General features: G+C 46.1%; 2 protein-coding genes across 6 annotated transcripts; one reads left to right on the plus strand and one right to left on the minus strand.

Annotated features, from left to right (window-relative positions):
- Positions 1-2,185: 2,185 nt before the first annotated feature.
- Positions 2,186-29,075, minus strand: LOC110309776 (anthrax toxin receptor-like). Of its 2 annotated transcripts, XM_021182513.1 has the most exons (17): positions 28,745-29,075; positions 17,596-17,667; positions 16,383-16,454; positions 14,466-14,547; positions 14,349-14,382; positions 13,468-13,547; positions 13,313-13,381; positions 12,965-13,042; positions 12,812-12,872; positions 10,663-10,767; positions 9,129-9,198; positions 8,522-8,600; positions 7,050-7,274; positions 6,543-6,581; positions 5,463-5,588; positions 4,046-4,123; positions 2,186-2,439 (listed from the first exon to the last, which is right to left on the minus strand). In XM_021182513.1, exons 1-17 carry the CDS (start codon positions 28,984-28,986, stop codon positions 2,236-2,238), a joined length of 1,716 nt encoding a protein of 571 aa, XP_021038172.1. In that variant the 5' UTR covers positions 28,987-29,075; the 3' UTR covers positions 2,186-2,235. The 2 variants fall into 2 exon arrangements, with proteins under 2 accessions (XP_021038172.1, XP_021038173.1); XM_021182514.1 differs by lacking the exon at positions 16,383-16,454.
- A 1,964-nt stretch (positions 29,076-31,039) lies between these two features.
- Positions 31,040-60,228, plus strand: LOC110309582 (anthrax toxin receptor-like). Of its 4 annotated transcripts, XM_021182324.1 has the most exons (17): positions 31,395-31,457; positions 32,261-32,336; positions 40,908-40,976; positions 46,703-46,774; positions 49,153-49,234; positions 49,343-49,376; positions 50,245-50,324; positions 50,395-50,463; positions 50,741-50,818; positions 50,912-50,966; positions 53,849-53,947; positions 54,681-54,750; positions 55,277-55,355; positions 56,048-56,398; positions 56,995-57,033; positions 57,995-58,138; positions 59,975-60,228. In XM_021182324.1, the coding sequence occupies exons 3-17, from the start codon at positions 40,957-40,959 to the stop codon at positions 60,215-60,217; spliced, it is 1,515 nt and encodes a 504-aa protein (XP_021037983.1). In that variant the 5' UTR covers positions 31,395-31,457; positions 32,261-32,336; positions 40,908-40,956; the 3' UTR covers positions 60,218-60,228. The 4 variants fall into 4 exon arrangements, with proteins under 4 accessions (XP_021037981.1, XP_021037984.1, XP_021037983.1 ...); XM_021182322.1 differs by lacking the exon at positions 32,261-32,336 and having other exon boundaries at positions 31,040-31,457; XM_021182325.1 differs by lacking the exons at positions 31,395-31,457; positions 32,261-32,336 and adding an exon at positions 31,043-31,101.
- Positions 60,229-66,640: the final 6,412 nt, after the last annotated feature.

The raw sequence follows: 66,640 nt of genomic DNA on the forward strand, positions 1-66,640 counted from the left end.
AAATAAAGGAGCTAGCAGCTATCTAACTGAAAACATTAGAAAATAAATAGCAAAATGAATTTCAAGAAACTGAAAAGGAGGATTGATTTTTAAAAGGAATGTGTATGTTAAATAAGAACAAAAGAACAGTAGATCTACAGCCTGGGGTCCAGAAGTTGCAGAAGCAATCAAGGCAGAACGGACACAAATAAACACAATACAGAGGCCATGTCAGATCACCAAGGCATCCATTTTGTCCTGGACAAGCAAATGCCTGTCCAGTCCTGCCTCCAAGTGGCTCTTGGGGAGCAACCATTGCTGTCCTAGTCAATGTACTACCACAGAAGCTTAATAGACCCCAGTCTCTGCAGGAGGACAGGAAGGGTCATTGTGATCAGACCCCAGCTCACCGCCTTCAGATTTACATCCTAAAGGCAAGGAGGCCACTGTAGAGCTTCTGGGTGCTGTACCAGCATCTTTGGCCCTCAACTGGGTTTTTGATAGCCCTTAGCCCACTGGCTACTAGGGAACACCTTCTCAGCCATCTGGGCAGCCTACACAGGGCCTGTAGGAGATTGCTACTATCACTGTGGTCTCTTAATCAGCTCTGCTGCTCAGGCGGAGCACTCTTTGCTTTGTTGCTATGAATTTGGTTGTGGTCTCTCTCATCAGGAGTACAATCTGTCTTGGTGCAGACCTAGATAGGCTGTGTTGACCCTTGGGCCCTTCCTGACTGTCAAGGGAGAGAATGAGGACTAGATCTGAAAGAGGGGCCTGGATTCCTTCTGCCACTGCAGAGGCACAACCAGCAGAAGGTTAAGAAAGTCCCGGCTGGCCTTCAAGCACCTCCATCAGCATCCTCAAAACATCCTGGGCTCTCAGGTCTGGTTTCTTCTGGTATCCTTGGTTCACTGTGTCTCATCCTTCTCCTTGGAAGCGATGGTTCTAGGCTTGAGCTCTCAAGCCAGGCCAACAATCTGTGCTCTGCAAGAGAATTCCACCCTTTGCTTAGCTTAGTCAGACATCTGAGAGGCCTGAGCAGGTCTTGACTCACTGATGGCTAGCACAGGTTGGGGGGGGGGGGGAGGACAAGCCTTTGGAACTGACAGTGTTATTGGGCCAAATCTTCCAGAGAATGGCTGTGAGCTCCAAGGATGTTCTCAATGGCCACCCTGTTACCTGTGTCTTACCTTCTCCAGTGGAAACTTGCTGAAGGATGGATAGAAGGGCTCTTGGCATAAACAAAGATGTGAAATGTCTTCGAGCTGCATATAGCTGCTCTGGGCACACTTTAGGTGATATGCTGCTAGACAAAGGTGTTCTAAAGCCAGAATGTGCCCACAAGATGTGGCCATAGGTCAATCTGATAGAGTCAATCCTTCCACTTTGATTCTAGTTCGTATCAAGTTGCTCAAAAAAAAAAAAAAATCTAACCAGCAGTTTCTCACGGGCAGTCCAGGAATGAGTCTAAAAACAGAGCCATGTTAAACCTCTGAGTCCCCCTACCCCAAGAGGTGCATTCAGCACTTGGGTGCAGGATCTATAGCATAGCAGCCTGCCAGCCTCTCCTGTCCACCCATGTACTAGCAGCTGGGTAGTCATGTGGACCCAGCCAGGCAGGCTGGATGGCTGAGCACTTCACATGAGGCAAAGCTCTCATGGAGCATAGGATGACAGAGTACACAACAGATATTTATCTCTTCCAGAGAGGTCCAGAGCATCCCCTCCAATCTGCTAGACTTGGAAGTGGCATGATTGGTCTGGAAAGAGAAGTCTTGGTCCTGCGGTGGCCTTATCTCTGTCTGGAATACATATAAGACAGAAGTAGTCTGAAACTAGAGGCCAGGGTCATAGGGTTCAATAGATGAAAAAATCCAAATGCTTTTCTTTATAAAAATCAAAGGAAGGAGACAAAAATAGTCTTTGAAACTCAAAAATTGAGGAAAAAGAGGGTTTTGTAGAAATGTTTTACACATAAACATACACCCTGACCACATACACTCTGCCCCTTTGGAACCGATAAAGATGTGGTTGTCAGAAACACTAGTGGGCCTTGTCTATTCACATGGCTCTAGAGAGCCCTGTTCTGGCAGGTGCAGCAGCAACGCATCTCAAAGAGAGGATCTCATGACATATTTGCTAATGAGCAGCAACAAGTTCCAATCTATTATTCCATTTATTAAAATCCTAACCCCAATGTACAAAATATAGCAGCAAAGACTTCTTAGTCTTCGCTTTGTGCCCCTGAGATGTCCACTATGTAGGAGGGAGTGACTGTGGAACTCTGGGAGCCCAAGGATGAAGAGCAAGCTGCCGTAAGTTGGAGGAATACCTGGAGTGGTTAGCTGAGAGACGGTGGCACTGAGAGCAGGAAGCTAAAGGCAGATGCTCTCGTCCAGCAGGCAGACTGGCCATGGGGATGCAGGGTTCCTTCAGGAGTGCCCAATTGGTAAACCACCCCTACAGGAAAGAGGAGAAAGAGCAATGAGATACCACTGTGACCAGACTCTGATGCTGCAGTTTCTTGGCTGGGTGGTAGGGGAACACTAAAACATCACAGTGCAAGCTTGGGTGGCCCTTCTTCTCCCACTCCCCACTCCCCACACCCGGGTCCTACCCTCCCTCATGTACTCTCCTTCCAGATGTGGTGCAGGTAACAGAAGTCTAAGGGGTGTGGAGACCTGGAAGGTCTGCAAGTTTTGACGTTGAGAAAAATTGTCTCTTGTGGCTTAGCCAACAGAAAGGATTTCTGTGAATGCAACTGAGGATTTGGGGTGGGGAGACATGCTAGAGACAGGAGAAAAGCATATACAAACCCCAGCAGGAGATAATGCCAGGGATGATAGACCTGGGGCTCCTGGAAGGCTCTGCCTCGCTGGCTTTGAAGGTAAAGAAAGAGCCAGGTACTATGGACGGCTGAGACTGCGGTTCTAGAGGTCAGAAAGGGTGAGAAAATAAACTCTTCCCACGACCTCAGCAAGTCTGCCTTCCTGAAAACAACTTGGTCTTAGCTCACTGATGTCATTGGATCCTTTAGTGTGCAAAGTCTCTGACATGTACAGGGGGCTATGCATGCTCTGGGACAGGAAGCAGGGGTGACTATCAGCAGGTAAATTGGACCACAGCCATTCAAAGGGAAGGATGCTGTTCTCTCAAGGAGCAATGCAAGGAGTGTTTTGTGTCAAGACAAAAGAAGCTAGGGAGTGGGGAAACAAGTGGTTCTCAGTAGACTTGCCTCTCAACCCAGAGGTCTCGACTTCACTCTGTGCCCCACCCTCACTCCGCACACAGCAGCCTGGAAGCCTTGAGCCACACAGACTCAATTCACTCCACACTTGCCTATATGAATGCCCCTCTGCTAGCTTCTTGTGCCCAGATAACCAACCATTTGCAGCATCTTTATTGGGCCTTTTATGAAAGCCTTCTATGTCGCTCACTCCAAGCCAGATGAGAGGGGCTGATTCTAAACCTCTCCCTGGTCTGCTGCTATCAATGTAAAGAGGTCCGCAAAATCAAATGCAGCTAAGTAACCCGATCTCCATTTGCCCTCTACATAAGGAGTTTGCTAAAGGATGCAGGATGCTTAGCTATGAAGTCACGTGTCCCGTGGTAGCCATGTGAGTGAGGTCTAGCAAGCGGAATGCAGACAAGAATTTGGGAGGGGTAGTGTTTTTCAAAAGGCCCCCCTTTCATCCTTCTTCCCTCTTCCCCTTGGAGCAGAAGCAGACACTTTGTAAGGTTGGAAATAATTCATAAGTCTGGTAGATTAAAAAATTGTTAGACTTCCCTGTGGCTGCCAGGCTGGAGATGTTACAAGACACTATTTAGACAATAACTTCTTAGAGTCACTAAGTTTTCTCGAGCCACTTTCAAAATAAGGCTTCCCTCATGATTTCCTTCTCTTTGGTATTCTTGATGTATTTTATAACACAGATTGGAGGCAGTGGTGGTTTGAATAGAAATGGGCACCATAATCCCAGAGGGAATAGCACTATTAGAAGGTGTGCCCTTGTTGGAGTAGGTGTGGTTTTGTTGGAGGAAGTATGTCACTGGAGGTCCCACTCACCTGGCCACCATACTGAGGCCATCTCAATGGCAACTGGGGGCAGCATAGGGGATTGAAGTTGCACACAGTCACATTGCCCTGAAGAGTAGAAACATGATCATGTAGAAGAATCAGGGCATGGACTCTGCCCCCCAAAAGCACAAGGTCCTCGTCTCCTAGGACTCTGTGCCCAAAGAATTCTGAGAAAGAGCCCCAGTGGGCTCCTGAAAAAGGATCTTACAACTTTGGCTGCCTGGGATTGTCACTGTGGGAGCCAGGTTCAGATTTAGACAGAATCTGTCGAGGGAGAGAAGCCAGTATCTGGCTTTGGAGAAGTTTAGAGGCTGGAGTCGTGTGTGATGGCAAGCAGAGGTCTTTAGGGGAGCCATGGTGTGGGCTCAGACCTAGAGAGGGCCCTTGGGGACAAAGAAGGCCTGCACTGAGGGCCACACAGGAGAGGCAGGTAAGCAGCCCATCTAACTCAGTGGCAGGTTACACAGACTAAGGCAGAAAGCAGAGAGGACAGAAGAACCTTAGCTCTAGGGGATGGGAAGACCCCAACCTCAGCTCCAAAGTTCACACTCAGTGGGCCTGGTGCAGTAAGAAGGGCCAAGCTAGGATGCCAGCAGTACAGCCCAGCTAGTATGCCAGGCTTGTCTTATGGCCGGTGGTCTCTTTCCCTAGAGAATCTATGTTAACTGTTCTTCATGCCATAGGCAGGACTGGGTTTCAGCTGGCCCGAGAGGCTGCAGAGGAACTGAAAGCTTCCAGAAGGAAGCAGGGTCCATCACAGAGGCAAGACCAAGGAGAAACAGGGCAAAGCCAGGTAGACAGAGCCCTGGCTGCTGGCAAGCCTCTCCCTCCTTTAAGCCTGAACTCCTAGGTGAAAGAAGGAGACTTGGACTGCCTGCCCACCAGAGGTCAACTCTATAGGAATTTTGTGGTGCCTGTTAGGGTCTCCATGCCAACCCTCTCCTTCCTGTAACTTTTTGCCCCGTCTTGGCAGTAGAACCACTGAGCCAGCTCTTTTCTGTCTTCCCAAAGATCTTGGAGCTGGCTGGTTAGGGGCACTGGATTTTGTCCATTTTTCATGGTAGAGAAAAGTGTTTGGAGACTGGTCTTTCTCTCTTTTAATTGTCCCTAGATTTGTAAACCTCTTTGTCATTCAGTATATATTGATTTACCCACCCACATCAGAAACATTGTCGAGGGCTAAGAAGATGGCCCTGGGATACCAGGGACTGGCCAGATAAGGCAGTTGTCACTGTCCCACAACCTAGATGCTGTGGGGACCCTCCTGCATGCTCTCCTTCCCTAGGATAAGGGCGAGTCTACATGTGGTTGTTCTCAGACACAGCAGATTCACAGCCTGGTCCTTGGAGTTGAACCCTCCCACACCCAGGCAGTCTGAAGTCATAGCCCTGAGGAGTCCTCGCACCTTCATGTCTCGGCTCACATACAGGCCACGACAGGTACAACAGCAGATGATCAAGATGGGGGGTGGGTTTACAGGTCTGGTGGGTACCGGGGGAGACACCGGAGGAGGTTGTTTCTTCTCTCTGGGCTGAAAGGAGAGAAAACCCTGTCTGGTCCTTGTCTGTGCCCTGTACAGCACTTGGCACTGTGAGGCCCCAGCTGTTATTTGAGGGGTAGGGGTAAATGAAAGGATGCATCACATACCAAGGGGAGGTTTTCCACAGGAAGAAAAGAAAAGAGCCCCCTCCCAGTTTTCAGATATGGAACTTCACAAAGTACTAACAGCCTCCCTCTGAGCCCTTGGCTCTCCTGCGTCAGCCTTGCTGGCAGAAGTCTGGCCTGGTTGTTGTCCAGTGGGCCAGCACTAGCAGGTAACAGTCCCTTCCATCTGTCTCTGCATAGGTGTCCTCACCCAGGTCACTCTGCAACCAGCACAGTCCAACCAAGGCAGGGAGGCTGCTCCTATCTGAGGCCAAACCCAGGCTCCACCTGGGTTCCCAGCCTTTCTACAACTTCTAGTCCTTACCTGATGAGAGCTGCAGATGCTGACCCACCTTGTCCCTATGTTTCCTTAGGGACATCCCTCACTGCCCAGGGTCATCTGGGACTCTTTCACCCTTCTTATTCCTCAGGTCCCTAGGCTGATCCCAGCCAAACCCTTCTACCCTTCCAGGAGACAGGGTTGAAGACAGAACTAAAGACCTCCAACATAGGAATGGGGACCGGGGTTTAACAGGGAAATCTGTTCTCGGCAGCTCAGCTTCAACCTCAGCATCAGAGTCCTCTGAGGTCTCCTAAAAACTACAGCATCCATAGAAACAGCTGCTTACGCTGATCCCCAGGGTACGGATCGTGCTGCTAAGGGAGGAGTTCCTAAAAATTGGGTAGGACCTTGTCTGTGACTGATGTCACTGTGAGCCCCTTTCTTGACCCTTGAGCTCCTCTGCCCTTCTTCCTTCCTGAGTGCAGGTCTTCTGACGCCTCTCTTGATGGTCATTGTCCTTAGCCATGTGACAGTGTCAGCATCCGAAGCATGACTTACCTGTGGTTGGGGCTTAGGTGGGGGCAGCTCCTTTACAGGCTGGAGGGTAAAACAGACAAAAGAAGCTGGTGTGTGTAGGATGGGCTCTGCCTTAGCTCTGCTGACAGGGGACCCTAGTCTGGAGCAGAGATGCACATATCCGTGATCTATGTGTTTGTCCATGCCTGTGCTGATCTACTCCGCCTGATCTAATGGAGCCCCCATCCTTCTCTGCAGGTAGGGAGTACTGGGCAGGTGAAGGTGCTGATGCAGGTGAATCTCAGCAGCTGAAGCACTGTATACTTTGCCCTAGTCTCACCTGCCTCAGAGCCCACGCCCCTTCCTTTCCCAGGCCCATTCTCCCTGACCTCCAAGCTAGTCTCTGCTTTCTCCAGTGCCTGCTTCTCTGAATAGAGATGGGACCCGGCAGTTCTTTGTGCTTGGTTGTCACGATGCTTCCTTGTGTCCATGCCTCTTAGATGGACAGCACGTTCCTGGGCCCCAGGCTGAGCAGGCAGGGGCACTCACCGGAACACAGCATAGCTGCCAGAAACAACCGATCAGCAACAGCAGCAGCAGCAGGGCCAGGAGGACAGGGGCAAAAATGAATTTATCGATGCTTGGCTTTGGTTCCTTTGTGGTGGTTTCGGTGGTAGGCGTAGTAGATGGAGTTGTGGTGGTAGTTGTAGTTGTTGTGGTTCTCCTAGTGGTTGTGGTACTGCCATATCTAACTGTAGTTAGTGGACTTTTGCCCTATGAGAAGGAAAGGTTATATGCCACCATCTCCCAAAACTGGGGCCCCCATAAAGAACTGCCAGGTCCCATTCCCACAGACACTGAAGGCCCTCCTAGATGTCTGCCATTTGGCTTCCCATCTCTCCTCTCCCCTTATTCCTGGCTTCTCCAGACTGAGAGAACACCAGGAGATCCCACCTCTGGCCCTGCTCCAAGACTTTGGCCAAGGTAAGGATGGCCCAGGATCCTCCACGGTCTGAGGATTGTGGCCTTCACCGTGGCTTCAGTTCACACGGCACTGAGCTATTGGTGACCAAACCTCTGGGAGAGGGTGCAAACCTACAAAGTGCAGGACCAGACTAAGATCTCTCTCCCCCCGCCTCCCAGTGCCATTACCTTTCTTCCTCTGAGCCCCATCTTGTGACTTATGCAGTGCCTCCTCCTTTCATGGACACTTGGTCAGTAAGCTCAGAGCTCACAATCCTGGCTCGGGCTCAGGCCTCAGAATTCAGGGTGGGGACTGCTCTCCCAGCTGTCTCTTAGAGTGGCTGCAGCCTACCCAACCCTACTGAGGCAGTGGCTTGCTCAGAGCAAGGGCTGAAGAAATAACAGACATAAAGCACCAGGGACCCAGCAACTGCTCGACTGCAAACAGAGAGCACTTGGGAAATTCCAGTGATATCACTGCTGAGAGTGGAAGCCAGGGCTCCTCTGCATAGTGCTTATGTCTGGGAATGTAATAGGTGGAGTGTCTAATGGGTAGAAACCCGAGTCCATTCTCCCAGCTCATGTGTGGATATAAGGGAGGAGCCAGGCAAATCCAGGGATGCCACTCAACCCTTTGGAGTTCTTATAAGCTGAGAGAAACTTTCTTTTACCGGACACACTCTCCTGTCACGTTGTACTGGGCTCACCAAACAAGCCCAAAACAAAGGGCTCAGAGTATTTGGGGGCCACATTAGTGGCTGGGGCTCCAATTCTTATCACCTGCACCCTGACTGCAATAGTGACACTTCTGTATTTTGGGACTGGGGACACCAATGTGGAAGGTCCATTTGCCCTAGACATCATGGACAGGCCCTTGCAGACAGCTTGGTACATGCGTCACTGACCCTTCTGGAAACTGGGTTGGATCATTGAAGTTACAAGTGTGTACAAGTCGCCCTTGTGGTCTGCATAGGGCCCCTCTGCTCTTTGACCTCCCAGCTAGACCTGCACAACCCGAGGATCTGCACAGATGGGGTCACAGCCCCATGGGTACTCACACATGTCCTACTGGCAACGTATAAATGGTTATGCAGAAAGTTTTTTCCATTGTCCAGGCTGAGTTGAATATGGATCGCTCTAACACAGAGACAGACACTGAGAAACAGCCTGGTGACAAGGACCTTGGGCTTGACTCAAGGGATAACCCCAGTTCTTCTCACACTTAATACTAAAATTCAGGCACTCTGAAATAGTGGAGAGTGAATCTGTGGGTAACGAGAGCTCATTGCCAAGGAACTAGGAATGAACCTCTGCAATGACCGTGAAGGGCTGCAGATTAGACCATGAGAGGCACATACATCATAGCCTTTGAGACAATGAGCTAAGGCATTGGGGAGGTGTGCATAGTGTCACCATGCTGACTTGCACCAGAGAGATGGTTAGAGATCTGGTCCTCAGCCCCATCTTCTCCTGAATCTTGCCCTCAGTAAAGCCCGGATGCTGGGCACCACTAAGCAAGGACCGAGTCAAATAGGAGGGTACAGGAACCCACCCACAGGCAGATTGGTGCTCTACAGCAGAGGGGACATCTTACATCCCACACACTATACTGTTAAACTCTGACCACTGGTCTCTACCCTTAAGGCCTCCAAAAGGGCTACTTACCTTCCCGCAGAATCTACAATTGGTCCAGGACAAGTAACAGTCGTCTTGGTTATATTGATGGGGGGGGAATCTGGAAGAAAATGGCCAAACTACAAATGGATGTGACTCTGTTGGCTTCTACCAGCAGAGCTGATAGTCTGAGCGATAAGCAGCAATCTCCTCCATACCCTCTTCAATCCAAAGACTACTGCTGAGCCCCAACTCTGCTCAGAGTCCCAGAACCTAAGAGCACCCTGGTGCCCAGCAAGAGCCCCTGAACCTCAGGGCTCACCTACTGGGGCTGAGATCACCGTTCTAATCTTAAAACCTAAGAGCACATGTGAGTGTGCATACACACACACACACACACATACGGGCATACACACGGGCAAACACATACATATATACACAAAGAGAGACATGCACACACATGTGTGAGCACACACACATGGGTTGAGAAGACTGCTTTTAGGAGAAAATATGTGGCATTTGTGTCTTTCTGGTTCTAGCTAATTTTGCTTAATATTGTGATCTATTATCCATTCTCCTGAAAAATGACATTAGTTCATTTTTATGTTTCAGACAGGGAAAGAGGACAAAAGGAGTTTAAATAAGTGAAAAGATAATTAGAGGAGTGGAAAAGAAAGTTAGGGACAATGGAGAAAAAATAACATCAGATTACTAAAAAGGAGAAAGAAAAAAAAAAAAAACAGGAAAAATCCCCCAAAATGAGAAGACTTGAAATCAAAATTACATAAATGTAAGGAGGAAAATAAAATTTAAATCATGAAAAATGTAGGCCATGAGGTTTAAAATAAAACAATGAAGTTAAAATATTACTAACATCACAAAAAATAGAGAGAGAAGCCGGGCGTGGTGGCGCACGCCTTTAATCCCAGCACTTGGGAGGCAGAGGCAGGCGGATTTCTGAGTTCGAGGCCAGCCTGGTCTACAGAGTGAGTTCCAGGACAGCCAGGGCTACACAGAGAAGCCCTGTCTCGAAAAACCAAAAAAAACAAACAAACAAAAAAACAAAAAAAAAAAAGAGAGAGAGAGAGAGAGAAACAAAAACAAAATAAAAAAGACTGTCTACAATGCTGAGACAAAAAGCTATAGGCCACTGGGGAATGCTGGGAGACATGCTCCGCCCCCGTGGGGAGCTCCCTAAGTGATTATCCAGTACAAAAGTACTCAGCCCTGAAGTCATGTACATGCTACACTGGACGGGTTCAGCAGATGTACCCATATACATGTAACAATAACAAAGAAGAGGCTGGGAATTTGAGAGGAAATTATTTAAATGAAATGATTTTAAATTAAGAATAAATTAAAATGTTGTTCAGTAATTAAAATATATATAATTAGATGAATGTAGGGCAGAGACTAAAACTAAAACCAGAATACTGGTAAAAAGTGCCCATGAAGGAGGCGGCATCCCCTTAGCTCAGCCAGGTCTCTCTTTATCATTTGAACACACTACTTCTAACCACAGTGTCCAGTAGGGCAGTTGGTAAGGACAGGGAGACTTGGTTGAGAGAACAGAAACCTTGCTTACCTATTATAGTCTTTTTTGCGCCACCAAAATAGAACCTGCAGATAACGTCTTCTTTACGCCTGGCAAAGTCAAAGCCGTATCCTTCAAGTACCACTGGGTTTGATTCTGTGAGGACAACAGTGAACCCCTGAGGAGAGCTATGCACATCAGTCCTTCTGATCTAACTTTTTGAGACTCTCCATTGGCTAAAATGGCTTGCAACAAGGGAGAGTCTGTGTGTGAACCAACAACCATATTGGTTCCCACCTGCTGACAAGCTCCTCCTACAGCAGTGGGGATGCTCTGCAGCATTGATAGCAGTGTGCAGGAGAGACAGTGTAGGTGGCTAGCTGGCTTTTCCCACAGGAACCACATAGAATTTCCTCAGCTCTTGCCCCTGCACGACCACCCCTGGGCCAGATCCAGCTTGTCCCTGTAGCCTGTGCTCTTCAGATGCCCAGGGCTAGTTGACACCAAGGACTTCCCTCCCTCCTCAAACTCCCTAGAACACAGGTTGACTCCATACTAGGCGTAGGACAACAGCCTCTTCTGCCTCGTTTGGGGTGCCGCCTCCTGCCTGGGCTTCCCTCCAAATAAGAGGCACCTTGTATGTGGCAGGTTTGTATAAGGTAGCCAACAGTTTAACAAGTTTGTGGTTGAACAGATGCTTAGATGCTTAGAGGCGCATGTCTCATCGTAAACAACTCATGTTTCCATCTGCAGTTTGTTACAGATACCCAGACACCAAGGCCTCTTTGTCCACTGCGATAATCAGAAACACACAGCCGTCAGGAAGGCTGCAAGACAGGGTTCCGTTACCCAGAAACAGAAGAAAGCTTGTAAGAAATGAAGGCTTCTTCCCTTCGCTCCTCCACATAGCAGTCTCCTCTCTCTCACACAGAGGGCAGCATAGAGCCAGGAAGCAGAAGAGAATGTCAGGATTGGATTCTGTCTTTAGCACCTACAGCTGCAGCTGTCCATATTCTATGCATTGTCTCTAATTTCACTGACAGCCTGTGTATGCCATTTCTATCCATCAGAGGATACATTATAGACCTTCTGACACACAGCACTTTGACCTGGGCTGAGTTCAAAGAGTTCAGAGTTCAGAACATGGATCACAGAGTTCAGATATGATCATGGTCCTGCCTGCCCAAGCCTAGAGCAGCAGAGCTCCATGAGAGAACAAAAATGTCAGGATCCAACTGTCTAGGCTGAAGGACACAGAACAGCACAGACCTCCCTGTCCTGCCTTCTTTTGCAGCTCACGCATGGCAGCTATGAGGAGACCAAGCCTGAGTGCCCCATGGTCCTGACTAGAGAGGCAGTTCTCTTCCAAGACCATACACTGCATGCTGCACACTGACAGGGGACACTGGAATGCACAGACATTGTCCTTGTCAGCAGAAGTCCTTGGGGTCAGGCATCTACCCATTCGGTGCAGAGTTGAAGTGAACATGTCTGTCTTTGTAGACATTTTGCAATCACAGACATCCCTGGGTGTCTCCAGTGACATAGAGGTTATCCTCTGTTCCCAGTACTTTCTCTTCATCCCTCAACATGATTATCACACTGGTGTCCTCATTTTGTGAATGTTGAATATTTGCCTTTTCTGGAAGGATCTGAGCTTCCCTGGATGATTGGTCTATCTGGGTTTCCTCCAGAGTTTTGCATCCTCTTCCTAGCTTAACAATTACATGTTTGTTATGAGATAAGCAGTACTTTTATACATATTGCTACATACATGTCATACATTATATACATACATGCTATCACAGCATGTACTTTCCAAATGTACATTATATTATACCCAAATTTTAGTCACCTCATGCCTGCGCATCTTCCCCCCCAACACACACACATACACATATCACAGTTACCCATATTCCAACATTTATACAGTCTATGTACACATAATATAGCCAAAATACTTATCATGTATCATATGAATAACACAATATATATAGACACATTATATAATAACAACATAAAAACATCTACACATAGAATATATACCCATATAAGCCACATGCACACAAAACTTTACACACCACCCAGAAGCTGAATCGCATGCATACTCATTGTATGCAAATCACCTGAATAATCAACACAGGCATGCACACACAACACATTTATCTGCCTAAAACATAATGATCCCTGAAACTCTTACCTCTTATACATATAATGCGTGTAATTGCAGTTTTAAGGGATGGACAGGCCTTGGACGATAACTGGAATAGAGAGAGCGGTAAACAAGGCCAGGAGAGTTAGCTTCAGGAATCCTGTGAGGTGTCCTGGCCCTGCCTCGGCCCTTTTCACTCACTGGTATAATGAGGTCACTCAGTTCTTCAGGTTTCTTGTTTGTAAATGCATATTCCTGACTGCCTGCAAGTCCTATTATCTAAAAGAGAGAAGGCATAACTTGAGCGTGCAGCCAGGAGCCATTTGATTTTGCCCATGGCTCAGACATTGGCTTCTGCTCGTAGCCTAGACTTTTGGAAACAAGAAGCTCTCTCCTCATCCTACCTGGGGGAAGAGTCTCAGTCATGTTTGCCTTACTGCTGCAGTGGCCCCCTATTGCTCACCTCCCCAGGGTAGGTGAGATGACTACCTCTGGGAGGGTGTTCTTCAACTAGGACTCAGAGGAATACATGGTCACCTGGACTATTACCTGATTCCTCTCAGACTGGCCAGTACCCACACCACAAACGTATCCTCCCATTCTTCGAGTATCATTAGTCTGAGAGAGAATGATAGAGAGAGAAAGAGATACAGATGAACCGCATACTGCATGGAAGAGATGCAGCTGAAGACGGCAGGGCTCACCTCTGCCAGCGAATACCCATAGGCCTGATTATCCAGAGGGCCATGGAGCAAGAAGATGACCATGCTAGGGTGCTGGGCACCTGCAAGAGAGCAAGAGTGACTTGGTACTTGAGGTTTCAGGAAGTCCAGAAGAACCTCTGAAATCCCCACTGGCTATCTGACTCAGCACTACCCAATGCAGGCCCAGTTGTCTCAACTGCTTAGCCACTTGGGTCAGGAGCCCAGACACAGAACCCACCATAAGGGATCCCCATAGTGAGAAGGGATTTTATTCACTATCTATTCTACAGGAGGTAGGGGTTCAGGAGCAGCCTACGAAGGTAGATTTGTCTGTTCCCGTGGAGAACCCCAGTCACCTATAAGCCTATCGCTGAGCAACTAGAGCATCAGGAAAAAACCCTCCTGCTGACCAGTAAGGCAGGCAGAAGCTGGGGCTAACTCTGGACACAGCCCTAAAGGTGTCCTGTAGGTAACAGCGGACCCAGTACATCAGGACTATGGATCAGAAGGTGTTAGGCAAGGGACTCCACAAAAGAGAAGAAAGAATTGAAAGGGGGAAGATCTGGCAGCCATCAAGTCCTGGTTTCCATGCATGGGTCACAGTACTTCCCCTCTTTCTGTGCACAAGTCCATCTGTAGGTCAAAGATGCTCAGCATGACCAAGACCCACACATAGCCAGCCATATGGGGCTTCTTACCCTTCTCAGAAGCATCACAAACACAGCACTGTGTTCACAGGGACCTTCAGGCTCAGAGAAGGGACCACCAGACCCTTTTTAGCAACTGATAAGAATTAGAAGAGCCCTGCGGATCTGCACACAGGCTTTCCAGGGAAGCCTGACTCTGTGGAGACCCACCCAACTAAAGTGCAGGCAGCTCACCTCTTCTGTTGCCCCTTATTATCTGCTTATTTGCCTGTAAGGAAACAAAGAGAAACGGGGGACATTATGAGATGACCCCACAGTGCTCATTCCACAAATGGTTCTAGCCCTCTGTACCTTCCACAATCCTTGGTAAATGAGTTCATGTCCTGCAGTTATGCTATACTTCATTCTTTCAATACCCTTGAGGATTTCTTCTCTGAAAATAAAATAAAGTAAAATAAAATATGATTATGAAGACTATGGACAGTGATGATACATGGCTGGATATTAGAGTACATGAATATTCTAACATATGGTTGTCAGAGTATGTGAAGCTGAGGTGAAGTCAGTTCTATGGATCCCCTAGGATGTTGGTAATGACTTGTCTACTCCTAGGTTAAAGAGGGTACCTGGCAAGAGGTCATATTACCCTTTCTGCCCTGGGACTTTCTTAGCCTTAGACTCCCTAAGCACAAAGGTAGCTTGAGATGGTGAAGTGGGGTGCAGGAGGACAGGAGAAGTTCTTAGTCACCATCTAAGCCAAGGACTCTCGTGGGTACCCACATTCCTAACTGGAACCTTCTGCCAAGGTTACCCTCCTTCTGATCAGCCTTTTACTCAGTGAGTAGTGCTGAAGGGGGATGTTTCCCTCTGCTTGAGCCACTGACCTGTCACAGACCCCTGGCCTAACTCCCTGTCTGCTAAAGACAGCACACTGTCTGCTTAAATGGGAGCCCATCTGTGGATTCCACAAACTCCCGACAGGGAAGTCTTAAACCTGGGAGTCATGCTCTGAGGGCTGTTCATGAGGCAACTGTGTTGCTCCCTAGGCAAGAGGCAACATGGCCTGTCAGGTGCTGCTAAAAACAACACACTGAGGTGAGCACGGTTGGGTCTGATAGCTGGTCTTGGGTAGGAAGTGGGATATTAGGATAATCTGTACAGACACAGCAAGATGACTCACAACTGACTCTAAAGTGGATTCCTGTTGGGGTCAAAGAAAGCTTACCATGAGCTGCAATCTGAGGGCATTGGGCCTGGCCCAGCCCAGCCTAGGGAGTGTGAGGGAACACCCATTATAACCAGTGGAGTCAAATCACAGCCTGCCAAACCCAGCCCAGTCCCCACCCATCTGCCTGGCCCCTATGCCTCTCTAGGCTTTCCAACCAGAATCTTTCCCATAGATGTTACCTCTGTTGCATCACACCCATCAGGTCCCTGAACAAGTCAGATTTTCCCTGGACTCCTAGAGCCAGAGCTCCTGTTCCTTTTCCCAGTTGAACCACACAGCTGTCATCCCCACAGGCCTGGGATATGTTCTCTTTCACACACTGTTCCTTGCTTTTCTCCTAGGCCCTAGACCTCTGCACATCCCTAATCCTTAATGTCTGTGCCTTTCTCTCTTGTCTTCTCACTCTCTATGAATTTCCAGGCCAGGCACCCAAAGCTCTTCCTCCCAGATAGTCAGAAGCTCCCAATATCCTTTCTCTGATACTCTAGGGACAAATGGGTCACCTCCCTCTATGGATACCTGCTCCACTTATCTGCCTATAGTATAAAGGCCAGCCTTGGAGTCAGTGCTCTTTTCCAGATGCCCTTTTCCCAGAGGGGGCCTCAGCTGCTTTTCCCTGGACCCCAGAACCTCCTGGTTCCCAGCAATCTTCCTGTCCAATGACCTAAACAGAGGATGATCTAGTTCAATAGGCTTCACACAAGCCATGGTTGTGTAAGAGATCCACATCCGCTCCACCACCCTCCTCAGTCTCATGTGTGGTCATAGCCAGGTCCCAGAGAAGATTCAAAAGTGGTAGAAGGAAGGCAGACAAGCAAGAAGGTAGAAATCTTCTGGAATCACAAGGTTATGAGTTCCAGTGGAGTGGGAAGTCAAGAGTTTAAAGACTTGGTAAGCTGTGCTATATATACAGTATACAGGCATGTGGCAACCAGCCACTGTGGACTCCTGAGGGAGCCCTCATGGAGGTCTCTGCAAGCCCTCAGTTCCATGAAAGCCTGGAACACCGGACCTGAGTTAGCTCTCATATGCACACTTACCTGTCTCCAGTGATGGGCAAGATGACGTTGCCCTTACAGGAGTAGGTGATGATAGACACTCGCAGATCCGGGCTGGGAGGAAACAGGTGTTTGAGAAGCCATAGCCACCACCACAACATGACATCATCCAGATATCCAGGAGGGTACTCAAACAAGATTCTCTTTTCCCTAGTCTCCACCCTTCCACTTTGAGGCCTTAACTAGTAGGCATAGGGACTTGGGATAAGTGTCATGAAAATTTCTGTACCCTATGACAATGTGGCCCCTGGGAAAGAGAAGCAGCCAGTTCAACCCCCTACTCCACCCTTGCTCTTGAACACATACATACCTACATATGCTTACAGTCATATATGCACACATGCACTCACACTTACACACACACTGAGCAAGCAAGAAAACTCCTCCATAAGAGCCTCCCTCTTCATCTCTTGTCTACTGCAAATTTCTCAGCAGCTCAGCTCAGCTCTGAGGAGTTGTTGTTCCTCTAGCCTCCCCTTCTCCCCATTCACTGCTCTTTCCCACAGGACCCTCGAAAACCCATGCAGTATCCCACACTGAGCTCACCAGTAACCCATCTCTAGTTCCAAACTCAGCTAGGTCTTAATCTTGATCTGGTTCCTCTAATCTCCCCAAAACTTCCATGCCCTGCCCTCATAGCTCACATTGGAAAATTTAAGACCCTTGGCCCTAAAACCTTGTCCCCAAGCTGACTGGCCCTCCCCTGAGTTACACTCACTTACTAGAGTCAGAGAACACCCATTTTCTTGAAGGCCCTAATGGCTGTGCGGTACCTAGCCTTTCTTTACTGAAGTTATCTCATTTGCACATTCCACTGGAAACTCCCCTGACCCCATCCTTTCTTTCCTGCATCCTTCCGAGGCTTGCTGCTTGTCCTTTTCTTTTGACCCCACGCACTCTGTAACTGTTAGTTCTTAGTTACCGGTCTCCCTACCCTCCAGGCCTTCAAGCCTGGGGGCTCCTAGAAGATGGATTCTGTCTGTACTACACCTAGTTCCCAGGCAGGAGCAACCAATGCTGCAGACATCTCCATGGAACAGGTATGCTGTGTCCTCTCTCCTGCTCAGCACACCAGCCTGAGTCTGTGTTCCCTCTATAAGGAACTCTTGCGCCTACCAAATCCAAGAAATATCTCCTCTTTGTGACAGGACATGGCCCCCTCCATCACAAAGGAGCCTGCAGTATCAAGTCGTACTTTGATAACCTCGTCACCAAGTCCAGCACAAACTTGGGAATGTGTGGCCAGCCGTACAGCATGTGAGCAGACCTGAAGACAAAGGAGATATCCATCAGTAGATATGGGGTTCCAGTAGACCTGCCCACTTTCTACCTTCCCAGCCTTCCATCAGCTTCCTTCACACGCCCCTCTGCATCAATAGTGCTGACCATACTAGAACAGTATGAGAGGTAACTTTCTTCATGGTCAGCAGTGGGGCGAGAAACAGGCCCATTTGCTGAAAATGAACAGATCCCATAAAAAGACATTCAGAAGCTCATTAGGGACCAAGGTAGGGACTATGTAGTCTTGAAATAGGGAAGGATCTCATTTGAAAAAGCCTGAGTGCTTATATGTAGCCTCTCTGGGATCTCCACTTGCCCTTGGTTTTCCATTTCCAGCCCCACGTCTCACTTAATATTACTGTTATAAGAAGTCCTTGGGACCTATAATCCAGACCCAGAAAATGACTCAAGCCTGAGCCATATTATCTTTCTTGTACTCTTGAGTTTTTAAACATCCAATTGGCCCCAACATATGTGGATCCTTTTTCATACCTGTGTGCTCCCTGCATTCATTTATCATGACATTCACCCATTTCCAAATTCCCTCACATATCCTAGCATCCACAAAAGAGGCATTTTCTCTGAGAGATGGGCCTTAGCTGTAGTTGGTGAGCTCAAAGGCTATTTTGGACTATCACCTTCTGACTAGCCTACAGAAGTCAGCCATCTTGAGCCAAGAAGGGTTCCTCCAGCAGATGCTGCTAAAAGAGGACAAAAGAAGGCCCAGCCACTTCTGTCATGACATCGTATCTCCCAATCCACATATGAGCTGTGGGATCTTCCAGCTTTGACTCTCAAATTCTTGATCCCATGTTTCCCCCCCTCTCAGTAGCCCCTGGAGTGAAAGCAAGCAGGGGAAGAAAGTTGGAAACTTCCAACTCATAAAGCAGGATCCATATCTGATCCATATCCCAGAAATAATGACCTTTGCAATCTCACACACCTTTGTTGGTCTTCACATCAAGGAAGAGACAAGAAGCACTTCAGGTGTGGAGGGGGAGGGGGGTTGATTAGCAGTTATCTATACTTTCCGAAATCTGAATGATGGTACAAAGGGAATTTGAAGCCGGCATATCCTCTGGGTTTTGTTGTCTCATGTTCTCAGGAGACAGGTCCTAATGTTTACCTTCAGTGGTGAGCACTGTGCCCATGAATGTGACCTTCCTGGAGGTCATGCTTTTATGTGTAATTGTCATTGAGTCAGTCACTTTTCTTGCTGCTGTGACAAAATATCTGGCAAAAAAAAAAATAATAACTTATAGAAAGAAAAGTGTATTTTGGCTCGCAGCCTGAGAGTTCTGTATAACAGAGGGCAAGTCACAGAAGCAGGGACTTAGACCTATTGCATACATAATCAAATAGAAAAGAGATGGAAGCAGAGGCCAGCTTGCTGTCCAGCCTGAGACTCTAGTCCATGGAATGATGTTGGTGGGTCTTCCCACCTCAGTTAACCCAGCATAGAAACTCTCTCATATATGTGTCCAGAAATGTGCTCCTAAGCAACTCTAGATCCTGTCAAGCTGAAAATGTTAACCATCATAAGTCCACCCCTTGTCACCAAAACACATTACTCTTAACCTGTAACTTCAACCCCTACCCCTTTCCTTGCCAATTCATGGCTATCCCAGAATGCAAAATGTGTTCAGTCTAACTTCAAAACTCCTATAGGTTTTTAATAGTTCCAACACTACTCAAAAGTACAGGTGTGTAATCTTTTCAGAGGCTAAGGCAATGAACTCCAATAACATTCAAAAGCAAATCACATGTTTCTAACATGCACAGAGTATGTAAGGATTTGCTCTTGCATAAAGGAGGAATGGGGACACAAGAAAAAAAATCAGACTAAAGCAAGCTAAAACCAAGCAGGGCAAGCATCTTTTTCAGCTTCTGGGGTCTTAGAGTCTTGGAATCATCTCCCCTGGGTATTCATGCCCTACTAGCTCTGCCCACTGTAACACACATTGCCTCTCTTTGGAGTCTAATCCATGTCTGCAGCTTTTCTCAGCATATGCCCCTTGGTTTGGGCATTACCAGCATCCTAGGGTCTTCACTGAAACATAGACTTTGTCTCCTCAGCTTCGTGTACTCTGATCTAGCCACATACTATCTGGACTCCATGGCTTTCTAGAACCAGGCAGCCATGGCCCCGTGATCCTACTCCCCAAATCTTGTATCTTTTGTGCCTACAAAATGGTACTACACAAATGATGCAACCAAGTTCTGTTGCTTGGGATGAAAGCTTGCTCCTTTAGACCATAGCTCCATCAGTCTTTGTGTGCTGGTCCTAGGTTAGCACTCTACTAAGTGGTTGTTTTCCTGCAGGGAGCTACTTCAGTGGCAATGTCAGTCCAGACTCTCTCTTTTTGATGAATTGGTATTTCCAGAGGACCAGGTTTTGCTGCATAGGGTCTTGCCCTTGGGCATCCTTCCTATTGTTTCAGTACAGAGCAGAAGGTTTTTAATTAAAGATGCTGGTATTTACAATGATTGCTTTCTCAGCACTCATCTTGTGTGCAACTTTGTACTTTCTCCTTTCTCCACAAGCCACATTCCTTTTTTATATCTTGTTGCTTGTTTGTTTGTTTTCTGTCTCTCATTGGAGACCTGGGTAAGAGCATCAAGCAGGGTGATACAGCCCACATGCTACTCTATCTTATCTTAAAAATCTTGAAATTTCTTCCACCAAACAAATTAGTCCTTTCCTTTTTTTTTTTTTTTAAACAGGGTCTCGTGTATCCTAGGCTGTCATACAGCTGAGAATGACCTCAAAAGTGTAATCTTACCCCTATTTCCTACCTGTTGGCATTGTAGGTATGACCACTGTAGTAGTTATTCCTGGTTGTCAACTTGACTATATTTGGAATGAACTACAATCCAGAATTGGAAGGCTCACCAGTGACCCTTATCTGGAGGCTTGAAGATAGAAGTTTCTGATCTGGATCTTGGTATGGAGATCTTGAGCCATAGTGGCTATGGATTCCAGAAGATTAGATCTCCGAGTTCAAGGTCATCTGGGATTAAAGGTGTGGTGGAACACAACTTTAATCTGGGCTACACCTTTCATCTGGAATTAAAGGTGTGGCGGAACACACCTTTAATCTGGGCTACACCTTCTGCTGGAGACAACATAAGGACATTAGAAGAAGGTAGTCTTGCTCCTTCACCTGCTTGCTGTGTGAGACTGAGTAACTGCTAGATCCTTGGACTTCCATTCACAGCTGCGACTGAACCATTGTTGGGAATTGGGCTGCAGACTGTAAGTCATCAATAAATTCCTTTACTATCTAGAGACTATCCATAAGTTCTGTAACTCTAGAGAACCCTGACTAATACAACCACCAAGCCAAGTTCATGCAGTTCTGGGCAAGTCAAGAACTCTACTGAGTGAGCTACATTCCCAGTTCAGCTAAACAATTTTTCTCACTCAAATACTCAGAACAAGCACAATGCAACCATATTCCTTTCCAGAATGTCATGAGCGACATCTAGCCAGATTGCAGAGTCCTCATCCCTTTCTGAAAGCTAAGGAGCAAAGCATTCACTTTCCTGTATTCAGATCAGCATCCCAGTCTTCCCAACAGCCACTGGAATGACCCATGATGCTATCTGCTTACAGAATTGTAGGGATTGTCTGGCCTAAATTTCCAAATTCTTTCACATTTTGATTGCACATCAGTTCTAAAACGCTTTAAAAAAAAAAAAAAAACATATGGTCTAAAACTGCACCCCCTCTTCTGGCCCACAACTACAGCTACTTTTCCAGAGACCACAGCAGTACTAGAGACCCCAGGAAAGACACCAACCACTGCCCCCAACACCTAACATTCCTTAAAGCCTACTCAACAACCCCAAACTGCATGTTCATACACACACACACACATACAACGCACACACACACACAACACACACACACACATACACTATCACCATCAACATCAAAGTATCAGGAATTAACAAACATTGGTCATTAATATTTCTCAACATCAATGGATTCAACTCCCCAATAAAAAGACATAGGCAAACAGAATGGAAGAGAAAGTAGTATCCATTATTCAACTGCATACAAGAAATAAATCACCACAACAAAAATAGACATTACCTCAGAATAAATGACTGGAAAAAGATTTTCTGAACGAAGAAGCAAACTTCTAATAATTAACCAAATAAATCTTTCAACCAAAATTAATGAAAAGAGATAGGGAAGGAGATTTGATACTCATCAAAGGGAAAATCAACTAAGATAATTTCACAATTCTGAACATCTATTCCCCAAATGTAAGGGCACTCACATTTTTAGAAGAAATCTTACTAAAGTTTAAATCAAACATTGAACCCCATACATTAATAGTGGAAGACTTCAACACCCCACTCTCACAAATAGACAGATCATTGAGACAGAAACTAAACAAAGAAATAATGAAACTAGCCAACATTGTGAATCAAATGAACCTAACAGACATCTACAGAACCTTCCAGGTTGGATAGGGGAAGAGAGTAGGCAGGAGAGAGATAGGGGATTTTTGGATGGGCATAATGAGAGGACAAGATGTAGCTTTCACCCAAACCCAAAGGAATATATTATTCTTTCAGCATTTTATGGAACCTTCTCCAAAATTGACCACATACTCAATCACAAAGTAAGTCTCAATAGATACAAGAAAATTGAAATACTCCCCCTGTATACATTATAAGACTACTATAGAATAAAGCTGGACTTCACCAACAACAGAAACAACAGAAAGCCTACAAACTCATAAAAACTGAATAACTCTCTACTGAATGACCACTGGGTCAAAGAAGAAATAAAGGAATTAAAGACTTTCTAGAATTCAATAAAAATGAATACACAGTGTAACCAAACATATGGAACACAGTGAAAGCTGCACTAAGAGGAAAAACTACATAACACTAAGTGCCTTCATAAAGATATTAGAGAGATCTCATACTAGCAACTTAGCACATCTGAAAGCTCTAGAACAAAAAAGAAGCAAACACACCAAAGAGGAATAGGTGGCAGGAAATAACCAAACTCAGGGATGAAATCCATAAAATGGAAACAAAGAGAACAATACAAGAATCAATGGAACAAAGAGTTGGTTCTTTGAGAAAACCAACCAGATAAACAAACCCTTAGCTAGAGGCAGAGAGAGAATATTCAAATTAACAAAATCAAAAATGAAAAGGGGAACATAACAACAGAAACCAAGGAAATTCAAGGAATCATTAAGTCTTACTTCAAAAACCTGTACTCTACAAAATTGGAAAATCTAAAAGAAATGGACAATTTTCCCTGTAGATACCACTTACCAAAGTTGAATCATGATCACATAAACAATTTAAATAGACCTATAACCCCTAAGGAAATAGCAGTCATTAAAAGTCTTCCCGCCCCCTAAAAAAGTCCAGGGACAGTTGATTTTAGTGCAGAATTCTACCAGACTTTCAAGGAAAAACTAATATCCATACTCCTCAAATTATTCCACAAAATAGAGACAGAAGAAACATTGTCAAATTAATTTTATGAGGCCACAGTCCCTGATACCCAACCACAAAAAGACTCAACAAAATAAAGAGAATTACAGACCAATTTTTCTCATGAACACTGATGCAAAACTACTCAACAAAACACTCACAAACTGAATCTAATAAAACACATCAAAAAGATCATCCACCATCATCAAGTGTAAGGTAGAAAATTTAAGTTTGACCCCCTAGACCAAGTTGGAGCCAAGAAAGAAAAGTAGTTGGTCCCTGAAGCAGCCTGTTCCGAGAACTGGCTGACCACAGAACAGCTAATTACACAAACCCGTTCAGTGACCTTGTTCCAGGACCTGGCTGACCACAAAAGTTAGACTAAAATCTTAAGAACAATTTTGAGAAGCAGGGAGTTTCCACTTGTGATTTTTAGTGCCCCCTTATGATTTTTCACTAATATTCTCAGTATTTTCCAATAACGCCCTCCCTACCCACTTGGGTTGTAGTTTTTTCCTTTAATTACCCCCTTTCCCAGCTACTCAGGGTCCACAGTCCTCTACCCCTGCGTGATGTACTACTGTGGGCCCCAGAATGCGCTTGGAATAAAAAGTCCTCTTGCAGTTTGCATCAAGGCCGTTTCTTGTGAGTGATTTGGGGTGTAGCCTCTCCTGAGTCAGAATGTGGGGGAGTCTTCACTTTGTGGGTCTTTCACAAGTAGGCTTAATCCCAGAGATGCAGGGATGGCTCAACATATGAAAATCTGGTAATCATCATCATCATAATATATGTATGTATGTATGTATGTATGTATGTATGTATGTATGTGTATATATACATATACATATACATATACACATACACATACACATACATATATATATATATATATATATATATATATATATATATACACANANATATATACTGAAAGAAAAAAATATCATCTCATTAGATTCTGAAAAGCCCTTTGACAAAATCTACCTCCCTTTCATGTTAAAAGTCTGGGAGAGATCAGGGATGCAAGGCTGATATAAACTGGAAAAGAATAAGTCGAAGTATCCCTATTTAAAGATGATATGATAGCATACATAAGTTACCCCAAAATTTCTACCAAGGAACTCCTACAACTGACAAACACCTTCAGTGAAGTGGTGTTGTGGATGGCCCTGGTGTTGTTTGTATTTTGATGTTAATTCTGCTTTCCCAGGAGGGGTTGTCTAGAATGAGGAATGAGTCACATACTCAGATGACTTCTTTTGAACCATCCCCTAATGAATAAAGGAGCCAATCACTGGGCAAGTAGATGGGACTTCTGGGTTGGATAGGGGAAAAGAGTAGGCAGGAGAGAGATGGGGGCTTTTTGGATGGGGATAATGAGGACAAGGTGTAGCTACTAGTGTTCCCCAATTTCAATGGCAGATCTGCCAGGATTCGCCACCAGAGGCTTTAATTTTAGGCTTTAGATTTAATATGGCTTACAAAATTAGGATTCTAGTTGTTGTGCCCATCGTTGAGTTACCATTGTTTCTGAACTAAGTTTGTGTGGTGTTTTCCTTCACTCAGCGGCTCGACTGGGTTCAAGAGAGAAAGGTACAGAGGCAAAGCGTGGTTTTGCCTGATGTGCACTACAAAAGGCCTTGGAGGTTTTGAAGCATGGAGCTGGCATGGTAGCAACCTGCCAATGGGAACTTAGCGAACTGGGTGGAGAGATTTTTGGAGCTCTGAATCCGAGAGTCCCCACAAGATACGAACAGGTTGGCCGTTGCCCGCCAGTGCATGGTCAGCCTGCCCTCTGGGGCAAGCTAGGTATTGGGTGGGATTATGCCACTTTTTAAGTATTTCCTGCAACAAAAATAGCTACAAAAATAACTCCAAAGAAATCAACAACCCTCCTACATACAAATGATAAATGGCAGAGAACGAAATCAGGGGAACCACACCCTTTATAAGCCACAAATAGTATACAATATCTTGGTGTAACTCTAACCAAACAAGTGAAAGACATATATTAGAACTTCAAGGCTTTGAAGGAAGAAATCAGAAAAGATATCAGAAGATGGAAAGATCTTGCATGCTCATGAATTGGTAGGATTAACATAGTAAAAATGGCCATCTTACTGAAAATAACCTGCAGATTCAACATAATTTCCATCAAAATTCCAACACAATTCTTTATAGACCTTGAAAAAAACAATACTCGACTTCATATGGAAAAACAAAACACCCAGGATACCTGAAACTATCCTGTACAATAAAAGAACTTGTGGAGGTATCACCATTCCTGATTTCAAGCTGTATTACAGAGCAATCGTGATTAAAAACAAAAACAAAAACATGGCATTGGCCTAAAAACGGGTTGTTCAATGGAATCAAAGACTCAGAAGTAAATCCACACATCTATGGACACTTGATTTTTGACAAAGAAGCCAAAATTATACAATGAAAAAATAAAGTATCTTCAACAAACTGGATGTCTGCATGTAAAAGGATGTAAATAGTTCCATATCTATCATCCTGCAAAAACCCAAGTCCAAGTAGCTCAAAGACCTCAACATAAAGCCAAATACACTAAATCTGATAGAAGACAAAGTAGAGAGTAGCTTGAATGAATTGGCACAGGAGACAACTTCTTGAAGAGAACACCAACATCTCAGGAACTAAGATCAACAGTTAACAAACAGGACTTCTTGAAACTGAAAACCTTCTGTAAGGCAAAGGACACTGTCAATAGAACAAAACCGCAGGCTATAGAATGGGAAAGTATTTTCACCAACTGCACATTTGATGGAGGGATGATATCCAAAATACATAAAGAACTCAAGAAACTAGATATTAACAAACCAAATAATCTAATTTAAAATGGGAGAATAAACAGAGAACTTTCAATTGAAGAATTCCGAATGGTTGAGAAGCACTTACAGAAATGTTCAACATCCTTAGTCATCAAGGAAATACAAATCAAAACAACTCTGAGATCCCATCTTATACCCTGTCAGAATAACTAAAATGAAAACCACAAAAATTCCAGCTCATGGTGATGAGGATGTGGACCAAGGGGAACACTCCCCCTTTGCTGGTGGGAGTGTAAACTTGTACAGCTTTTTAGAAATCAATATGGCAGTTTCTCAGAAAATTGGGAATAGATCTACCCCACGATCCAGCTCTACCACTCTGTACCCAAAAGAAGTTCCATGATCCCACAAGGACACTTGCTCAACTATGCTCAAAAAAGCTGTATTCATAAAGCCAGCAACCGGAAAAAAACCAAGATGTCCCTCAACCAAAGAATGGATAAAGAAAATCTGTTGCACTACACAATGGAGCATTATGGTTGAAAACATGATCTCATGAAATTTTTCCTTCAAATGGGTAGAACTATAAAAGATAATCCTGAGTGAGGTGACCCAAACCCACAAAGACAAATGTTTTAGGTACTCACTTATAAGTAGATATTAGCCATAAAGGATAACCATGTTACAATCTACAGATCTAGAGAAGCTAAGTAACAAAGGGGACTCAAGGGGGACAACATGAATGTCACTGTGAAGAGAATATGGATCCAGAGTGGATGGGGAGAGAGATCTGGAGGCAGGGTGGGGATGGGAACAACAGAGCAAAGATAAAGCTCCAAAGGGAAGAGCCAGCTTTTACAGTATTCTAACCAAATATGGGTGAATCTGTAACTTTCTCCAAATCCTATGTCCTGCTCATTGCTATTGTATACCCCATCTCAACTGTTTAGTAACTAAGCTTTGATTCTGAAAATAACACAGACTAAAGTGACAGACAGCTCCTTTTCCCTAACAGGAGGTGACAAGGCTTTCTGTTTTTGTCCTTCCATAAAGTGTGCCTTCCCACAAATATTCACAGAGACCCAGAATATCCACCCTACTCTCAAACTCAAAGTTTTCAATTTGAGATTATATTGAAGGAGGATCTGGATTCCAGAACTCAAGACAAAATGAGGGTTAAGGACAAAGGGAAGAAAGACCACAGGGGCCTAGAGTTTCCAAAACATTGCCCCATCTGTGGCATTCTTAAATTCTTAGGGCTGATTCTTAAATGGAACGTGGTCACCAGGCATGTGAAGGTGTCTTTGGTGCTAAAATCTGAGGCCAAAACATTACAGTGATATAACCATGATGGAGGGAAGGGGGTGAGACAATCTTTCAGGAAAAGCAGCAAGCTATGAGAAGGATGAATGTTCTTTCCCCCTAGTTATCAGTTGATAGGTGATCTATAAACCTCAAACAGAAACCGAAGGTACTTAGTGTAGTCCTGTTAGTACAAGCAAGGCCATAATATCAATAGAAAAAACTAGTAGACTGCATGTGACTGCCTTGAGGGAGTGGAATCAGCAGTACAGAATTTGACAGGCACCTTGACTTGTGATACTCTTTATACTGTCAAACATTAAAGATGCTCTCAGTCTCTTGTAAACTAGCAGGTCATGCAAGTGAGCATGGCACATTACTAAGTTGCATAATTAATGATATTTCACACCCCCTACCTGTACAGGCCCACAGCCCTTTCCATCCATCACAAAGAAGAGCTTATTCCATCCTCTACCCCACAGTAGGGTGCTAGGGAAGTAGGTGGGACACAATGCAACAGGAAGGCAGATAAAAGGACCACTCTCTGGAAGAGCTGGCTCAAGAGGCTCTCATCCCCACAGCCCTACCAGGGCCCATCCCCCACCTGGTCTTGATACCCAAGGGGGAATACCAACATCAGCAGTGATAACTGTGACAAGATGTACCAAATTTTCAGAGGTTCCTGGACGGAATGGAGAAAAGGTTTCTCTTTGAATAGCTAGGGAGGCTCCCTAAGTTGCTGGCCTGGTTTAGAAGTTAGGGGCTAGATTCATGTCCCTTCACCTACCAGTGTTCAAGAAAAATGAGAGAAATGAGAAGATCCAAGCTTGAAATAATGAACAGAGCAAGTCTAAGAACCCTGGTCTTGTCACCAGCAAATGCCCTGCTCACCTTGCCAACCTAAGAGTGCCCTCCAACAGAGAAGCACCAGGCAGAAGCCCAAGGTGTTTGAAGATGCAAGCAATTGGGGGAGTCCAGACATGACTTCCCCAACCTTCTGCTCTGGTTGAGTGAGCAGAAAGTCTGGCCCTAGCCTACCAGGAAGTGCAGAGAAAGGAGTCCAGGCTATCTCTCCCAGCCCGATCCACAACATCCTCCTCCCCTTAACAGCCAAGAAGGGCCTCAGAACTAGCCCAGGCTACCCAGAGGCACACTGAAGCAAACTCAGCCTGGGGACTGTCTTTGGACCTTCCTGTAGGAAAAAGAAGTTGACTGACTAGAGTAGCCCAGCTGGGCCACTTGGTAACAGTAATCTTTGCAGAGCCCCTTGAGTGGGCTGCACACATGGCTAAAGACTGAGATCCTAACAGTCAATGGACTGGAGGACAATGAAACCCAGATGCAGGCAAGATACTATGGACAAAGCCATCAAGAAGCCCTGTCGTGGCCTCCTTGACTTCAGGAAGTAAGTCAATCCCAGAGGCTGGGTTTTGACCACCATGGCCCCTACAGAGACTGGGCCTTCAGTGTCCCCTATAAGGAAAAGTGACTCACTTATCCAGAACAAAGTAGATGTCAGGAGTAGCCTGGCATGGTTCTTGAGCCGAATTTCTTTGGTGCCACATATGCTTTGGGTTCTGGTCTTCATAGGAGAAAGTTCTGGGGTCCAAACCAAGTCCGTGGTAGTTTTTCCAGTCGTGGTACTGGTACAAGAAGTTCTCTGTCCTAAGCAGTGATGGAAGTAGCATCAGCAGGAAGATCACAGAGTGAGGAACCTGAGGACAGCAGCTCAGCATTTTCTTGGTAGTCTCTGTGTCCCCTCTTAATGTAAGGTCCCAGGCAGGCTGATCACCGACCACCTCTTTCTCTGGTGCTTCTGCCCACACTTAGCAATAGCCCTTGTGTCCTCTGACTAAAGCCCACTGCTACTTTTCACTTAGAGCATAGGCACTGGGGGTGTAGTTAGCTGCTCTGGGGTATCTCACTGCCTGCATAGCCCTTCCCCCAACACCCTGGGGTTATGATGGACAGGAAGGTTGACATGGTGACTTTATGACCTGCCCCTCTGCTCAATGTCCTGCATGCCAGCAGTGCCAAGTGGCAGTTACAGTACCTTTGGTGTCAGATAAGGCCTTCTTGTCCCTTACCTCGCCACTGAATCCAGAATTTTGTTCACTGAGATGGTGTTTCAAAGTGGCCAAGATCACAGGTCACTTTGAAGTATGTAAGGAAATCCAGGTGGGAAATCAGAAGCTATTTGTGGGTTCTGAAGTCAGCCAAGGCAAAGACAAGTCTAGAAGTGGTGGAGATGACAGGTTCCTGCCACCATCTGTGATCAGTCTAGTCATCCACTGCTGTGTGACAAGCCACTCAATCTTGGTAACTTAACCATTTTACTGTATTTGAAGGGTTAGACTCTCAGGAAAGATACAGTAGGAGAGCTTTCAAGATGGGGCTCTTTGGGAAGGCCTGAACAGAGAGGTGGAACTCAGAATTGCATAGAGGCTTTCTCAGAGGTAACTGGGCTAAAGCTCATCTCTGGCTTGGACCTTGCTGTATTTCTTAGTTTTGAGTCAGAACTGTAATATGCCGGTGTGCAGTACACCAGATTTTAAAGCACCATCCGTTCAACATACTCTGTCATTTCAAATAATTCCTGAAACAGAACAAACAAAAGCCCACCACCAATCCAATGCAGTGTGCTGTAAGGCACTTGTACAGTAAATGAATTAGAAGATCTATTTTAGATTTATTAAGAACAATTTTATCAGATTTGCTTTCGGGCACATAAAACAAAGAAGACAAAACTAATCAGGGTACTTCTAAATCTGTTTGCACTCAGTTGGAAAGCTCTGAACCCCTTTGAAATGCATGTGTCTCCCCACACTACATCCCCTCTAACACCACAAGTGATGTGATATGATGCAGCCAAGTAATTGTGGTCCAAGCGAACACACAATCCTCTGGGAGCTGGGGGCTATGTCCTTGCTTCTCTCTGCTGCAGGATCTCTGACCCACAGGCATGGGTGATGTCATAAAGGGCTCCACATTTTGACCTTCCCCCCCTGTAGATACTCTCAAAGCTCTGAGCCTCCATCAGAAAAGCCAACACATTTTGATGCCACCACACAGTGAGGAGGCCCAAGTCATTAGATATCACAGATGCAAAGGTTCCACAACTAGCCCCAGCTGAGTGTTCGGAGCCCTCCAGTCCAGGCACCACAGGCGACAGTGAAGAAGTTTCCAGATCATTTTGCGGTCTCCACCACATAAGCCCCACCTTGTGTTGATGTCTTTCCAGAAGTCCTGTTGTAGGGGCTCTCTCATGCCATCCTCTCCAAGGGTCTAACCCATGGAATTTGGGAGCATAATAACAGTTCTGTGTTTGAGTCACCAAGATTGGGCAGCTTGTCACATGGCACTGGTGACTGGACTGTTCCCATTCACAGAAGATGCTGTTGGCAGCACAGAACCCCCATCCCTCTCTAGACCCTGCTATTGCCTGGCTAACTTGAGGGCCCACAATTGGCCTTCTACTTCCTACAATGACTTCCTTGTCCTCCATGATCTGGTAATTTTCCTACCTCTGCTACCTTCTTAGAAAAAAATAATGCCTGGGTTCCTTGAGGTGGCCCTTCAGGACCTCTGTAAAGAGCTGTGATGAGGGACAAGGGGGCATTCTCTGAAACCTCTGCAAAGGTCCTATGAGTGCCACCTGGCACTGTCAGCATGCAGGGCACTGAGCAGAGAGGCAGGTCACAAAGTCACCATGTCAACCTTCCTGTCTGTCATAACCCCAGAGTGTTGAGGGAAGGGTTATGCAGGCAGTTAGAGGTAGGATACCCCAGTACAGCCATGTCCCCAGTCCCTATGCTCTGAGGCCACCAAGTGGAAAGCAGCAGTAAGAACTGGTGAGAGGACACAAGGGCTATTGTCCCTAAGTGCAGATAGAGGCACCAGAGAACAAAATGAGGAGTGGCTAGAACAAGCTCCCAAATTGTAGTAGACTCACAGGATCAGCCAAGAAAATGCAGTATTGTGGTCCCCAGGCTTCCTGTTTAGTGTACCTGCTGCTGCTGCTATTGTCTACGCTATTCATTGCAGTCCAGAGTTTTCTGTATCCTCGATCTGGCCAAAATCCCTATCTTGAGGACTCTGCTAGGTTCTTTAGTCATGAAGTCAGAAAGGCAAGACAGACTGGGGTAGATGAGGAAGATCCTCTGCAATATTGTGATGGTGACTTTGACATTTACTTCGTCTTTGACAAGTGAGTGGCCCTTGCTGCCCTGGTCCTAGCATAACCCTTGGGCATTTCTATCTCCTGGCAGAACAAGGCCTGTGGGGTGACAGTTTCTGCCAGGAGAGAAGTAGGAACTGTCTGTGAATGAGACCAGAGAACTGGACCTGATTTCCTATATGCCTAGAAATGGGGGAAAAAATCAGGATGTCCTTTGAGTAGTTTGGTCTGGTTTATACATTAGTCATCTCTCATTCTTTTCTTCAGTGAATTTGAAGAAAAAGAGTGTGCACCTGCTTTCTAGGCCAAGTAGCTTACAAGGGCAGGGATTGGGTGAGAGCCACCTGGACAGACTCTGAGATTCCAATGTCTAAGGATTTTAGTAGGATCCTAGTTTAAGGAAAACATACAGGGAGGAAGATGAGAGGGGGAGGGGAGGTCTGAGGATCAGATCTAACTGGGCATCATGAGGAAAAGAGATTTTTATCAAAGGAAGATGGGCCCTTTGTTTCCTAAGGAGCACTTTGTCTCCCTGGAAGGATGAGGGATGGATCTGGGGCTGTAGTGGAGTGCTCTTCAGAAGCCCACACGGAGTGACTGAGAGACAGTAGATTGCAAGTCCTGCAACATCTATGCATGATTAAGGGAGCAGGGGGATAGAACCCTGGGTAATACCCACAAGCCTGATATGGATGGAGGAAGAAGAGTTGGTGGACAAGAGAGAGGTCGAGCTGGCAGCTGTCTACTCTGAGAGCCGGGCTCAGAGCGGTGCAGCCCCAGTACACTGAAGAGAAGAGATGCTCACTGGTTCTGTGCTGGTTGGGTTTTGTCAGCTTCACACCAACTAAAGTCATTTGGGAAAAAGAGGGAGCCCGAATTGAGATGATACCTCTGTCAGATCGCCTGTGGGTAAGCGTGTAAAACATTTTCCTCAGTAATGACTGATGGTGGAGGGAGCAACCCACTCTAGGCAATGCCACCTCTAGGCAGGTGGTCTTGGGCTGTATAAGAAAGCAGGCTGAGCAAGCCATGGGGAGCAAGCCAGTGAGCAGGATTCCCCCATGGTCTCTGACTCAGACCCTGCCTTGTGGTTCCTGCTTGAGTTCCTCTCCTGACGTCCCTTCAGGGTAGCCTGTAAGCTTCAAGGTGAAATAAACCCTTTCTTCTCCCAAGAGGCTTGTGATTGTGGTGTTTGTCACAGCAATAGAAAGCAAACCAAGACAGACTCCACGCCTGATCACTGACTTCCCCGGCTCTCCCTCTCCGTGTCTAGTGGGTATGGTGAGTGTGGGAACTACTGGATGAAGCACATCAGAGGCACTGAGCTGTAGGATCAGGGGCTCCAGCTACCCACCTCTGCAGCATGTCATCAGAGAGTCTAAGTAAGAGGAGTGTGATCTGCTTTAGATAGTCCTAAAGCAGGAGAGGAAACTCTAGGATGGAATGGGTGGGACCCAGGACATGAGGCTTTCTAGGTCTTTACTCCCTGGCCTCTACTGTCTGCCTCTCCTGTGCAAATGGACCTCCAACCTCAATCCCTGCAGAGTCCATGGGACTTTGCCAGGTTTCTCTCTGCTAAGGCTATGCATTCTGTAACAGCTATGCACAAGGGACGAGGCGCTGGCCTGCCTTTGTGAGGGACCTAGGACCTAGAGCTCTTGCTCCTAGGACCCAGCTGCGTGGAGGATGGGCTCCGGAATTACTCTCTGGTCCTCCACAGAAAGCCTCCTCTGCCCTTGCTCTGTCTGCCTGCTGTTTCCCTCTGTGACTAGCATCCTGTGGGGAGATTTCTACCACTTAAAAGGGCCTCAGCCTCTGAGGGCGTCATACATCTTTGACCCAAGGACAGATGGTTGAGCAGCAACTTAAGAGAAGATGCTGCTTCCTGTGGAAGGACATGACTCCAGTCAGAAGGGGTTGACTCCTCTCAGGGCACCTGTGATCTCTCCTCGGGCTGTGAGGTATCCTTTGTCCTTTCCTTGGACACAGCTGACTGAAGGAGACACAACCCAGGCCTTTCATGTCATATAGTTCCAAGATCTGTCACTCTGGAGTCTGACTAGATCTGGTTCCAGCACTGTGTGGGAAGAGTTGTCCTTTACCCATCAGTCTTGGTTAACTAAGGTATAACTAAGGAATAACTAAGGATAGCCAGACTGACTGTCCCAATGTCCCTCAAGGAATCTACCTGCTCCCTCCCCTACACTTCATCTAGAGGATATGTCCGATATTCAGGCAACAGGCCACAGGGAGGGCAGAGCCAGAGTAGACAGGCTTCTCCTGGTGAACTTGGGACAGAAGTCAGCGGGCAAGATACCACCTATTACCAGGAAATGAGCAAGAATAGCGTTGAGAGTGCTTGTACACAGCCATGTTGACCTCAACTGACTTGTGGGAGTTTGGGAGCTGAGGGTGCTCTCAAGTTTGTCCCTCTTTGACCCATGGTAACTGCCTACCTGTGTTGTGGAATGAGTGAGCACAGCAATTTCGCAGCCATGGGGATCCAGAAGGGAACAAACTGGGAAGGACACCTAGTCTTGGGGGCTTGGAGCCTAACTAGAAGTTCCAGGTTGGGGAAACAAAAGCAGATAGTTTGTTCTCCATTGTTAGGGTTTGTTTTGTTTATTTTGTGTCAGGGTCTCAGAACCTCTCGAATCCCCTCAGCCAGTGGTTTATATACTAGGTAGAAAGATGACTCTGAAGCCTGTGCACAAGGGTCAGAGCTAGAGCCTAGCTCCTGCTGAGTCCTGTCACCTTGTCTCTCATGGCCTCCCACAGTGGCCGCAGGTACTGACTTCTACCCAGAGATTTCTGGAACCTCTCCCCAAGCAATTTAGGCCCAGACTTCACTGGACTCCTCTCGTTGCTTGGTAGCCCCCAGGAGGCTCTCCAGTCCAAACAGAGTTAGTGAGTGCAACGGTGGAAAGATGGGAGTGAGGCTTTGAACTTAAAACAACATTCCTTTGCAGAGACCATGGAAAGAATAGACTCTGTCCTCCCTTTGATGACATCTAAAGTTTTTGTGTGGTGCTTTCTTTTGCTTCTTCGTGGTTGCTGCCTTGTTCCTGCTTCAGCCTGACAGTGGCTTGGCCTCCCTCCACCTGAGACCTCCATGATTACTCCCTATATGCCTCTGAGTTCCGTTTTACTCAGGCACTGCATATAGGATGGATGTCTTACATGACCAGAACTAGGCAGAGGAGGCAAAGGTCTCACAAAGTAGACACACAGTGAACATCCAGCTCTGACATCCAACTCCCCAGTCTGTGAATGACATAACTTTTGGTTTTGATTGTGATTGTTTTTAGAAGAAAATTATACATTTTATATCCACACTCACACATGTGCACACACACACACACACTTGTACACACAGATCTGCAGTTCTTGCGTTTTTCTTCGGTGAGAAGTTTTTCCATACTGTTTTTGTCTTCTTATAACTAAGAAGTCGTTCATAATCTCTCTTCAGCATTTAGTTTGGGAAGCCTGAATTTTTTTAAGCAATTATTCTGTCCCATCTGCGGTTTAGGTTATCCCTGTTGTCCAAGTGTAAGTGCTTATGCTGTTTCTTCTCCTGTTAGGTTTGCAGTCACCTCTTACCTACGTTTGTCATTCAAGGCCTGGTGTTTTTATCAGTCTTGATCGTTCCAAATAAAGGTTGGCCAATCTTGATGATCTTGTCAAAGAGTTACATCACTATTCGCCCACAGTTCTCAGTTTTTCTATTCTCAATTTTATTTCACTCTGCTTTTATTTCTTTCCTCTGACAGCATAACACTCATTTTCCCTTCCAGTTTCTAGTTCGTTGTGATGTAAAAGCCCCGTGTGAGCTGCACATCTCCCCTTTGCTCCCAACTTTAAAAATTATTTTTCTTTATTTTTGAGACTTTCATGCATGGATACAATAAGATATGATGTAAACACCCTCTCTCACCTCCAATCTCCCCACCGTGTCCCCCACAAACACTCCACCCACCCCAACTTTGTCTTTTCATTTTGATAAGCCACTAATCCTATTGCAGTGCTGACCTGTCGAGCAAGATGTGCCTGTACTTGAAAAGAATATTTAAGATGATTGAAAATTTTGCAAACTTTTTTGTGTGTTTAATGTCACCCATCCTGGGAGGAACTTCCTTGGCTCTGAGCCTGGACACTTGTTGATTCACCTGTTTTCTTATTTCTCCAGGTCTACATATTCCGTCCAGCTCTTCCCATGATTTCCATCACACTGATGGCACATCTGCTATGTACCTCTGTCTGTTGTTCCGACATATTCTGCCAGTGGTCGGTTTGATTGTTGGTGCATTTGCTGATAACTTTTTCATCTGCTTGATGACTTGACACTTTTATAGATATGGGATGTCCTCCTTTGACTCTCCTATCAGGTTTTGACTTAAATTCCGTGTTGTCTGATAGAAATGTAAGGTTTCCATATGAAACTCCAGCAAGAGCCGTGAAACCACCGCTGTCCCTTTCTACCTCCCCCCTGGGTCTAAACCCGTTTCCAGACACCATTACAACCTGGCTTTCTTCCCGTTCTTATGTGCTCATTTCTGATACCGGGAAGAGTCCCGATTGCCATCCGCTGTGTGGTTTGTGGATGCTCTGACAACCTCCATTAAAGGCAACAAGAATTTTGTTTCCTCAATTTCTACTCCTCTACATTATCCTGCCCCACCTTCCACTACCCTTCAAACAAGGCAACATTATTCTGATGTTTTGGTGTCAAAATGTTGACACTGGACACACACTCCTGTCCACTGATCACTGTTCTCACACTTGAGTGTGGCTGCATGTGATGAAAGATCAAGTTCTGCTCCATACTGCCTGCTTCCTAGACAACACCTGTCTGTCCCCATGACCCTCTCCTTTGGCTTCAAACCTTCTCTTTCTCTTGTGTTCTAGAATCTAGATCCTCCTTCAGAAGGCGAAAGCTGAAAAGTCCCCTAGTGTGTGTGAATGGGGGGGGGGGTTGGCTACCGAGGAGCCTTTATGGGAAAATATTCTTCACTTGGTGGAGGTAGGGAGACAAAAAGATTATGAGAAAGAAAGCAATGTTGCCATTAGTTGGTAAAAGAACTGTCTTATGCATCAGCCTATAAGCTGGGAAAGTGGGTGTCAGGGATGGCTTTGTAGTCAAAGGCTTATTAACCCAGCAACTGTCAGACACCATCCGTCTTTTGACCAGTTATGTCAAGTTCATTTATTGGGTGTGAGGTTTCCAGAGTGATTTGCTCAGATTCATGCTGTGTTTGAATGGTCTCCAAGAAAAGCTTTTTCTTTGGGAACCTCACTCTGTTCTACTGTTGAGAGAGAATTAGCTGATAGTAACCCAGGTGAAAAGTGTGATACATGTGTCCCATGAGTGATGGTGCTGCCAGCCTATGCTCTTCTAGCACCAAGTTTGAGACACAGCCTGCAGCAACAATGGAGAGGGTGAGGTTGAGATGGCGTGTAAGGGCCATGCATCTGAGCATCACCTCCTGGAAGCTCCCATTCATGATCACAAGGACATAAAAGGTCTAATCTAAGACAATACAAAAGAGAGCCCAAGTCAGGCCCAGCCTCAGTGCACCTCATACTATCACCAGGACCAAGATTTTAAAAATAAGAATAACACAATGTCAAAAATAAATAAAAGGGCAGCTACACAGAGGACCCACCTCAGGTGCAGACTGACCAACTCAGCGGTCACCTGGGTCCACCCCAACATCTACTCCACCTACAAGCTGCTGGAGTGGATGGAGGAGCAGGTGCTGCAGATTCAGATCCAGGAAAAACTCATCACAATTGAGAGTGAAAACCTGAAGTGGGGCTATGATCAAAGCTGGCACCTGCCACTGTGAAGCAGCTCCGAGAAACCTGAGTCCCACAGAGGCTCTGAGGGGAGGCAGGGAGGCAGAGGTGAGAGAGTCTACAGAGCTTGAAGTGGCCCCAGAAAAACTTGAGAAAAGAAACATCATTACGGGAAGATGCTTTTAAAAATTGGGCTCACAAAATTGGAAGAAAAAGATAGCGGAACAGAGCCGGATGCTCGGGAGAGAATGGAGAAACTACAGAAGTGACACTGTAGTCCATACTGTAGCTTGAAACCATGTGGTGGTCCCGGATCTGTGCTGCCACTGACTATAAAGGGCAAGGAAGCTTCTTTTAGCAGTAGTACGGAAGGCTGCAGACAGAGATTTGATAATGAGAGACAGAAGGGTTCTTTAACAACCTCTCTCCCTGACTCCCACCCCTGCCCCACCAAAAAAAAAAAAAAAAAAAAAAAAAAAAAAAAAAAAAAAAAAAAAAAAAAAAAAAAAAAAACTATGTGGACAGGAAGCCATTGAAGAGAACTCTTTAAAATTGTGAAAAGGATTCTGAAATGTAGTTCTTCAAGGTTGATGTCTTTTGGCAGGGGTTGGGTAGGGGAATAAATCAGATATCTTTAAGATGCTGGCCACTGGTAGTTTGACCATGCTCCAGTGAGTATATGGGCAACACAAATTAGACTCACTATTTTATCTCTCCCCCCCCCCTTTTTTTGTTTTTGGGGAGGTTCTAAGAGGGGGAAGTGGACCTGGGAGGATTGGAAAGTGAGTGGGATCAGGGTGCACTATGTGTATTTTCCCAATGATTACTAAAAAGATTAAGTTAAAAAAATGAATAAAAATAAACAGCTCTAGACCCTCAGACTAACTGGCCCATTCTTGAAATGGCTTTCCTCACCTGGCCAGAGTTTAAACATTCCAAAGAACATGGCCCTAGGGAAGCAGAGCTGTACATCTCACTAAAGAGGCTGTAAAGAGGTCTAGTAGCCAGGGCTGGAAGTGCCTGTGCTCATGTTGCCTGTTGAGAACTGAGATGCCAGGGTATAGCACAGGCCTATGCCCGCCCTCACCTAGAGGTGCCTCAGTGAAGCATCCTTCCCTTCCTGTTTTTTTTTTTTTTTTTTTTTGGAAACTTTTGGTTGAAAGTTGATTTTATTCAATATTAGAATGACTATTCCAACTTGTTTCTTGGGACAATTTGCTTGGAAAATTGCTTTCCAACCTTTTATTCTGAGGTAGTGTCTGTCTTTGTCACTGAGGTGTGTTATCCAGTCTGTAAGTCTATGTCTTCTTATTGGCGAATTGAGTCCATTGATGTTAAAATATATTAGGAAAAAGTGATTGTTACTTCCTGTTGTTTTTGTTGTTAGAGGTGGAATCATGTTTGTGTGGCTATCTTCTTTTGGGTTTGTTGAAAGATCAATTTTTTGCTTTTTCTACAGTGTAGTTTCCCTCCTTGTGTTGGTGTTTTCCATCTATCATTCTTTGAAGGACTGGATTCATTGAAAGATATTGGGTAAATTTGGTTTTGTCATGGAATATCTTGTTTTCTCCGTCTATAGTGATTGAGAGTTTTGCTGGGTATAGTAACCTGGACTGGCATTTGTTTTCTCTTAAGGTCTGTATGAGATCTGCCCAGGATCTTCTAGCTTTCATAGTCTGTGGTGAAAAGCCTGGTGTAATTCTGATAGGTCTGCCTTTATATGTTACTTGAACTTTTTCCCTTACTGCTTTTTAAATTCTTTGTTTAGTGCATTTGGTGCTTTGATTATTATGTGTCAGGAGGAATTTCTTTTCTGGTCGAGTCTATTTGGAGTTCTGAAGACTTCTTGTATGTTCATGGGCATCTCTTTCTTTAGGTTAGGGAAGTTTTCTTCTATAATTTTGTTGAAGATATTTATTGGCCTTTAAGTTGGGAATCTTCACTCTCTTCTATACCTATTATCCTTAGGTTTCATCTTCTCATTTTGTCCTGGATTTCCTGGATGTTTTGGGTTAGGGGCTTTTTGCTTTTTGCATTTTTTTTGACTGTTGTGTCAATGTTTTCTATGGTATCTTCTGCACTGAGATTCTCTCTTCTCTCTCTCGTATTCTTTTGGTGATACTTGCATCTATGACTCCTGTCCTCTTTCCTAGGTTTTCTAACTCCAGGTTTGTCTCCTTTTGTGATGTCTTTATTATTTCTATTTCTATTTTTAGATCTTTGGTGGTTTTATTCATTTCCTTCACCTGTTTGATTGTGTTTTCCTGTAATTCTTTATGAGATTTTTGTGTTTCCTATTTAAGGGATTCTAGTTGTTTACCTGTGTTCTTCTGTATTTCTTTAAGGGAGTGATTTATGACCGTATTAAAGTCCTCTACTGTCACCATAAAAAGTGATTTTAGATCTGAATCATGCTTTTCCAGTGTAATGGTGTATCCAGGACTTGCTATGGTGGGAGAATTGCGTTGTGATGATGCCAAGTAACCTTGGTTTCTGTTGCTTATGTTCTCATACTTGCCTCCCGCCATCTCTGGTGCTACCTGCCCTCATTATATCTGACTGAGACCTGTCCTTCCTGTGATCCTGGTTGTGTCAGAACTCCTCAGAGTTCAGCTGCCTCTGGGATCCTGTGATTCTGGGATCCTGTGATCCTGAGATCCTAGGTGTGTCATAGCTCCTGGGAGTCAAGCTGTCTCTGAGACCCTGAGATCTTGGTGTGACCAAGCTCCTGGGATCCTGGGAGTGTTAGAGTGCCTGGGAGTGGAGCTCCTTCTGGATGTTGTGGTACTGGCTGTGGAGTTAATGCCCAAGGTCTGCTCAGGGCACCTCTGGTCCTATGATCCTGGGTGTGTTAGAGTGCCTGGGAGTGAGACTTCCTCTGGGTGTTGTGGGACTGGCTGCCAAGTTTGCACCCAAGGTAAAACAGCCTTCCCAATCAGGATGCCTAAGTTCTACAGGCTGCTAAGGAAGCTGGAATACTTAAACATGTGGGAAACCTGTGCGTGTGTGTGTGTGTGTGTGTGTGTGTGTGTGTGTGTGTGTGTATGTGTTGTGCACATGAGTAGTGTGTGTGTGTATGTGTAGTGTACACATGAGTTATGTGTGTGTGTGTGGTATGCACATGAGTAGTGTGTGTGTGTGTATGTGTGTGTGTGTTTGATGTCAAAGGGGACTGTCAAGGAGGAAGAGGAGAAAAAGGAAAAGGTGGAGAAAGAGAACCAGTGGGAAGAGTGAAGACAAGAGAAATTGGTGTGAGGACAGCATGAGAAAAGCAGAATGATGTATGCATATGAAGATGTCATAAACCCATTGTTTTGCACACTTGCTATATAGATAGATAGAGAGAGAGAGAGAGAGAGAGAGAGAGAGAGTAAACTAGTCTCAAACACTTACTTTCCATGGCTGAAGCCCAGCCTCCTGGAGGAAATGTCTCCATTTGCCTTTTGAATACTGGAAAATTTAGAAGAATTTGAGGAATTTGAGGTGTTATAAGAAAAGGTGAACACCAGAAGGATCTCTACCTGGGGGGGGGGGGGCAGGTGAGAGACTCCCAGGGTCAGCACAAGGTAGGAGCAAGCAGCCCTTTTAGAAGTCTGTTGGAAGAAGGGGAGGCAAAGCAATTCTCCCACTTCTCATTGGCATGATCCACTTCCCTCTTATGACTCAAGACTCCTTTCCTTGTAGGTCCAAAGCTGTGAACGAATGGGCTGACTTGTACACGTCCTGGGAAGATATGGTGGAGAAATACGTGAAGTATGCCTGCACACTAAAGTTCCTATCAGCAGTGACCACTGGCAGGCAGACTAGGTTTGGGGTCATGGGAATGCCTTGTGTAGGAAGCAGAGATCAAAGCTAGAATGCTAGACAGACTAGGGAACAGAATATACTGGTCCTATACATCTTTTCAGCATTGGCTAATCCTGCCTCAGAAATGAGGAATACAGATCAGAAAGGGGGAGAGGGGGGATTGATTAAGGGAAGACCATAACAGCAGAAGTGCAAGGTAGAGAGGGCAGACCCCATGGAGGAGTGTCATTGTGGGCTTGCCTGTTCAGCATGGTGCTGGTTAGTTTTAGATGTCAACTACCACCACCTAGAATCACTTGAGAAGAGATCCTCAATTGAGGAATTATCTAGATCAAACTGACCTGTGGTCATGTCTTTGGAGGCTTGGCTTGATCATTAATTGAAAGTGAAGAAGATCTAGATCTTCTTCAAAGTGTCCTGAACTGTTTAGGCAAGAGTATAGTCATATCTCTTTGCTCTTGACTGTGGGTATACTTTGAGCAGCTTTTTCAAGCACATGTCACTATGACTTCCCTGAAATTATTATCTATAACCTGAAGTGTAAGCCAAAGATGCCCCTTTCTGTCCTAAGTTGCCTTTGATCAGGGCATTCTGTCACAGCAACAGAACACAAACTAGGATCCCACATATGTACTTGTATACATGTTTGTATGTGTCTATGTGTATTGGGTTTGCAGCACAAGAAGGGATCAGGTGCTGGCTCCTTGCCAGCAGGTCCAGGTGAGAAAAGAGAGGTCCCATCCCACAGGGTCTCTCCAGGGCTGAGAGAGATGGCAAGTGTCGATGGCCAGAAAGAAACACACTGAGCCGGGAGTCTTGTCAAAGCAGGAACTCAACTTTATGGCATCAGTCTCTCGCTTATATCAGTTTGGAACATAGGGAGGGGAATTTTTGGTGGGGTAAGGTGATGTAGGAGGCGGGGAAGGAGGGTATGGAGTGGCTGACAGGGCTAATGGCAAAGTTCTACATCAACAAAGGTGGGGCAGAAGCAGGGCCAAATAGGTCTTGCTGAGTCACTCCAATACGGAAGTGACTGAGACAGGTCTCAAAACTTGAGCCAGGCTTGGGTTTGTCCTCAAGGCCCAAACCAGGGCCAAAATGGGGCTCAACATTTCCCCCTTTTGTTTTTGTAATGAGCAGGTTACATACCTCCTGTCTTAGATTGTTCCACACATGGGGATCTTACCCATCTCTGGATACCATGTGTCACTCTGGCTGGGGGCAGTCCTCCATGACCTGCCTTAGGTTGTCTCAGCACATCTGAGATCTTACGCATCATTGGTCAGGTAGAGAGCTGAGAAGGGGGGCTCATAGACAGAGGGATATGTAGAGCCTGGCTTGGAAGAGACAAGTCTTTGGTAATGCACCTCAACTTGGTGAAGCCGGACTGCCTCTAGCCTCTGATGGATAAATTGAGTGAACTGATTGAACAGACATGGCCAGACAGTCAAGATAAGGAGAAGGAGAAGGAGAAGGAGAAGGAGAAGGAAGGGTCCAAGGAGAGGGAGGAAATAGGGCAATAGAACATGAAATCCAGTCCACAATGGGTTTTCTTGGCACTCTCTATGCCTCCTTTCTAGGTCTTCCTGAAGCTTCTTTATCTTGTTTTGAATGATCCTGGATCGATTAGCATAGACACAGCATTTTTCCCACTTTTGAGCGGGGACACTATTGGTGCCACTGTAATAATCTGTAGAGTGGTGCCTCCCAGGTCATAGGTGTCTCCTTTACAGTCACAGGTGTTACCTAATTGGTGGTGGTGGTGATGGTGGTTGTTTTAGTTTTTGTTTGTTTTATTTTGTTTTGTTTTGTTTTGTTTTGTTTGAGGATCTCTCCTGCTCCTTGGGGGTCTCCTAATCTTCCCTCCGTCATGATGGGAAGCAGAATCCATGTCAGCAACAGGGTCATTTTCTTGATCATCTTGGCCTCCTGAGGAAGAAGCATAGGGGGGTTTCCTCAGGACAGGTGGACTCCCTGGAAATGTCATTGTCAGCCTCTCCTTGTTGAGATATATACTTTATATCTCTGGCCAGTATCCAGATTGGTCTTTTCTCACTTTGGGGAAGTATTCAGCTGAATCCCCTCCTGGCTGTCAGGAGCAGGGTAACTGGGTCTCACCATCTGTCTTGTATCAAGCTATAGGAGATGGAGGAGGTCCAATGTCTTTGAAATGGGGACAACAGTATTTTCTTTTGAATAATTTAAAATATTTAAAGTGAATAATGCCTTTTTAAGCTGGTCATATGGGGGTAAAGACTCCACCTTTTGTTTTTGTAACTTGAGATTTTAAAGCTTGATTTGTCTTTTTGACAATTACCTGTCCTCTCGGGTTGTAATGAATGCCCATAGTGTGGGAGATCTTCCACATCTGGAGAAACTCTGAAAAAGGTTTGCTTGTAAAACACAGGCTATTATCTGTTTTAGTTTGACCTTGAAGTCTGAGAATGGCAAAACATTGAAGCATATGGCTAATAGTATGTTCAGCTTTTTCCAGGGGGCCGATGCCCAACATGCTTGGGAGAAGGTATCAACAGTCACAAATACATATTTTAGCTTCCCAAATGGGGAATAGTGAATAACATCGAATTGCCAATGATTATTAGGGTGGAGCTCCTGGGGATTACTCCCCATGGGCTGGAGGAATGACTGTAGGAATGACTGACAAGACTTACAGATATGGATGGTCTTTATAAGGTCTTTTATTGGGACCTGGGGGTATTTATGTCCTAGGCCCCTCCAGGTGACATAAGTTAATGAGTGGAACTGAGATGCCTCAGCAATAGTATGGCATTGTAAGCCTGAGGCAAGTTCATCTGTCAGATTGTTTCTGATGGATAGGTACCCTGGGAGATCATGATGACCTCAAAGGTGTTGGAGAAAAATAGGATGTTGTCTTTGTTTTAGTAGAGTACGTGCCTGAATCATGTGGGGAGGGGGTGATGGGGTTAGAATCATGCCTAATATGAGCCTCTACCGAATTAGGCAGTAAGTTTACTACATAGAGACTGTCAAAAAACAAATTAAAGGATTCAGAAATCATATCTAATGCCATAACCACTGCAAACAATTCTTTAAATTGGGTAGAGCCCTCAATTTCTTGGAGGTCTGACTTTATAGGTGATGGACCTTTGTCCATCGGGGGTAAACAACAATGGAGGACCCCAGGTAAAGATGGTGGGATAATTTGAATTGGGGCTAGAAAGAAAGAGCCTGGGGGACGTCCATTCAAGTCTGGAAAAGGAACTCGTCCACTTATATGGTCCTAAGTGGCAATCAATTTCACCTGGAAAGTCCTCTAAAGCCAGAGCAACTCAGCTATTGTTTCTCTATACCAAAGGAAATCTGTGTTTTTAAATAGGGTAATGAGGACAGAAGACTCTGTTCCAAAGAGCCTAACGGAAAGATCTCTCCCCTTAACAATGCAATTGACCAGCTGGTTAGCCGTAGAATAAACTTGAGGGGCCCCTCTCATTGAAAGGTGGATCCAATGGACAGGTTTGCCCTCTTGACCAGGTAGCTCCATGCACAACATTTCTACAGGGAAAATATACAAAATAAGGGGTAGGTTGGGATCATATCGTTTAAGGGTGGCCGAATCAATGGCATGTTGAATCTTATTCAGCAGTTGGATATGGTGAGATGTCAACACTACAGGGGTAGAAAGGTCATTTCCCTTAAGGAGGTCAAATGGTGTTAGATCTTCTGTGGCAATGGAGATCTAAGACCTTATCCAATTAATTTCTCCCAAAAGCTTTTGTAACTGTGGGAGGGTATAGGAATCTTGAATTTGAAGTTGAGGCTTAACAGGGGACACAGCATCCAAGAACAACATGGAGCCCAGGATCTTAACTGTCAGCACCTATTGAACCTTTTCAGAAGCAACGGGAAAGTTATATATCTAAGGATGGAGAGACACTTATCAGTAAGCTCCTGAAGACCCAAAAAGCTAGAGGTATCCAAAATATTATCCATAAAAATGTAAAATAAAATATTGGAATCATTTAAAAAGGATGAAAAAATGTTAAGCATATAATATTGACACATGGGATGGAGGGCTATTGGCCATGACTTGGGATAGAACCATCCACTCGAACCTAGAATCAGGCCCTCCAAAATTAACAGAAGGAATAGAAAAGGCAAACTTCTCACTGTCTTCAGGGTGTAGGGGAATGAAGAAGAAACAATTTTTAATGTCAATAATGGTCAAACGATAGGTGTTAGGGATCACTGGGATCCATGGGAGTACCCTCTGGGGTTCCCAAAGGGAATCATTCTCTTATTAATTTTTCTCAAGTCAAGTAACAACCTCCAGGACCCATTAACTGTCTTAATCACAAAAACGGGAGAATTCCAAGGGCTGGTAGAAGCCCTCAAATGTCCCAAGTTTTTGTTTGTTTGGTTTTGGTTTTTTTGTTTTTTTGGGTTTTTGGGGGGTTTTTTGTTTGTTTGTTTTGTTTTTTGTTTTTGTTTTGTTTTGTTTTTGGGGTTTTTTTGGGTTTTTTTTTCAAGACAGGGTTTCTCTGTATAGCCCTGGCTGTCCTGGAACTCACTCTGTAAACCAGGCTGGCCTCGAACTCAAAAATCTGCCTGCCTCTGCCTCCCAAGTGCTGGGATTAAAGGCATGCACCACCACCGCCCCGCAAAATTCCCAATTTTAATTGCTGTTGTACCAAAAGGTATAATTGTTGTAATTTGGGGACAGGAATAGGACACTGCTCAACCATATGGGGTCTCCCAGTTTCCAGTGGATCTTAGGTACTGGGGGAAGAGCAGTGGCCTTTAGAATTCGGGTGAGGCAAAGGGCATTGTTGGTGCATCTTCTCAATGCACCAATTCACCTCAATGAGGATTGTTTCTATCAGGAAACACTACCTTTCCCTGTTCAAAAGACTGTTCATACTCTTCTGTATCCAAAAGGTCATAGTAAGACTTTTTACGATCAGTAGTAATAAAGGCCTCAGCTTCCCCAAGTATATCTTGGCCCCATTAGCTATCAGGCCAGAAACCATGAGAGGGTGCACTTCATCACAATAGCCATCATGGTCCTCCCAGGCGAGCCAGGAGGCTGTCTCCCATGAGGTCGATTGTTCCCCCCAACCACCACGCCCAGTAAGGGCGGGCCTGGAACGAGCTGCCAAGAGTGGGGGACTTCCTCCTTTCTAATCACCATTTGATTTGCACAGTGTCAATGAGGAACCGGAAAATTTGCTGCCTATGGCAAGGGTCGCAGAGCCCAGGGACAAGAGACACAGTCCAGTTAGCACTAACTGGAGGCTCCCCCTTATTTAATGGAGCTGAGGTCAGCCCCGGTTGGGGGAGAGTTTAAAGACTGACCATTGAGGTTGAACTTAGACTTACGGTCCCTGGCCCAGGGGAAGCCCTTTTTGTATGCAAGGGGTGTGAGGGGTATCAGTAGATGAATTGGGGGCACCAAAATTGGGCCAAATAAGCAGGGAATCATCTTAGCAATCTTTCTTCCCAGGAATCCTGTATCTCCATAGGCTTCAAAAACCTTTCATCAAGTTTGTCTGGAGTCCCAATCTATGAAATGTCCCAAGTGCAGAAGAGGTGGGGTGGGAGCAGAGATTTGGCATATGTCCCCCCTTTATCTGCTTCCTATCAGGCTATCGGGCTGTTACATCAGTTTCTCATGGGCTGTGTTTTTTCCTCAGCCCCAAACAGCGTATGAGCTTCATTCTCTTTGATACCAGAGCTTCAATCAAAATGCCACTCCTCTCAGAAAGGTAGGTACTGTCTAAACTCCTAGGCTTGCCCAGTGGACTGGACACAAGGAGTTTCCAGCTTCTGGAAGACTCCCATGTGGTTCCCATTGTCCCCCATGATAGCTGACTTCAAGCCCCAGATCACCAGTCCCCTTAAGAACCTTCTTCACTAGAACTCATAGACCTAGCAATTGCAGAAATTCTCTACTCTCTTTCCCTCCATCACTTCTGGATCTTCCCTTGGTCCTGGATGTAAAAACACTTAGAAACTAAGGAAATGGCTAGACAGCTATGTGTCCCTTCAAGGTCTTGCCTGTGTGTGTGTCCCATTCTGAGAGTTGTTCACTGTCTGCCTGGGTCAGTAGGGATATATATATATAAATACATATTATTTGTAAGTGTATTTATAGATATATTATATAATGGATGCATTATATGTATATGGCTATGTGTATGTATATGTATATGTATATATGTATGTATAGGCATATGTATGTATAAATGTAGGTGTGTATTAGAGACATATATATGTGTATATGTGTGTATATATATATATGTATATATATATATATATATATATATACATATACTTATACATATACATATGAACCAAACAGCAGTGCAGCTAGTATCCCCTTTGACTCTTCTTAGGATAAAGACCATGAACCCCCAGAGCTGGGTGATATAGGAAGGTATGAGGGACATGCAGCCATTGAGGAAGTTGAGTTGCTCTCTATATACACATCTACATCTATACCTACACATGCACATACCTATCCATACATATAAACATACACATATACATGCATGTAACCATATACATATGTATGCATCTATTTTATATATATACTCACAAATACACACACACACACACACACACACAGAGAGACACCTGCTTACCCTACTGGCTCAGTGAGCAACTCAGGGCTCTTTTGTGCCAATAGTCCCAGAGGCAAGAAACTGTGAGGGTGGCAAGTCTGTCTGTGAGGAAGAATTTTAGATGCCCTGTCTGCAACTCCTACAGAACAAGGGGAGCAGCGAAGGAGGCAGTAATATTTAGTACTAAAGGTGTCTGGAGTTGTGGGGCCCTCTATCCAGGGGCCTGGAGGAAAACTAGAAGTAAAGAGGGAAATGAGACAAGCCCCAGGCTTATGGAGATGGCGCTTCAAAAGGAGCAGTAAGGGCTATCTCCAAGGCCCAAGGAAGGCCAAGCAGGGTACATCCTGGCTTGGGTTTGGAAAGACCTGACTGAGTTTGAGATAGCAGCAAGGACATTTACAGCAGAGTCTTGCAAGAAACCTAGAAAGCCACAAGGGACTGGGCTGGACAGAGAAAAGGGCTAACCTGAATAGAAGGGAGGCAATTGACCTAGGTAGAGGGTAGAAGACTAGGCTGGACAGGGGAAATGGGGCTAGGCTGGACATGAGAGAAGGGCCTGGGATGGATAGGGGAAGAGCTTAAGTAGGATGCACAAACCTCTGGTTTGGTGCTCACTGGGGACTGTGAGCATGGTGTCCTCCACTTCTAGGCAGAGTTTAGCTGGGCCAGCCATGGGACCTTGGGAGCTTAGTCCACAGCAAGTTCTCACTGTCCCAACAGAAAGCCACTCAGTTCATTCTAGGTCACTTGCTGAGCTGCTCAGCCTTGTCATGTCAGATTACTCTAAATCCTTCACACACATATCCTTCCTGTCCTAGAACAGTCACAAGAGCTAGTCCTGCCTACCCCAGTGTGTCCTATCTGCTTTAATAGCACCGGACAGGCCGTGTTCCTTTCCAGCCTTGGGAACACACGCCTCTCAGACAGCCCCTAGGTCTGACTTCCAGAGTCAGGTTTTCTGGACATGAAGTCTGCATCAGGACCCTGGTGTAAGCATATTGACTGCTGCCTTTAGCAGGGGAGAAGAAAGAGAGGCAGTCAGGGGTCTGTGACCGTGAGATAGAAGCTGGGCAGTGACTCAGCAGAGTGGCATCGTCCTCTCAGCCCCATCCACTGAAGAAAAAGCTGCTCAAAAGGAGGATGTCCATGGCATTGGGTCCCCATTAGGAGTGCAGTGCCTCTGAGAGTCCCTGGGTCAGACATACATCCCCAGGATGCCACCATACACCTCAAGGGTGCGCATGCAAAATCTCTATCAAAGTCCCCAAAGTCTGAGGCAGTTAGAACCTCAGAGGAACCCAGACATTCCTATGGGACCCAGTGAACAACACACTATTACCTTCCGAAGTTTCTCAGTGCTAATGGGATCAGGACTAGAGAAAGACCTGGGACAGAATGGGGGTACCAGGACCTGGTGCCCTCCCCACACTCACAGTCTACACAGTGGACAAATCTGTGCAAGTGCTTGAAGCTAGTTTGGCACTGTCAGCCTGCCTCATCTCATGCTTCTTCAACTTCAGATGGAAAATCCGCCAAGCGCTCACCAGCATTGAGACCCTTGTGATAGAAGGATCAGCAAACCTACACAGAGGACTGGAAAAGGTTCGGAGGGCTAGAACCACATATGGGCACTGGCTCAGTGTAGACTACCATGGAGGGTGGGGGTTCATCTTATTCTAGAGTCACCAAGTTTTCTTCATCTCTTGGCAGGCTAATGAACAGATCCAAACGGTCAACTCGGGAGGTGAGCTGACTGCCCCGCCCCTTCAGCAGAGTGGGACCCACAGAGCTGAGCTTCCTGCTGAGCCTGGGTCTCTCTTTGAGTCTCTTAAAGGCAGTGTTACCCCTCCCTGCACAGCAGGCCTCTTTGAGCACAGCACCCAACTCGGGATGCTTCTGAGATGACCGGAAGCTGCATGTGGTCCTATGTAGGCTTTGTTCTCACTGGTCCTTGGCCTGCAAATGTGCTGGTGAATGGAAACAAGAAAACTGGGCTGAGCAAACTGAGAACTCTGTGGGGTGGAAACCAGGGCTTCATTTGCTATCATAGGCTATCAGGCCTCTTCCATCTCTTCCTCATAGGCTCCGGTATCAGCCAGAACAACTGCTATGCAAAGGAAGGACCTATGTCCCTCCAGAGTGTAGGTCTGAGGTACTTGTCCGGAACAGGTTAGACCATGTAGGGAAAGATGCTAAGGGACCGGGGGTCTTTTGTCCAAGACACTGTGATTTGTGATTCTGACTCACTGAGCCCACCATTGGCAGAAGAACAGCCCTGGGAACATGCTTAGAGTTGGCACAAACAAATCTCACTGGGCTTTACTGGCACAAGAGATATCCTTTCCTCCTGCTATCCAGGGACAGGCTGGACTTGTGATGTGTTTTTAGCCTACCCTTGAGGCATAGATTCTGTAGTTCAAGAGCACTGAGAGCCCCAATGACCTGATGGAAGGCCCTAACTCTTTAGGGGTTCTATTTAATAGTGGATTCTCTCTGTGTGTCTGAGCTCCTGTCTCAGGAGGCTGAAGAGTGAGGCTCACCAGATCTACCTATTGTAAACAGCCCTGGGCCTGCAGCCCCATTCAACATGCCACTCTTCATTTCTTTGTCAGCCACTAAGAGGCCTAGTCTGATCATTGCTGTCATTTGGGGGGAAATGACACCACAAGTATTGAAGGAGTCTAAGGACAAGGTGAGTCTGGCCCATCCTCCCAACTACTCTGTATGTTTTGACTCTTTAATCAATACCTCCTTTCTCTTAGGCTGATAAAGCTCGGAGCATGGGGGCATACGTTTACTGTGTCGGTATAAACAACTACGATAGACAAAAGGTAACTTGGCCCAGGTAAGCAGGGGCCCTCTGAAGCCTACTAGTGAAAATTCTCTGGTACAGACCAGACCTCCCTGGGGATGGTCCATACCTATCCCAGGGGATACAAACAACAGGTTCCACTGCAGAAACAGACTTAATGGTTGGGTAAGCTGACCTCTGACCTTAACACTTCCTAGTCATCATGCCCTGAGGGCAAGTAGCTGTGTGTCACATCTAGGGACCCCCTGTGACCTCTGTCTTCTGGCTTGGGTTTCAAGATACCCTCTCTTTTGTAGCTGAATGAGATTGCAGACAATGACGAAAATGTGTTCGTTGTGGGCCATTCTGATGATCTCCATGAGCTTGTAGACACGGTGAGCAGGCTGAACACAAGCAATGTGAGTGACAGCATCTCCCCAGGCCCCCAAAGGCCTCCCTGCCTATGCATTCTTCCCTTTCTCCATCAGATTGGCACAATGACCTGCCTTGAACTCAGAGAGGTGGAGTTTCCGTGCGCAGGAGGTGAGATCTGAGGAGCAGCTGCTTGCTATATGTGGTAGTGATATATGTGTTAGTGTGGGTATGGGTGGAGGTGGTGGAGGTGGTCTGTGTGACATATGGTTGGGTGACAGTATGTATTTGTTTCCTATGTCCCTACTTGTGGTATGAGAATGTGTGTGGGGTGGAGGTGGGGCTACGTGATGTATACTTTTGTGCAACTTGTCTACGTGGTGTGTGTGTCTTAGGAAGCACATTGTGGTCTACATTTGGTGTTTGTGTTATATACATGTGTACACATACACCATGTGTGCTTTGTTTGTAGGATGTGTGCTGTGTTATTCTACGTACATAAGCTTTATGAGGTGCCCATGTCACATGTGGCATGTGTGGGTTTTGTGTAATTTGTGTGTGGTATGTGTGGTGGGTGTATATAGTGAGTATATGGGGTATGTGGTAGATGTTGTATGTATGCTTGTGGTGTGTTTGATATTTACCGTTAAGAAGTATGATATGTGATGTGTTTCTAAACAGTGTTGAAGTAACTACACATAGGACACCCAGTGCATGTGTCTTGTGTACTTATATGAACTGAGGGTGTGGTGGGTTTGTGGTTTAAAGAGGGCAAGCAGATGTGTTATCTCTATGACTGGTTATAATGCAATGTACGTTTGTCAAGGGGTATGTGTCAGTGGTAGCAATGTGAGTGTGTATGCAATTGTCGTCTTTTCTGTCTCAGAACAAATATTTTAGCTGTAAAGTAGGAAAATCACAGTCAGGAAGCCACCACACGCTAAACACCCATATCCACAGCCCTTACTGTTACAATTATTTTAGATGCTGTAGTATTTCCAGTTCTGTAATATTTACACAGACATAATAGGATATCTTGGGGGATGGAACTCAAGTTCCATCATACACTGCGTGCAGACAGCTTAAAGGTGACATCAGGCATTATTTCTGGTGCAACTACATTTCAACTATAACTCACCATGAGGTTAAATGTAAATTTTAAGAGTATTTCCACTTGTGGGAGACCTGTTGAGCCTCAAAAAAAGTTTAAAAGTTTTCGATTGTAGAGCATTTCTGACTCAGAGAAAGGATGTTTAAACTCTATGCCAAGATCAATTTGGCTCCTCCAAGAAACGTCAAGTGCAGCCAAGAGTGGACATGTAAGATTTCTATATCCATATAACATGGACAGCAGCCATGTGACCACATCAACTGATGAAAACAAGAAATCAGGCCCAAGTGGACATCCGCTCTCTTACAGGGAACAGGGAGAAGCCTGCATGCTTGACTGAAATATCCACAAAGACAGCCACACTCATAGAACCTGACAAAGGCACCCTCTCTCCAGCCTAGGGCTCTCCTATCAGTGTGCCAAGAACATGCCTGTGTAGTCTTAGAAGGCCAACTCTCTTTGTCAGGTGCTTTATGTACACAGGCTTGGTCTTCATGTGGACAGCATGTACTTATACTGATAAAAAGGAAGAGAGGAAATCCCAAGTCCCCTCCTGTGGGGACAGCTTAGCTGATGGGCTGCCTCTAGTCCACACAGCTAGGCCCTGACTTGTGTTCTGTGGGATCCATGGTTCCAAGTTTGAGAAGACAGGACTAAGCTCACTATCCATAGTGCCCAGGCTGGGGTAAATGACCACATGTGGGGGAGACCGAAGTGTTTCCCCTCAAAGAATGGGAGCACTGTGCCAGGATTGTTGGGAGACGTGAAACAGTAGATAGTGTGGTGACAGATGAGAATCTAGACTCCAGGTTCTAGAACCTGAACAGACACCAAGGACACTTGAGTCCTTGGCTCTGGATGCCACTAATCTTCCCCATACTGTAGAAGAGTGGGGAGTTTGCTGACTGAGCAATGAAGGAGCAGAGGAGCCTTCTCCTACAAGCGTTCTCCTGCTTCCGGGTAAAGAAGCCCAGCCTTGCAGCCCCGACCAATTGCTGCATGCCTCCCTATTCCTAAACACACAGGGCTTGGTGTCTAGGTAGCTGTGACAAACTCCCAGTGAAAATACAAGTTGACATTCTTCTCGTTGTAGCTCAGTCACAATGACAGGTGCCTCCAGACACCAGCTCAGCCACTGACCTGTTAAACTACTGGTTATCTTGTGCAAAGCTGGTACATTCAGGATACTTGTCAGTTGGGGGTAAATCTCCAGGCCTGTACCCCAAGTGAAGCAGTATGGACTGTTTTCCTAAAGCTGTTTCTGGGTCAACCTGTGTGCCACAAAGACTCAGGAGGGTCAGCTCCATGGAGCATCTGAAGTACATGGGGCTGGGAATGAGCCAGGACTATCCCATGGCATCTGTCCAGATAAATGATAGAGAATTTTTCCTGCCTTCTGTGGGAATAGCTGCCAAGAGACCCTCTCTGTGTCCCTTGCATATTGAACTAAAAGCCAGGGAGCAGAGCCTCTGCTTTTAGAACAAGCTTGCTTATGAGATGTAGTCTTCAATGGGTAAGGAAGATGGAATAGTTGAGAACAGATATGTTGATTTCTGGCTTTGCAGCTGAAACAAAATGTCTCCTATGAGAAAAACTTTTAGAAGGGTCAGGAGCCTCCTCTGCACTTCCTGTTTTAGCCTTATTTCTAGGGTCTCCCACCTGGAACCATGGGAGTTTAGGATTGGTGTCTGTGTGTGCTTGGTGGGTTCTGCAGGCTTATTAAATCAAGACTGGTGGAGAAAGGTGATCAACACATACAAAGCTCAACTAAGATACATTGGCATAGACCATGGGTGACATAGAAAGAATTGGGCTGTAGAACCTACAGATGTTGGCCCAGACATAGCTATTGCCTCTCACGGAGCCTTGGAAATCCTGTCTGGGGCCACTATAAACTATGCAACCAGGGCCGTACCACCTCTACCTCATGTTTCCCTTGCAGAAAATCACCCAGTGCTCTTAAGAGGATATGGCTTTCACAATGCAAAGAATCTCAACGAAGTTATTTGCAGATTCAAGTTCAATGACTCCACCATCATCGGTAAGTAAACCCTCTCAGTGCCTCAGAGATGCATATCTTCCACAGAAATCCTTCCTCTTGGCCAAGCAAGATCCCTACCCTTGCTAACCCATTCCCAGTGGGGTGGGACATGCGGGAAAGCTGGACCTCCTTGCCAGCAGAGATTCCACTCAGCCCTCTCCTCTGGACCAAGCTTGGGAGGCGAGATGAAAATGTTACAATTATTGTGCCCTTCTCAAGTTCCCACAGAAATAGTCATCAACAACCTCTCTGCTAGATTCCCTAGCTTGGCATCCATACAATCTCCCTGGTTATTTATCCCGATGTCATCCTTGACTTCTCTTAATCCAACCTCCAAACCCATAAGCAAGCTCTGTGACCTCTAGGTCCAGTATCTGTGAGGCTCCAAAACGAGTCAGAAAACTTGAAACAAAGCAAGACCTCTTCCCACGGCTCAGCCCACCCATGCTTGCTTGTCCCTTCCTCCTCAACATCCTTGGCAGATCAACTGAAACTCATTTCATTCCCTGGCCTCTCCTCATTGGTCTTACTTTAAACATCAGCTCAGAGAGGATGGCCATGGTCCACAGTATGCAAGAGTGCCAAGAATTGCGGATGACTTTGAAGCACCAACCATCTACTTTCAATCATTACCGAAGTGCTAAGATGTCAGTTCTGATTGTCTTGCATAGTCTGAGGTAACATGGGTACATGAGCAAGACAATTGACATTCCTCTTATGCCACTTTCTTTAGATAAAAATCCAACTGTTAAGAATGCCACTGTCATGTATTGTCCTGCACCAAAGATAGAGCAACCTGAACAGTAAGTGCCCATACTTCTTGGCCCTATAAATCCAGAGACAATGTAGTCCTCATAGTATACAGCATTTGGTTTCCCCTCTGTTGTAGAGCATCTGTTTGTCTGCCGGTGAGCTCTGGATACTCTACCTCCTGGCCTTGTTGGTGATCCCTATGGGATTGACCAGTGCCCAGGCTCAGCTCAGAGCTGGGAGTAAATGATGATAAACAAGAGTATCATCAATACCTGGTGTCCCAAAGCTAAGAAAACAAACCTTTATAAGTCCAGAGAGTTGTACAGGGCATGAAGCAACACTGCCTTGTTTATAGCCTACTGCTATAATGATATCAAAGGCCATGTCCTGAACCATCCACTTTGCCATAATTGCACAAGTTGACTCTTTGTGCTTGGGCAATCATCTCTCATGGCTCAACTGTCCACTCTGAGAGGCCCAAGTGCTAGAAGTTCAGAATTGTTACCCTGAAGAAAGCCCCTGTGCAGGCGCTAATCTCTAGACTGCTTCTTGAGGTCTGCTTTTTTTGTGCATTAGAATCATCTTAGTTGAAGTTAGCCTGAACAATGGACAAGACTTCCTTGCCCACAGAATCCGTGTGAATTCTTCTGACTGTGTGAGTATCCCAGTAGGTTCCATAGCCTTGGGTAGGTAGAGGCCCTGGGAGGATACGGATTCTCCTGGAAAGTCAAAGATGAGGAGGGGGCTAGGCGAGACCCAGGAGTAGCTTATGCTACACAGGCACTTTGGGCGGTCCATCCTAGTTTCTAGAAGGACAGGGATAAGGGGGTGGGCAGGTGCCAGCCCTGGCAGCAGCCGCCACTATCACTGCCAACCCTCCAAGTGTGTTTTCTGCCAAGGTGTTTCTAAGTCACAGGGACCTCACACCAGTGAGTCCTTGCTCTAAGGAAGACTGTGACCCTTTAAAGGAAGGGCCACATAGGCTGAGGCAAGTTCCACACTGTAGAGGTGGTGGGGAGGAGGCAAGAAAGCATCCTATATCTTGGGGGCAAGCATCAGCCTGGCTTTCTCTCAGAGATCTGATCACCTGTAGTCCAGCATATTGTCAGCTGAGACCACAGTGACAGCTGAGATCCAAAGAGTGCCAAGGAGCCTGGGCTATCCTCACCTGGGTTCTGGCCTTGGAGCATAGCCAGAGCTAGCTAGTTTTCTGTGGTACCAGAAAACTTAGGAGAATGGAGAAGAGGCAGAGAGAGGGCAAGCACTGGGCATCCAGGAAGGAGGCTACTTAGTGTTCCACATTAAAGCTAGGGTGTCTGCTAAGGATGGCGATCGTCTTTCCCACAGATACCTCCCCCAGTGACCACTACTCCTGCCCCAGAAACCTCTACAGTTCTGACAACTTCACCAACAAACCTTATCCCCAAACCAACTATTCCAGGCTCCCCTACTATACTCCTCCCTCCTCCAGCTCCTCCCCGTCCTCCTTCACCTGCTCCTCCCCCACTTCCTCCACCTTTAACTCTACCTCCACCTCCATCTCTAACTCTACCTCCACCTCCACCTCCGCCTCCAACTTCACTTGTGCCTCTGCTGCCAGCTGAGCCAAGCAAGGAAGTTTTGCTCAGCACCGTGGTACTGCTCCTAATGCTGATCCCTGTAGTGCTGTGGTGGATCTGGTGGCTGTGCTGCAGACCGGTGAGTGAGTACTCTCTGCCCACCCAAGGACATGGATCTGGGACAGCACCATGACAGTCACAGCCTGCTGAGGCAGATGCTGAGAATTCTCCAGGGGCTTCCTTGGGGTCAGGTGGAGCTCTCCAGCACAGTAGCAGGATGTGTGATGCTTACATGTGTTCCCCAGGGATGATTATCTGGGGGTCATGTGTTGTGACAGCACAGTAACAGAACTGTGTTAGTCACCCTCCTGTACTGCAACAAAAATGCATGAAATAATCAACTTTGAGAAAGATCGATTTCCCACTCACAGATTTTGGAGATTTTATTTCATGGTGCCTCAGCCCTTTGAGCCTGTGGGAAAGCAGTATATATTGTGATGAGATTGTGGGGCAAGGAAGTCCACACCTCATCTCCAGTTCTGAAAGAGGAAGACCTATTCTAAGACACACTGCCAAGGATTAATTTCCTCCAAAGGGTCATCCGATGTCCACTGTAGGCTGCAACACCTCCATAAGTACCATAGGCTGGGATCAAGACTTGAACTCACAAGGCATCTTGGGAACAGTTTCCAAACCATAACAGTACTTCTCATACCTGTCTGTTTCACCCCCTAGCCTGTCAAGGCACTGCCAGCACCTGTACCACAACCAACGGTGAGTCATTCTTTGTATCCTGATAAGGTCATCATGTCAGAGACATGATGACCAACAAATGGCCATCATTGTTCGGCCTGAACCCAGGGCCTCCTCCTACCTCAGCAAGCACAATGAGGTGAAAGGCTCTGCAAAGGCTGGGGGACTCTCGATATCACAAGATAACAAACACTCCCACTGCCTTCTGATCAAGACCTTGGTCAAACTATCAGTATAGCAGCAGCTCTTATTGCTTCAAAGGCTTTCGGGAGACTCCTGTGAGCTCTGGTTGATACTGAGGCTGCAGCCAGGTTGCTGAGAGCAGAGCCTTCTGAAATAAGCCCTGATTCTCATCTCCAGGATAGGGATCTTCTGGCTCCTATGAATGTCTTCATCTCTGTCTCCTGGCAGGGTAGAAGGGTTGTCTGGGACCTGAGGGATAAGGAGGGTGAAAGAATCCCAGATGGCCCTGGGCAGTGAGGGATGTCCCTAAGGAAACATAGGGACAGGGTGGGTCAGCATCTGTAGCTCCCATCAGGTAAGGACCAGATGTTGTAGAGAGGCTGGGGCAGGTGGAGCCTGGGTTTGGCCTCAGATAGGAGCAGCCTCCCTGCCTTGGTTGGACTGTGTTGGTTGCAGAGTGGCCTGGGTGAGGACACCTATGCAGAGACAAATGGAAGGGACAGTTACCTGCTAGTGCTGTCCCGCTGGACAGCAACCAGGCCAGACTTCTGCCAGCAAGACTGACCCAGGAGAGCCAAGGGCTCAGAGGGAGGCTGTTAGTACTTTGTGAAGGTCCATATCTGAAAACTGGGAGGGGGCTCTCTTCTTCCTGTGAAAAACCTCCCCAGGGTATGTGATGCATCCTTCCTTTCACCTCCAAACCAAAAGGCCCCACAGTGACAGGTGTTGTGCAGAGCACACAGTGGCACTCTTCCAGAAGTGGCACACAAAGCTCAGACAGGTTTTCTTCCCCTCTCAGCCCCAAAAGAAAGAAAAGGGCCCTCCTCCAGTGCCTCCTCCAGTGCCTCCCCCAGCTCCACCCCCAGCACCGGTCACTGCGCGCCCCATTGTAATCATCTGCTGCTGTACCTGCTATGATGTGTGTGTGAGAAGAGGAACAGAGGTAAGGGCCCTGTGAGGGCTGGGATCCAGGCTGGGTTCAGGGACCCAAGCGCACTCAGGCCTGACAGCAGAGGTCTGGGTGTAGAAGAGAATATGGCCTCTGGGGACAGGTCTGGATTGATAGGTTCACAAGGTAACAACCAATGCCCGTGGAAGAGATATACAGGCCTCCCCCACATTACCTGAACCCTCCAAATAATTGAGTCTCCCTTTGGCATTATGTGGGTGTTAGGGCAGTAGCCACTGAGTGCTCTAACTGGCCAATCCCCGGTCCTCAGAGCCATTGTTCCAGACAATGTCTTTGTACAATTTTCAGCCATGTGTAGCAGTGCCACAGACATTACCCTTAGAATGTGGGTAAGTCAAGACACACTGAACAAAGAGGCTCATGAAGCCAGAGATGATAAAAAAACAGAAAGGACCAGCCCTGCAAAACCTCTGCCCACTGTGAAAATTGGTAAAAAGCCAGTGGCCCTGCACTCCAGACATCTTCATACACAGGAGGGAAAGAACTGGCCTGCGTGACTCTGCTTTCTGCTGAGATGGGCCAGCTGAAAAGAATGAGAAGGGAGCTGACACATAGATCCTACAAAGGCATTGCAAACTCCTTGTGTGCAGTCAAGCCCTGGAATGCTGTTTGAAGTCCCCTTCTCTTCCCAGATCTAAATCCATCTTAGGGAGGGGAAACCAGTGGAGCAGCAATCCTAGGCCCTGGACAGAGAGGACCCATGAGATCAGCACTTAGGAAGAAAGATCCCCAGTCTCCACCAGGCTTTGTCCTCTCCCCCAATGTTCACTCTCTGCAAGGAACCTCTCATCCTGTTTTGAGAACCCTGGGTTCCCCATAGTTGTCCAGGCCAACCAAGAGCCTGCCTTGTCTTTCCCATGCTTGTGGGTGGCCACAGAAAAGTCAATCCATGCCTTCCAGAGAAGGAGGGTGCTTCTGAAGTTACATGGCCTAGTCTGAAGGGCCTGGCCCCACCCACTCAGGGCCTTTGGCATCTAGCTATAGAAGCTAGGCCATAGGGTGCCCACCATAAGAGCCATGGATGTTCAGGCCTCTCTGCCATCCTCTTCTCTCTGCCCTTCATGAGCTGAGAAAAGCCCAAGACATGAGGCCTGGTGGTGTGGAGCCTCCCAGGTGGCTTTTGGATGCAGTCCTTATGAAAACCATGGTTGATCACTGGCTGGCAGGCATGATTCATGGTGCTGAGTTGCCATCATTGATATGCTTGCCAGATAATAGAAGACCCCAGCTATGGCTTAACCTTGTACTCAACCCCAGTTCCTGTCCCAGAGTACTTATAGCCTGTCCTGAGATTTTGCATTTGGAAGTCTGGAGTACAAATCACTTTGGTTTCTAGAACCGAAGCCTAAGCACCCCACCACCACCCCTTTTTTTGGATATGTAGCTCCTCCTCTTTCTGCAAAGTGAGCAGGACAGAGCCATCCAGCCTGTATCATCACAGGGAAACTCTTAACATTGTCTCCTTGTGCTCCTCCCATGTAGCACCTTGGGTGGCATAGGGTCCCCTTACCCAGTCTCCAACATGTCTTTCTATCCCCAAGTCCTTAACTGAGCTACTGAGTCTCTTCTGCCACGTAAGGAGCAAGAGCCATTGGTTCCACGAACCCACATCAGACAGACTTCAGCTTCTAGCACTGAGTCTAGCATGAGAGTGGAGCCTGGAGACAGCTCCAAGGGAAGAGAAGACCCTTCATTAGGGCCACCTTATGGTGATGCTAGTGCTGACCCCACTCCCTCTGGCAGGCATTGCAGGCTCCTAGTTAGTTCCAACCACACCTTGGTGCCCTTATCTTTGTTCTCTCCCTGCAGGGGCCGTATATCAACCTTGACCTCCTGAAGGACCTCTGTTCTCGAGTTCCCTGCACCTCTAAGACTGGCTTCTTCCCACCTGAGGAGTACCTGTGCCTGGCCTCCTGTTCTCAGTGCCACCATCCTCCACACAGTTGTCCCAGGCCATTTCCTTTGCTCCCTTCCCCTGCCCAGGTGTCTCCCAAAGCCCCCTTGTCACTGCCTCCCAGGCAGCGGACCTCTCAGACACCACAGAGGCAATAGTGAGAGGTCTTTCTTTGCTGCTAATTTGGACCCATGTATCTGTTCTTGGATTCTAATTTTAAAAGAGTTGGAATTTTTTTATTAGGAGGTTTGTCATCCAAAGGTAAACCTCAGATGTGTTTCTGGGGCACTGGGAAGGACAGAACTTCGTGGTGTCGTGTGGCTAGGCGTAGATGAGTTCTACAGCTTTGTCACCAGATCCATGACACACCACAGGCTCTTAAGCTCTATACGAAGAACAATCCCAGATTCATCCCGAGGGTAAACTTGACAGCTGTGTAAGCATGCCTGGAGCTACAGGTGTGTACCACTGCATCTAGCTTTTTAGATTGGCAATGGGGATCCCAAACTGAGGTCCTTGTACTTGCATGCCAAATATTTAACTACCTGAGCCACTTTGTAGCCCAGTGGTTCTCAGCCTGTAGGTCATGGCCCCTTTGGGGGTCCCATACCAGATACCTGGCATATCAGACATCTACATTATGATTCAAAACAGTAGCAAAATTACAGTTATAAAGTAGCAACAAAATAATCTTATGGTTGGGGTTCACCATAACATGAGGAACTGTGTTAAAGTGACACAGCATTAGGAAGGTAGAGAACTACCCTGTTCTAGCCCCTTGGTTAACCTTTTACTTTGTTCTCTATATGGGTTTTGTTTTGCAAAGCAGTTTCAAGTCATGCATATACAGAGATTTTTTAAACAAATGCCAGAGTGTTCCTACTCCACTGTCAGACAAGAAGTGTATTGGATAAAGGCATATGGATCCTGACTGACAGGTGGCAAGGTCCCATGTGTAGTCCCAGGGGGCAGGGTCCAGGGAGAAGGAACACAGATATCCCTAGAGTGTCTTTACCCTGAGCACATCACCCAAAATGACATATAGATGTGTCCAGAGCAGCCACATGCAAGCTTACAAAAGGTTATCACGACACTAGATCTCTGAAAAACCCAGAAAATAAATATTTATAGTACTTAGGCCAAGACAAATGTAGGCATGCAAGAGAAATTTTCATCTATTCCATAGAAGCAGTGTGTATTAAGACTCTCTCTAGCTGGCTTGGTGAATAAGGCTCAGTTCACACTTCTCTGAAGTCTGCCCTGGGCTCTCCATGTGAATATCATATGTAGTCTAATCTGGGACCCTACCTACCATGTGCCAATCCAGCTTGCTAATTCACTGATCGTGAAAGGCTGGTTCATGAGCACAGTAGCAGCCTATGTACTCCACTGCCATGGCTTAGAGTTGCAGCCTGCCTGGAGAAGAGGACTGCTTAGGAGCCATAAGACTTCAGGAGAAAGTTTCCTCCACTCGGGCCATCCACAGGGACCCTCACAGACTCTCTGCGGTGATCAGTGTCAGAGACGCCAAGGGGGAAAGAGTAACATCATCAAGTCCCTCTTGTCGCTCTCACTTCCTGGTGAAGAGGAAGATGGGATATGGCTCTCTCTCACCTGACTTGCAAGGAGAGTGTGTTTTGTTCCACTATCCATTGAGCCTCAACCCCCCACGTCTTAGCACGGGGGATAAGCAGGATATTTTCAGATAAGTCTCACATTGGAGCATCACCAAACTGAAATAGAGAGAGTTGATTCTTATCCTAGACCAGGATGATAGAGAGATCCCATGACTGAATGTCATCCAAGTCCTATGATGACACACCCTTAGAAGAGTCAAAATGAGGCAGGATGAGCAAAGTAAGACATAGACTGCCAGGCACTCTTCCTACAAAAGAAGGCACGGGTGGTGCATGACCGGATGGAGAGTAGGTTCTGCTACCTTCTGTACTGACCCAAGGACAGCTTGCATGCCAAGCAGCATCAAAAACAGCTGATAGGCTGAGCGTTCCAGGGATCCTCTCAATGAATGAGGCCCTTCAGGGATGTTGTGGGAATGGAAGGTTTTCATTGACACCTACTGAGAGCAGCCTGGCTCCTGCAAGTGTCTGAGAGTCTAGCCTTTACTGTGAGCAAAGACAAATGTGCAGCTCCATTCCCAATTATAAGACCCTCAGCTTTCTGTCTGTCTGAGCCCAGCTTCCCCGGTCCCAGGCTACCTCTCTGAGATGGACTGCATGGCCACAGAGGATCCCAGGGGTCCTGCTGTGTATACTTTAAGGAAGGAAATCCCTTCCCTGTCTGACTTCAGTTTCTGATTCCCCTTCTCAGAGGCCAGAAGCGCAACCCTTCTGGGAAAGGTGACTCTGAGCACCGCTCAAACAGGTCTCACACTGACCTCAGCCAAGTCAGTAGAAAAGGAGGATGGATGCTCTGCCCCCTCCAGCAGAGAACATGCCTACCGTACCAGAGATATTCCCAGCAGACATCTCTCCGATGCAGAACTGGGTACCAGGTTGCTCTTTAACGCTGAGGAGAGCAATTTCCCCATTTGTTTTCAGTTTTCTGTCATTTTTCACAAGGGTCACGGGTAAAGCTGACTGGACACTTGGATTGTAGGACCCATAAATCAGTAATAGAACAGTCATCGGTCATGTTCCTGTCTCATCGGTGTCTCTGATATGTCCTTTACATGTCTGGGCTACAGGAAGGAAGGAGTGCATCCTAATGTACAATCATGGATGCAATGCTGACAGTTTTTTCATCTCACTTGAGCATCTTTCCCCATCCTGTTCAAGTTAATTTGAATACATCATAATTTATTTGAGAGTGCTGGAGTGTGTGCCTTTATATACTACTACAGATTTATTTCCTTCCTTTCTGCAGTATGTCTTTTGTTTTATTTGTATTTAGGTTTTGGTTTCGGTTTCGGTTTTGGTTTTTGAGACAGGGTTTCTCTGTACAGCCCTGGCTGTACTAGAACTTGCTCTGTAGACCAGGCTGGCCTCAAACACAGAGATCTGCCTGCCTCTGCCTCCTGAGTGCTAGGATTAAAGGTGTGAGCCACCATTACCTGGGCATTATGTCATTTTAAATAAAATACTTTCCTTAAAAATGTTATAACATTAATTTGTGATGTATTATTTTTTTGTTTTGAGATAAGGTCTCACTTTGTACCTCAGGCTGGTCTCTCAGTTGGAATTATGGGAGAATAATATGAATTTATAATTTTATACATAAGAGTAATTTTTATAACTAACCTGTCTTTGCAGCTTAGGAAATCCTTGCCTACAGCCTCTCAAATCGAAACCCCATACACATACCCAGTGGTGGTGTACACCTTTAATCCCAGCACTCGGGAGGCAGAGGCAGGCAGATTTCTGAGTTTGAGGCCAGCCTGGTATACAAAGTAAGTTCCTGGACATCCAGGGCTATATAGAGAAACCTTGTCTCAAAAAATCAAACAACAACAACAACAACAACAAAAAACGACCCAGCATCCTTTGCTATGACATGGCAAATTATTTCACTAAGCACACTAAGATCCCCTGTCACATTCGGTTGTTGTTTATGGCTCTGTGCATTTTCTGGGCAGCATCAGATGAAAGCCTCGGACGACTGAAAGCCATTAATAAACTATAAAATTGGTTTTAATTGGTCATTAAACAAACAACTTTGGTATTTTGTGTTTCAGCATGTGGGCATATTATATATATTTAAAAAGTAAAGCCATGTCCCTGTGACAAGACTGAATTCTACAAGAAATAAAAGGCCTCACTCTACTATTTCTGCCTTTTCCCTTCCAGAGTTACCCAGACCTACTTTTCTAGACACCTTCACTTGATATGTGTCCTGAAAATCTGATCTTAACATAAAATATTTTCACACTGGCCCTAATACCTAGTTTGAGCACAGAAAAATTAATGCCAGCTACCACAGTTATGGTGTGGTATTTTAAAATGCTCTGTGTCTCACCAAGAAGTTAAAATGTATTATTTGATGTGTGTGAATGTGTCTAAATGTCTCATGTGTGTGTTGTCAGTGGCATTCACAAGCAATTAGTTTAATGCCATTTTTACTTCCAGTCACACCTAAAGGTCTCAAACGCACAGCTCTGGCCTCCTATGTGTCTTCTTTTCATACCCATTCCTGATCCCCATCCCCTTCTGTGTCTCCCATCTTAACACTGCAGACCAGCCTGGAAGACGAGTGTGAATGTTCTATGTCCTAAAGCTGGTGCAAGGGTCATCTTCCTGGTGTGCTGTGGATGCCCTATGTGAGGATGAGAGTCAAACAGGGCCACCTCTCTAAAACCAAGTATTTTCTTTCCACTCATCTTGAAAACTCAGAGGTTTATAATTTGATCATTTCTCATTTCCCCATGATGGCTACTGAATGTGTTACATTTCCAGATGTTTGGAAAGATCTGTGGCTGGTGTGTGGTTCTTACCCTAGCGCCCAGCACATACCCTGGTTGAGATCAGAGCCCTTTCCATCAGAGATGGAGTCATTTATGGTTGGAAATGAAGCCCAGAAAGTCAGAATTCACACGTGCAGCAAAGCAGATGGCTGAGATGGAATAATTGAGAGGGATTCCCCCACCCCATGCCTTCTGGGTTCTGCATAGGGGATATACTGCCAGTGTCAGCACAGGGCACAGCCCAAAAATCTCTGAACTTGGCCCAACCCAGCAGCCATACCCCACCTGCAAGGGAAACTGTTCAGGCACCTGGACTGGAGTCTCTGCAACTCACACTTCCAAAAGTCTATAGTCTGTAGCCCCACATATAAAATGGTGCCAGACTGGGAGGCACTGGAGAGAGACCACCAAAACAGAGTCAAGCCAGGTCCCAAGACTACAGCCTGCAGCTCCTGAGGACTTGTTTTCTGGGACCTGGGCCAGCTGCCTCTAACTGAAGCCAGGCTTGGTGCCTGTTACTGGAGGTTACCTTCTGTCACTCACCACCACCCAGGCTCCCCAACCTCCACTCCACTCCACCCTAACTCCCACTCAATCTCCCAGGACGATCAAGCTACCATCTCCTCCCCTACTGCCGCTCTAGCCTCTGCTTTCCTGGTTCCTGCTGCTCTACCCAAGATTCTCTGAAACCCCTCATTTCAAGATCCTCCAGGATAGATTCAGCTCAGCAGCCGCCAGAGCTGTGTCTTCTTAGGGCCTAGAAACTCTCCTGGGTGTTTGCTAAGGTTTCTCACGGCCTCTCTGCCAGTCTGAGAGCCCCCGCCCCCACCACACTCCCCATTTGTAGAATGGCAGCCTTGTCCCAGGTTAGGATAAATTCTGTGACACTGGAGAATCTGAAGGTGTCCAGGGACACAAATGCCTTGAGAGTAATAAAAGGGTGGGAAATGACAGTTAATCTGTGTGTAAGTTAGCTTTGCGGTGCCATAACAAAATACTTGGAGCAGTTAGCTTTTTTAAAAGATGGGTTTATTTTTTTAGAACATATTTGTTCTGCTGTAAACAAGTAATATACATAAAAGTAAAACATAACTTACATAATTATAATGATTTGAATCACAGTTTTTTTAAAAAAATGATTACTAAAACTAAATATAAAATTTTCAAACCATAATTAAGATTTTTTTCCCTTTATAACCCATTAAGTCTAGTTAGAGCTGCAGGCACGTGCGTGGGTATAGGGCCAGCCCCCCCGAGTGTGAGCAGCTCTCCTCATGAAAGCATGCCTCCCTAGAAGCCCGCAGCTACCAATAGCACTCAATAGAAGAGGGGCTTCATCGTCTGCTCGGTCCAGGGTTTGGCTCACAGTTCTGAAGACTCCTGTCAAAGATCAGGCGGTCCTACTTCTTTGGGACTTTGGAAAGATGGTACTTCAGGTCAGCATCTGGTGTGGCTGGTGTGTGTAGGAGCTAGAAAACAAAATGGAAAAGATGGAGGTCTCACCTTCCTATTGAAAGCTATATCCCCAGGGATTAAAGATTTGCCATTAGGCTATGGTATCCGCTACCTTTCATCTAACCCACAACAATCTGCATAGTATCTAAGAACATGCGCATTGTTTTTTTTTTTCTTTTCTTCAGAATTAAGTGAAAAACCAAGCCACACACTGTCTCATATACTGCCACATCTCATAGAAGCCTGGTGTTGAGAATACAGTGTAAATGAGCAAACGTGACAAGATCAACAGCCGGGTAAAGAAAGAACACATGCACACAGGCTCTTCAGAGGAGGAAACAAATGCCTAGGTCATGTGACCAGATGGCCAGTCCTCTTAGGAATGAATAAAAGGCAGATAAAGGCCACAGTCTAAGTTATCTATTCAATGGGAAAACCCATAAAACTAAGACAATAAGAAGTGTCTTGAAAGATGGGAAAAGGACTCTAATATTGTAAAGCCAGTATCCTAGATTTGATCAATTTCAATTCGTTACCTATTTGAGACTGTCACTGTTTTAAAGACAATAACAGCCGGGCGTGGTGGCACACACCTTTAATCCCAGCACTTGGGAGGCAGAGGCAAGTGGATTTCTGAGTTCGAGGCCAGCCTGGTCTACAAAGTGAGTTCCAGGACAGCCAGGGCTATACAGAGAAACCCTGTCTCAAA

This window comes from Mus caroli, chromosome 14, assembly GCF_900094665.2.
Source record: "Mus caroli chromosome 14, CAROLI_EIJ_v1.1, whole genome shotgun sequence".
Taxonomy (NCBI): Eukaryota; Metazoa; Chordata; class Mammalia; order Rodentia; family Muridae; genus Mus; species Mus caroli.

What these genes read in the sequence shown, in the direction of transcription:
- LOC110309776 (XM_021182513.1), bottom strand. Translation starts at nt 28,986, where the DNA reads ATGCTGAGCTGCTGTCCTCAGGTTCCTCACTCTGTGATCTTCCTGCTG. An exon ending in TTGCCCATCACTGGAGACAG is followed by an intron (nt 14,548 to 16,382) that starts GTAAGTGTGCAT and finishes TTTTATTTTCAG; the next exon opens with AGAAGAAATCCTCAAGGGTA. An exon ending in ATGGGTATTCGCTGGCAGAG is followed by an intron (nt 13,382 to 13,467) that starts GTGAGCCCTGCC and finishes ATTCTCTCTCAG; the next exon opens with ACTAATGATACTCGAAGAAT.
- LOC110309582 (XM_021182322.1), top strand. Translation starts at nt 31,219, where the DNA reads ATGCAGTATTGTGGTCCCCAGGCTTCCTGTTTAGTGTACCTGCTGCTG. An exon ending in ATGGTGGAGAAATACGTGAA is followed by an intron (nt 40,977 to 46,702) that starts GTATGCCTGCAC and finishes TTTTTTCCTCAG; the next exon opens with CCCCAAACAGCGTATGAGCT. An exon ending in TGAAGGAGTCTAAGGACAAG is followed by an intron (nt 50,325 to 50,394) that starts GTGAGTCTGGCC and finishes CCTTTCTCTTAG; the next exon opens with GCTGATAAAGCTCGGAGCAT.